The 68183-nt window shown below is 40.0% G+C and overlaps 5 protein-coding genes, 1 long non-coding RNA gene and 1 other non-coding gene across 14 annotated transcripts in view; 3 read left to right on the forward strand and 4 right to left on the reverse strand.

Moving 5' to 3' along the window:
• Positions 1 to 4752, reverse strand: part of coro1b (coronin, actin binding protein, 1B) — a 15460-nt gene extending 10708 nt beyond the window's left edge. Inside the window, exons 1-5 of the mRNA XM_004079785.5 lie at positions 4560 to 4752; positions 4285 to 4433; positions 902 to 1107; positions 645 to 767; positions 185 to 314 (exon numbers count right to left, since the gene is read on the reverse strand). Of these exons, the coding sequence (XP_004079833.1) occupies positions 185 to 314; positions 645 to 767; positions 902 to 1105 (457 nt within the window). The 5' untranslated portion in view covers positions 1106 to 1107; positions 4285 to 4433; positions 4560 to 4752. The remainder of the gene's footprint in view (positions 1 to 184; positions 315 to 644; positions 768 to 901; positions 1108 to 4284; positions 4434 to 4559) is intronic.
• A 939-nt stretch (positions 4753 to 5691) lies between these two features.
• On the forward strand, positions 5692 to 5780 carry trnar-ucu (transfer RNA arginine (anticodon UCU)). The gene is given in 2 exon segments: positions 5692 to 5728; positions 5745 to 5780. It is a non-coding gene; the product is annotated as a tRNA-Arg (tRNA).
• A 1422-nt stretch (positions 5781 to 7202) lies between these two features.
• LOC101155887 (oxysterol-binding protein 1) lies at positions 7203 to 25303 on the forward strand. Of its 7 annotated transcripts, none has more exons than XM_023966217.2 (17): positions 7203 to 7565; positions 8494 to 8667; positions 12030 to 12238; positions 12372 to 12531; positions 13171 to 13282; positions 14102 to 14285; positions 14367 to 14481; positions 14609 to 14666; positions 14959 to 15123; positions 17015 to 17260; positions 19105 to 19225; positions 19468 to 19571; positions 20545 to 20640; positions 20759 to 20946; positions 23400 to 23635; positions 23771 to 23809; positions 23919 to 25303. In XM_023966217.2, exons 2-17 carry the CDS (start codon positions 8531 to 8533, stop codon positions 24059 to 24061), a joined length of 2313 nt encoding a protein of 770 aa, XP_023821985.1. In that variant the 5' UTR covers positions 7203 to 7565; positions 8494 to 8530; the 3' UTR covers positions 24062 to 25303. The 7 variants fall into 7 exon arrangements, with proteins under 7 accessions (XP_023821985.1, XP_023821988.1, XP_023821989.1 ...); XM_023966220.2 differs by having other exon boundaries at positions 14612 to 14666; XM_023966218.2 differs by having other exon boundaries at positions 7205 to 7440.
• A 1022-nt stretch (positions 25304 to 26325) lies between these two features.
• On the forward strand, positions 26326 to 31365 carry acy3.2 (aspartoacylase (aminocyclase) 3, tandem duplicate 2). The gene is made up of 7 exons (XM_011487466.4): positions 26326 to 26640; positions 26737 to 26996; positions 27066 to 27261; positions 27751 to 27844; positions 28457 to 28564; positions 28635 to 28747; positions 30175 to 31365. The coding sequence occupies exons 2-7, from the start codon at positions 26737 to 26739 to the stop codon at positions 30418 to 30420; spliced, it is 1017 nt and encodes a 338-aa protein (XP_011485768.1). The 5' UTR covers positions 26326 to 26640; the 3' UTR covers positions 30421 to 31365.
• On the reverse strand, positions 30435 to 37751 carry LOC101155641 (claudin domain-containing protein 1). The gene is made up of 4 exons (XM_004079783.5): positions 36982 to 37751; positions 36574 to 36681; positions 36362 to 36499; positions 30435 to 32446 (listed from the first exon to the last, which is right to left on the reverse strand). Exons 1-4 carry the CDS (start codon positions 37271 to 37273, stop codon positions 32226 to 32228), a joined length of 759 nt encoding a protein of 252 aa, XP_004079831.1. The 5' UTR covers positions 37274 to 37751; the 3' UTR covers positions 30435 to 32225.
• A 2741-nt stretch (positions 37752 to 40492) lies between these two features.
• LOC111946348 (uncharacterized) lies at positions 40493 to 46552 on the reverse strand. Of its 2 annotated transcripts, none has more exons than XR_013650818.1 (10): positions 45187 to 46552; positions 44804 to 44865; positions 44571 to 44719; positions 43810 to 44486; positions 43657 to 43721; positions 43262 to 43443; positions 42767 to 43011; positions 41670 to 41731; positions 41434 to 41582; positions 40493 to 41333 (listed from the first exon to the last, which is right to left on the reverse strand). It is a non-coding gene; the product is annotated as an uncharacterized LOC111946348 (long non-coding RNA). The 2 variants fall into 2 exon arrangements; XR_013650819.1 differs by having other exon boundaries at positions 42767 to 43014; positions 45187 to 46414.
• A 288-nt stretch (positions 46553 to 46840) lies between these two features.
• On the reverse strand, positions 46841 to 56749 carry LOC144987084 (uncharacterized). Its single transcript, XM_078936007.1, has 2 exons — positions 49247 to 56749; positions 46841 to 47003 (listed from the first exon to the last, which is right to left on the reverse strand). Exons 1-2 carry the CDS (start codon positions 56626 to 56628, stop codon positions 46841 to 46843), a joined length of 7545 nt encoding a protein of 2514 aa, XP_078792133.1. The 5' UTR covers positions 56629 to 56749.
• Positions 56750 to 68183: the final 11434 nt, after the last annotated feature.

Raw genomic sequence — 68183 nt, forward strand, 5'->3', positions numbered from 1 at the left:
TTCTACTGAACTACTGCTGCTCTGCAGAAACTATATCCTAGAAACGACACAGATTTCTTTGATTTTGTCTAAATACAGCATCATTATTATTAAAAGACCACTGGGAGCGCTTTGAAAAATAGATCAAAAGATAATTGAAGTGGGACTTTAACACTGTCAATCATTGTCTGCTTTCCGCTCTTACCTGCAGTTAAGAGAATGTTGTAGGCACTTGGGTGCCAAGCCAAGATTCCCACTCTCTTACTGTGTCCCTCCAGGGTCAAAATGGCATCAGTCATGGGTACTGTCAGCCCGCCATCTGGGATCTGCCACACCTTCACATGAACAGATTCAGATAGAAATTTCAGATCCACTTACTGTGCTCCAAAAGCAACTTCAAAGACAAATTTCTGCACAAAAGTGGTCTGATTTAAGTACTTAATATGTGGAAACCAAGGCTTCCATGTTGTAACACGTATCTTCACAATATATGTGGTCTAGCTCAACAGGGTGTCTTTTGTGTACTGGTATATATACCATGCATTATTTACTTGTAGCTGTGGTCAGAATAACTGTTATCGGCAAGCGATACAGAAAACTGATTAGTTGCCACAAACCACCAACACCCAAGCAAGGCAAGCCTCAGCTTGTGACTGATAACCTACCTTGACTGTGCAGTCCTCTGAGGCACTTGCAATGATGTTGTCATCGTGAGGACACCACTGGATATCCAATACTGGTGCTGCATGTCCACAGACCGTAGGGCAGGACTGGTCAACTCTGCCGCTCTGTTGGATGAGAAAATATTTTCATAATATCTGATCGGCAAAGAACTAGATAAGACAGAAAAAGTTCATGAAGCTACTTGATGAATTGCTCCTCAAAGCTTTTCCTATTTTGAGCTGGGTGGAGATGGTCAAACCTTGTTAATTGGCACTACAAGGAAGGTCCCTCCTCCTCCTGCTTCAATTATAACCGCAATGAATTTGGGGTTGACGGCGCAAAGGGGGCCGTCCCACGTCACCCGGGACACCCTCACGTCATCAATGCAGTGCTCGGACTTCCAGGCCTGCGCAAAGACATGGCGGAACTTGCTCTGCCTGACCACACCTCTTCGGAAAGACATCCCTGTAAGGAAAGGAAGAAAGGTGGCAAACTCAACCTAAAAGGTGAAAACAAGAAGGTATGTATACACACAAATGGAAACAAAGCAGCTGAACCGAATGACTACTCTTTGACTTCCCGATTGAGGCAGGTTTAAAAACTAAAATAGCAGGTGCTGGGGCCAGTTAACCAATTAACCGCTAGCTAAAGCCGTCCCTGTAACTCCAGTGTAAAAATGGACCAACTTTACAACTGAAAATACTGTAGTTCTTCAACATTTTTTTGGAATTCCAAAGTTTATCAAAAATATTTGCAGAAAGATTTAAGACCGTCAACAAAAGCTCAAAAGAGGATAGGTTGTGCAGCAGGACAATGCTTGGGGTCATTGTGCAGAACAGTTTCAACAGAAGAAAATATGTCTTCTGGTAGTTCTTTTCCCGCCCCAAACTGTAGATTTGTACAAGTTTTGTTCAAAGAACACATGAGAACTTAATGCTTGTATGATAGAAACATGAAAACATATGTTTTCATATGTACTCATATGCACATTCCCAGACATCTACTTTTAAAAAAAGATATTTAGCCCTGATTGTTATTAGCAAAAACCGTTGTATTAAAGTAAAGATGGTCAGGTTTAATAGAAGCCCAGATTTTATCAAGTCTGTGAATAGTGACCTTTTTTTAAGTCATTGGATGTAGGAATGAGGTGTTTCCCTGACATGCTTCTGTAAAATGAATACCATCATAAAAGCCAGGTTTGCTCCAACTTTTCCTTTAAACCACTGTATATTCTTTTTTTTTCTTAACAGTTAACATTTGACTAGATTTATATAATGTTTTCATGTGGAACTTAAAATACAAGGAATTCATTTTGCTTGCCATTATATACACATAATTAAATTTTATATTGAATATAAAATGTTGATTCTGCAGTAGGAGATTACACCACAAACTGAGGGTTACCTAACTATTAATTGTTAAAATACACATATATTAAAGGCAAATGGGCCATATTGGAATGAACTGTTATTAGTACTTTTTGTTGTAAGCTGGTGTTGTATCAATAAACTAAACCCAACTGCTTTAAAATCATGGTATACAGATAGTCAGATGACCACCAAAATCTTTAACTCCAAAACAACGTTGAGCAACATGTTGATCCCTGACATTTTTGTAAAAGTCAAGTTGCTTATGTCAGCGAAGCTATTCAACTGGCTTCAAATCACCCACAAAAACACCAAACGGTCACTTGACTGCATCCTACAGTTACTGATTTACACTACACTGAAAATCCATTCATCCATTTACTGAACCAACTTGTTCCTGTTCAGGCCATTGACTGTATTTAAGAACTGGACTGTGTGACTCCTCCCCATATAACGTAACAATCCTATAGCTAATACTCAGTCATTCTAGTTGCCAGAACAATTATTCTTGCTCTGCTACCTTTTTTTAAAAACATTTTCTTGTTTATTCTAGTTTTTTTCAAGATGTGTTTTGTGTATTGCAAGTTAGAAACTGGCCAATAAGATTATTTAATAAAGTATGTGGCTTTGTGTTGAAAGTTTGAGTGGTAGGGGTGTGAACTTCCAACAAGATCACTCCTGATTGGTGAGAGTGGTTGCCATAGAAATGATGGCTCAGACTACCTCAGAGCAATCACTGCTTACTGATGATTTCTGGTTCCAACATGGTGACGTCTGTATCGCAAAAAAAGGCGCCTGAATTGTTTTAATTTGGTTGGAGCCGAAATTACCGGTAAGTCATTTTCCAACTTACCCAAACCAGTTCCAATATACACAGTCAATGGTTCAGGGTCAAGGGGTTGCTGGAGCCTGTTCTAGGTACTGTCAGGTGACGGCAAAGTACACCCTGAACAGTTCACTAGTGTATTGAAGACTACTATACACACACACAGGCACACACACGCGGACGCACACACACACACACACACACACACATGCACACACGTCTAGAGGACAATTCAGCATCACCAATGACTAGGAAGCCAGAGAGTGCCCAAATTTTGTGTGCTCTACAGACGTCAACATGTTGGATCCAGACGAAAGATTGGTCCAAATTAATCTAAGACTACGTTTTTATGGCAACCACTACCGCCAATCAGGAGTGACCTAATAGGAAATCTGCACCCCTTCCACTTGAAAGTGTGCATGGGAGAATCTGTCAATCCAATATTTTGAAAGCTTGACATTATTGAAAAATCTGACTGGTTGGTTTATATCTTGAATAACTTGCATTACTGTAAATAATGTCATGGAAAAAAAAAGGATTAGCAAGAACACACACATCACATCTGTTCGTTTCTCTATAGAAGTCTTGGAGCCAGTGCGCACTACCTGTTTGGAACGTCAGGGGGGAAGGGTTACTTAGTCCAGTTCTCATGTACAGTCAATAGAGAACATGCAAACTCCACACAGAAAGGTCCCAGCTGCAATTTGAACCTTTTCTTTGTGCAAAGTTCTTCAGAGACGAACACACTAACAACGAACAACAGTACAAACCAATGCACAAGTGATCATTTTAAATACTGTAATTTAAAGGAAAAAAATAAACACAATTCTGCAAATAATCCTAATGTTTATTGATATCCCCCCCCCCCCCCCCCCCCCCGAAAATAAAATTAGGTTTAGGAAGAAAAAAACGGCACAAACAACAAAGTTTATGAAAATAAAGGGAATGTTTTTTCTCCTGAGTGTGGCTTTATGAAAATTCAAGAGGTGAGTTAAACCAGAGAGGCTGGTGGAACCAGCAGGCAAATTCTCTCATAGGGAGAGTCTGTCCCTGAAAAGTCCAGTCAGGCCTGGATGGACAAAAGGGCACGATCTGCCTGAAACCAAAACATGCTGTGGCAGTCAAAACACACACAGAGGAGAGGGGGTTGGGTACTGTAACCTAACTCTATATATTATGCTCCAGTTATCAGGAGCATTCACGTGCGTAAAGATTGCGCAAATAATTATAATTTTGAGCGCAGAGGCTCAAAGCCCACCAGTACAGTATGTTATACAAAGACGCCCTCGCGCCTTTAGGATTATCAACATTCTTTCCGCATTTCTGCTCTGGTTCCTTTTGTTATCTACCTAAAACACACATAGGGCTGCAAACAACTGCAGCGACAAAGAATGGGCACAACAGCGAACCATTTTTGTGGGATTTTGTTTTTTTTTACATTTTGCATACCTGCTTTTTTTCTTTTTCTTGATTGTAAATAAAAAGATCACCAAAAGCCGCTACTGTGACAGGAGGCCAATCAAATAATCCCCCTTGCGGGCAACGGTAACCTAATCCTCTCCTGCGTCCAGGCAGGCGTTCGCGGCGACTGCGCAGACCTATAGACAAAATAGAGTCATCAACCAGGGATTGAAAAACTTATTTTGTTTTTTTTTATAACCAAACACACCCTTCCCTTTCAATTTCATTGCAAAGACGCATGTCTGCGATGGTAAAGGCCTTACTTGATGGAGCATGTCCCGCGCAGGGTATAGAGCACGGCGACGGGGAACCAGAACAGCGCGGATGGCGGCGGAGACCGAGGAGATGCGGATTCCTTTTGCCCAGTCTCCACGCACAAATGCCCGTTTGGGAACGATAAATTGAGCGGAATCCCCGACACTTCCGGTTGATGGCAGGATGCATCAAGAGACACTGGATACAAGATGGATATCGACCCCGCGCGCGCACGTTTAGTCTCCGGGATACTAAATGTAACAAGTGCTCGTTTTAGAGCATGAAATAAAACAGATTTTAAAAACATTAAAGTAATATTTTTACGACATTATTTTGTAATAATGTTCCATTGAAGAAATTGTGGATTTTTAAAGAACTTTGTAATATTTGTAAACCTTATCTTATGTATGATTTTTTTTTAAGATAACATTCATCTTCTTATATAATATTGCTCATCTTTTTCCAAAATAAAATATTGGGAAAATATCAACCAAATTGTTTTTACTATCCTTTGGCGCCACCTTGTGTTCAATACCTACAGGTGTAGGTACCAAAACTATTTGGCCTGCAATAACCGTTCGGGGTGCTGGGGCTAAGGCTGACATCACATTATGTGATAGGCTGTCCTTTGGTCCGATGACGTTTGAGATAGTGATTGGTCTGGACAAATTACGGTACTACCATAGAAGATATGCGGTTTTTAACAAACAGAGCTACGACATAGATTATCTTGTAAACGGACTTTTATTATTGTTATGATTATTATTCAATGCATGTTCGCTTATTATTTTTTAAAGCCGTGCTAACAAATTTTTTTGCCACGGATGCACTTAAACTGGAATAAACAACTGGATTATGGCAAAATCTCTTTGTAAACATTACAAAGAATACTGTCAGTCACAATTTATGAGGGAAAATAACTTTAGATTTAAAAAAAGGAAACGTGAAATGAAAATATGTAGAGCCCGAGCAGATGTGGACGCTACGTAGTTTGTCCAAATGGGGTCACCGTAGTGTGACGTTATTCTCAGTCTAAAGGTCCCCGAACAGTTATTGCAGGCCAAATATACCTGGTACCTACACCGGTGGAATTGCTTCTCGGTGGTTTAAAGATGCAGTGGTGGCATCGATGCAACAGGTGGCTCCGTGGCGCAATGGATAGCGCATTGGACTTCTAGGTTAAAAGCATAGCAATTCAAAGGTTGTGGGTTCGAGTCCCACCGGAGTCGCATTTTTTTTTTGTCCTTCGTGCATTTTAACCGATATTCGTATTAGAACTATGGGTCGTACTGTCTCATGATAGCATTCAGTCATTCTTCTTCTAAACCGTTCGTTCCCTTTCGTGGTCACGGTGCTGCCGAAGCCTATCCCAGAGGCTAAGGACACCTGGATAGGTCGCCAGTCTGTTGCAGGGCCTCATGTCTCATGATGTTCTATAACTACCCAATCGAACATATAATGAATCATACAAATAAGCGTTTACGAAAATCGTTTGTTGGTTGTTTTTATTCGTTTTCAAACAATACAAAACATGAACATGGCAGACAGATTATGAAAGCCACGAGGCCAAATAAACTCTTATATTGTACACGTTCAAGACGGGACTCGAACTTGCGACCCATTAGTCTGTCCAATTCGTGGTAACTTTACCTCGTCCCATGGGCGCATTGGACTTCTGGACCAAAATATAGCAAGTCAAAGATTGTGGGTTCGAGGCCCACCGGAGTCGCTTTTCTGTCCTTCTAAGTGTGATCTGCTTTTTTAAAATTAAAAACATAGGTCGTATTGTCTCGTGATGTTATATCTAATGATTTTCTAAAACTACCCAATCAAACATAAAAAATGATAAAAGGGTTTGCGGAAATCATTTGTCTGTTGTTCTTCAAACAATAAACAAACAATAAACAACAACAACAATGTTGATGTAGAAAAGCATTCGTTATCAGACAAAAAGCAGTAAACCTGCCATTCATGTCCCTCATAAAAAAGTATATATATATATATATATATATATATATATATATATATATATATATATATATATATATATATATATATATATATATATATATATATATATATATATATTAATCTGAATTTCTCCTTTGGGAGATTAATAAAGTTTATATCTATCTATCTATCTATCTATCTATCTATCTATCTATCTATCTATCTGTCTATCTATCTATCTATCTATCTATCTATCTATCTATCTATCTATCTATCTATCTATCTATCTATCTATCTATCTATCTATCTATCTATCTATCTATCTATCTATCTATCTATCTATCTATCTATCTATACACACACATACACACACATACATTTAAGACAAAATTTTCGGTGTTACAATATCTTACTCAGATAAATTATGAAATTATTTAATTGTATTTAATCATTTATCATAATCATAACCTTTTTTTCGAATAAATAATAAATCTAAACACATTTTACTTCTACTATTTTTTCCTCATGGCATGTTTTGATATGCATTTTATTAATATACTAATATAAATAAGTAACATTTTACATGTAAAATGAAGACCTCTGTATTTTTACACTGTGGTAAAAAAATGGTAAAAAAAAAGGGCAAAATTCCACAATAATTAATCCAACAGGAAAATAAAAACACAAGTTACTGTTTCCACACGAGATTAAATTGGGTTGCACCGGGTGTGATCATATGAGCTAATGTTAGGCTAGTTAGATGTAGCCTGTTAGCTTTAGAATGTTGTCATCGTACGCAGCGGTAAAGTGAGCATTACGTGCATGATTTTTGGGTCAAAACCATAAAATTGTTGGAAATTTGCATTTTTTTCAGTAGCGGAAGTGTACTGCCCCGGTGCTTTTGGTTGAACCATTTTCAGTCCTTGCTGTCCCGTCTCGGTTAGTTATCTCTCTGCTGTCTTTCGTAGCTAGCCACAGTAGCATATGGGTGTCAGAGTTAGCAGTGACTCAACCGGCTGTGTCTTTTTCCCCTCCACGTCTCATATTATTTTGGACACGTCAAGGTAAACCTTTAACGCAGAACCAGTTTGAATGGCGGCTTTCCAGCTTTTCTCACACTGTTCATGACAAACGACGAACTTTTAAGTAAACACACAAGAGCTTATTTTTCCTAAACTTTTTATGCTCGTTTATAGAGTTGCTGTACTAGCTGTATTTTTTGTTTACGTGTAACCAGTTTAGACTGACCTTTATCGCGAACTGTTAAGCTAAGATCCTCCACCTATGCTAACGATAGAGCTTAATTTCTTGTCATTTGAACGCTTTTTAAATTTAAAAGAAAAATAATTATGGAATCAGTTTTAAGCTTTTATTAAAGGGGTCAATTGTAGATGACTTAAATGTGTTTAGCTATGGTTTTATCTTGTTTTTGGTGGCATACGTTACTTTAAATAATTCACGTTAATAATAGAGGTCATAAGTGAAGTGTATTGATTCTTCAGGTAACCTTTGACCCCTTATACCACGTGCACAGATCAGTTTCAGGAAGCAGGAATTCTTCAAAGAATGAAATCAGACCCCATTAAGAGCAAGCTAGTTTGGCATATACAAAAAAACAACCACATATTTTTTGTTTTGTTTTGATAAAATATAAAAACAAAACACTGAATTGCACATATCATCTTATGGATGTTTTGCTAAATGGAAAAATTAAACATTTTACAGTTAAAAGCTCAAAATTGTTCATTTGCTACGCTTTTTTGCTGTGATTTTGATTTGTTTCTTTCGTATTAACAAACTAAAACTTCTATTCAATCCCAGGCAGTGGATATAAACTGTCAGAAATCTGTGTTTCTAACTGTCTAACTAATTGTATGAGAAAAAGTAAAAAAAATACAAATTTAAAAGCTAGAATATTGTAGTCTTTTTTTTATATTTCCTGTAAATGTGGAGGTACTGCTTAAAAACTAAAGGATTCTTTTTCCTTATCAGGTTCTTTAGTTCTGTGTATTGATTTTTGGGGGGTGTGATGTCAGAACCGAAGGCCCCCACTCCCACCCCTGCAGGCGATACTTATAAAGGCTGGGTCTTCAAGTGGACTAATTACATCAAAGGCTATCAACGACGGTGGTTCGTCCTCAGCAATGGCCTCCTGTCATACTACAGGTACAGTTCTTTGTCAAACACGCATCAATCACTATGAAACCTTCTGCAGGGAAAAGGAGGCTCCGCTTCCAAAACATTGCCTCGTGTATGAACTTGATTTCATTCTGTGGGGGGGGATCCACTTTTATAAAGTTTGTAGATGTGTAAGATGGCCATTCCTCTGAATGCACAACACTCCTTTTCAGCAATTTGGGGGAGGATTGCTCATCTCCCTTGATGTTTCTGAGTTACAAATGAGTTGAAGCCCACAATAAAAACCCAATTCCAGACGTTTTTGACAGTTAGGAGGACTTTAAATAACATTCAAAGATTTCCTTGTTATATTTCTTGGACACGTGCAGGCTAATGATTCAGTCTCCCAGACGATAAATCCATGTTTTTACATTAAGGCTTTCTATAAGCTGCTGTGTCAGAGAAAGAATTTTCAATATTAATTGTTGATTGAAAGCACATGGTGCTCAGAGCAGAGCCAAACGTTAACGATTATTCTGAATCTGACGGTTTTCATGGATGTACAGTTATGTAACCTAGCTTAGATTAACTTTCAACAGTAGAAACTCTCTTTTTTTAAATTTCCATTTAAGCATGCAGAAGGGCTGATATGAGGAAAACTTGCGATATGCGATGTTAGAGATTAATATTGCGATAACGATGTGATTTGCGGTATATAAACAAATGGCAAAATAACCAAAAACATAATTCATTCATTGGAACAGTTAAGTTATACTCCAAATGACCCTCGTTGACATAGGTGACAAACATCCAACATAAAAGGCCTCCCCTCCGATTAGTCAACAACTTGAAGGCGTCCATCTGATTGGTCAAATGCATAAAGGGATTTATTTGATTCGTTAAATGCTTCAAGCTGCCATAAGATTGTTTTAACACATTTAAGGTTTACGGTTTATTGCGATTTTCGCCGTCTTTTGCGATATGCATATTGCAGAGCTGGATATTGCGATAACGATACATTTGCGGTATATTGTGCAGGCCTAGCATGCAGGGATTAAAGATACATAAACCTTAAATGGTATTGATTTTGTTTGGCAATATTTATTGATTGAAATAGATTGATTTAAAGGAGTGTTGGCCTCTTGAGATGAAACGTCTTGTTTTCAAGGGGGGGGGGTCTCTTATTCCAGAACCATATAAATAAACGCAGATGGCAAAGCAAAAGAAAGTTTAAAAGAAGAAGACTTTGTTGGGCTTTCACTGTGTTGCACATTTGTGACTTGAGAGTTTCAGGAAGAGTTTTTTTGAAAGCATGTGTTGCGCAATAAGTCTGTATTCTGATGATTCTGGGTTTGTCTGAGTTCCCTCTGTATTCCCTAAGCCCTAAAAGACTTTATAGTGTGGGACTATCTAGTGCAATTCAGAGACATACTTACTACTTTGTGTTTTATTTTTTTTAATAAAACCCTAAATATGTCACAGATTTGAATCTTGAAGATCTCAAAGTAAAAACCAAATAAATAAGAACATTTTATTTAAAAAAGACTGTGAATCCACTGTATTCTGATGATGAAAACTTTTTTATTAAAAAAATATATAAATGTAAACATTTTTTTTCTTTCTAAATGACATATTGTTCAAATGGAATACACCGTGATCTATATTCAACAATCTAGTGAGCATTGATGCACACTAGTTTTTTGCAGAGACTTCTGGGACATTTCCAGGTCACTGGATTTTGGAATAATGGGTTCAGACATCCCAAAGAAAAATGAAATCTAGTGATATAGTGCAATGATTAGTGAGTACTCTGGGCATTTGGACACAACCTGTGTGTGCATATTCAGCCATTTGTAACTAGTTTCATGTTTTTGACAAAATCTTTTTTATTTAACTCCATGTTTTCTTAGTTTTATCTTTCAGTTCTTTCCGTACATGCAGTGACTCTGGCAGGAATTCTTCCGAAACTCTATTTTTGAGCAGATTTATCAAAGATTTCTTCTTACAATTCCGCATTGGCACAAATCGAAGTCATCACTTCCAGCCGTATGTGGCAACCGAAAACGCAGCAGGGGCAACGTGACTCTGTCGCAATCTTCTATTAAATGCTGCAGAGGCGCTTTCTCCAGTTGTGACATGTTGAATCACTTTTACTAGATGTCTTAGTTTCAGCTTTAAACTCTGCTCTTCTTATTGTATTTGATCTTGATTGAATTCAAAATTTCCGCTCTCCCCGACATCCTGCAGTTGTGCTAATCCATAAGAAATGAATCAGCAACCCTTAGGAAGGAAAGCAGTAAATATGTAAACAAGTAAATAAATGGACCAGCTGTTGTGAGTAAACACTGATGGTATATGAGACCTGCACAGAGCCATTGTGATGTCATCCATAGAACACGGCAGTTGCCATTTTTTCCGCGATACGGATGTCGCCATGTTGGAGTCAGACATCATCAGTGGGGGGGTCCACATTCGAGGGCTGCGTCCTTCAATGCATTCCTGCAATGCATCTTGGGATATGGACAGCATGGAAGGAAACACCAGACCAATCCTTGAAATTAGGAAATAGAAGGCCGTATTCGTTGAAGGAGTCGTTGAATTTGGACAACACAGTGACGTAAGCGGCCTACAAATGCAGCCCAGGAAGAACGCAGCCCTCCAGTTTGGACACAGCCATTAAGGAGTTTCTATGGCAACCACTCTCCCCAGCCAAGAGTGAGCTTGTTGAAAGGCCACCCCCCTAAACCTAAAAGCAGTCTACACCGAATCTGTCACTTAAGGTGTTCAGAACATTTAAAATGACACCACATCCTTTTCTTGAGATATCTGATTGGACAGTTTATAATTTGAATAGTTTTCGCAACAAAAAGATAATCAGAACAAAATGAGGATTATCAGGAACGTGTTTAAAAAAAGGATCAGGGGAAGGAGAGTGATTCTGAGTAACAGCTGTTTGTTTCTCTTTAGAAGTCTATGGGATTTTGGCGTCTTGGAAGCACTTCCTGTTTGGAGCGCTGTTGAGTCACGCGAGGGTCATTCAGTCCAGTCCTCAGATTCAGTCGACGTGTGTTAATCAGCTGATTCAAAGAAAGTTTTCAAAATTCAGCTCCTTTAGTTACATTTAGGAAATGCAGTTGATCAGCAGTTGACCTTTCTCTGTGGTTCTGCTATATTTGTCATTGCAAGTACGTTATGGTTCCACCGGTTGTTTCTGATCAGCCAATCACAGTCTTTGAAATGATAACAACTTCTCAAATCTAGTTAAGTTTGCGACTTTCTAAGTTTGGAGCTCTCTAAAAGAAGTCTAAGTTGATTTTATCTGTTTTAACCTCATAAGGAAACATTCCAAACTTCAATGACTACTAGCGGTTGGAGCTTCTTTGACAAATAACCCTCTCTCCGTTTGTTAGGACCCAGGCGGAGATGGGTCACACATGTCGGGGTACGATTAACCTGGCCACGGCGACCATCACCGTGGACGACGCCTGCAACTTCATGATAACCAACGGCGGCGCTCAGACGTACCACCTGAAGGCCAGCTGTGAGGTGGAGCGGCAGAAATGGATCACCGCCCTGGAGCTGGCGAAGGCTAAAGCTGCCCGCATGCAGGCAGAGTCAGGTAAACCTAGAGAAGGGAAGGATGGGAAGTCATGCGAACAAAAGAGGAACAGTTGCTGAGAAATCTGAGGAATCTCTGTATTTTGTGGTTTAAGTCAACAAAAAGTGACGTCCTTTTGTTTCGTTATAAACAGATGACTCGGGCGACGACTTCTCTCCGTCGGCCGCTCCGGGACAGGGTGCGGGGTCACAAAATGCCGAATTCCAGTCTGCGATGAGAATGCTGGGCAGCAAGGTGGAGGATCTGAGCACATGCAATGACCTGATCTCAAAGCACGGCTCCGCCCTCCAAAGGTTGGACGCTCTGCGTGTTTTCGCATTCCAGGAAACAGCAGGAATCTGTTTACCGTTCAAACACAAAGACTAAGGATAACCAACATGTCCAGCTGGATCGGTTGGTTATCCTGGCCTTTGTTTAAAGTCCCACTCCAAACATTTTTTTGAACTGTTGTGTGCCGGTGGTCTTTTAGTTATGATTAAGACGTTTTTAGCCAAAAATCCAAAAACCTGAGTCGTTTTTTAGGACATAGTTTCTGCAGAGCAGCAGGACTTCATTAGAAGTGTGCCTCTGAATAATGGGTGGGACTGTCGTCATGAAGAAACCCCGCCCCCATCCCCATCGCTGGGACCTCCGAGCAGGGAGCTTGTGGCCCGCCCAGCGTATTTTCCGTCAAAAATATGCTCTTTTTCAAACGGCATTTTTTTCATCTGCTCCTGATTCACAGTAATTCGAATAAAGAAATACAATTTTAATCCTAATTTTCTTTATACATGTCCTATATCCTGACAAAAATGTAAAAAAAGAACATGTCAAAAATTTTCCTCTGAGTGGGTCTTTAAGTCGTTGTGATTGACAGGTTTATGACACTTTATGCCAAGAAATGGATCAAATGTTGCCCGAACAGCCTGAGAACACCTGAACATTCATTTCAGGTCTTTGTCGGAGCTGGACAATTTAACTCTGACTGGGGAAGCGGGGGAGAAGATCCGCCAGGTGACGGAAAGAGCCACGCTGTTCCGCATCACCTCGAACGCCATGATCAATGTAAGTGTCGCCAGTTCTAGTTGGTGATGTCCCAATCCGATGGCGTAGTTTTAGACCATCCGAATCAGATATTGCATTCAGATCAGGGTTTGGATATTTAGTTTATTTTCGTTATTATGATGAGCGTTATATATGTCAAGTTTATTACAGATGATACTAGAAGTCTGCATGGCATTAATGGATTTTACAGTAGAGCACTGCTCTAGTTTCAGCACAAAGCGCACAATAATGGTTCTGAAGAAGTTGGCAAGATGTTCACAGATTCAGACTTCTGGGCTCAATAACTCTTTTAATATACATTTAAAAGTGAGAGAAAGGGCTTCTAGCGGTTTGTCTTAGCGCTACAAAGGCATTTCTAAAGAAAAAAAGATAGTTTCTATTATTTTTAAGAAGAATTGAACTGAAAGACGACATTGAGACAGCTGTTCAGGGACTGTCTACGAAGTGCAAGCTCCAGGAAAAAGGGATTTAAAAGATATAGATATATATATAGGATATAGTATCTGCTAAAAATCCCAATTTCTTTCTAGTTATTAAGTATTTTCACTAGTTTATAGTTGTACTAATTTGACTTGATTGTTAAAGCTGCTTCACAGAATCAAAGTGTTAAATGATAAACGAAGGTTATTAAATTAGATCTCGTTTTTAAATGAGGTAATTTTCTCTAAAATCAAATGATTGGATTGGAGCCAAAAACAACCTGATCAGGACGTCTCCACTTCTAGTGTATTTCTAGTATTTTCGTACCACTGTTGGAATGTGAAGAGACGTCTTCCTGGTTTTGTGGTTGAGATTTTTTTCTTCCTCTTGTGCCTTCAGGCCTGCAGAGACTTCCTCTCCATGGCTCAGACTCACAGCAAGCGATGGCAGAAGGCCCTGCAGGCCGAACGGGAGCAGAGGGTGAGGCTGGAGGAGACTTTAGAGCAGCTGGCTAAGCAGCACAACCACTTGGAGCGGGCCTTCAGGGGGGCAGCGCAAGCTAACGCCAGCGCGGACAGTAAAAGTGCGTTCAAACCCCCTCTGGAAATCTTTTTTTCTTTTCAAAAAGTGCATCCGGTTTATGTAACAAAAATGTCTGTTCTAGGCATTTCTGGGCCTGGAAAAGGAGAAGTGAGCGATGATGATGATAATGAGTTTTTTGATGCCATGGAGGAGGCGCCTGAATTCATCACCGTGCCTGCAGACCCTCAGTTCCATAAGTCAGTGTCTACATCCTGTTTTATGCACTCGTATATTCAGAGCCCAGCAGCCAATTCCACGCGTTTCCTTCCATGTTCAAATGTCCATCTGAGCAAAAATGCTTCATTTATGAATCTTCTGTTTCAGAAGGTCGAGCAGTAATGTCAGCAGCTTCAACAGCGAGATTTGCCAAGACGATCAGTCGGTAAGGATCCCCCCAGGCTTCATCAGAAGTGTCCCTTACTTTTTAAAATGATTAATTATAGTGAAGCAAAATAACCACAATGAGGTAAAGAATAGCTTTGGAGCACCAAAGGACAGCTAGGACAGCTAATGTGGCAAAGACAATGTCTTTCTTGGATTTTTAACATTACTAACAAAATGATGGTGGTTACTGGTAGAAATTGCTTTGATGTAGATCAAATAAAAAGCGGTAAAGTTTTTGCTTTACAGCCTATGATTTCCAGTCTCTTTATCAGCGTCCTTCTGCTTTTCAGCTGAACGAGGAGCCTCTGGCGATGAACCAGGAGTCGCCGTCTCAGGAGCTGGTTCCATTGAAAAAGAGGCGGACGCGCATCCCAGACAAGCCCAACTACTCCCTCAACCTTTGGAGCATCATGAAGAACTGCATCGGCAAAGAGCTGTCCAAGATCCCCATGCCTGTGAGCGCCACTCCCAACGCTTTATCCACAAGTTCTGAGTTACTCTGGGGTTCCTGTCCACACTTGTTCTTTAGAGCTTTTAGATTATGTGATGATATCATTTCAAAACAGGTTTGAACAAGACGCCATCACCTTTATTTAAAATAACAAACAATGACAGAGGAACTTCATATTACAACATAGTCATCTAAATCTATCAAATTTATTCAAAATAGTTGTCTGATTCACTTCCGTCTATTTAAGGACACAAATATAAAAATGTCAAACTACGTATTACGGTGTTCCCCCGTGCGTTTCACTTATTTCAGTCACGTGACTTCTTCACTAAAACACAGCTCAAGACGCTTGTATGAGACTTTTGCGTCTGTGGGAGGGGAGCGGCGATGAAGAGCACACCGGCCCGTCGACGTCTTTGCCGGCTGCTGAGCAATATATCACAGCTATTTCCACCGGTTCCTGAATCACTCTAACCAAAGTTTGTGCCCCTGCACGGAGATGTGCCATCAGCTGACTCAGAAGCAGCCGGAAAATATCCTGAGATAGATAATTGCTGAGAAAGATGATCGCTGAGAAAGATAATCATCCGGATGAATGAATGAGCGATGAAACCGTAGATGCCTTCTCGCACTTAACTGATGTAGGAGGAAGCATGGGCTCCTGGTTTAAAGGCACAGAGAGAAACTCCCAACGTGCGACATAAAGTACGGTACAGTCTATTGCTCTGAATAAAAAACTATATATCGAGCAATTCCGATGTTCTTTAATAAACGTTTACTTAACATCAGAAATGTTTCAGAAGGGATTTTGATGAGTAAGGATCGGTGACGGACATTTGCTCGGCCCCTGCGGTGGGGGGTGGTTCTCCATACCCCCGGATCGGCGGGTGTCTCTGGTCCCTCACCCCCCATAAAGAAGGGGGGAATACTGTACATGAAATATTTTCTTTTCTTGCCACCTAGTTGCAGTGAATAAAAACACCACAAGGTGGCAGTAATGCCTCAAATGTCAACGTTCAGCAGTTGACCAATATTTTCAAGAACTTTGTTTAACCAGTTGAGCAGTGATATTAGTTGAAATGACTATTCATTTAAAATTATTATTTGCAAAGAAAAAGCATAATTCTGCTCACTTGTTGCTTTCCTTTTGGAGCTATCTGAAAATCTGTTTTAGTTTCAAACTGGATTTCCAATTAAATTTGGACATATTGCAGGCAAATATTTTCTTACATAAACTTCTCCTGATCCTTGTCGTCGGGTTAAACATTAAATCTGTCCACAATTTCCCATTTAGAAATGTACATTTGTCTTTACTTTTCCACCACAGAGGCCATTAATGACACCAGAAACAAGGACTCGGACTGTAAGAACAGTCTTTATTTTTTTTCTTCAGTTTGTCAAGAATGACAAACATCTGAAATATCAGGTTCTTAACGTCCCGTCAATCTTCCAGCCTGGCGTCTTGGAAGCACTTGACAGGTCTGGTCTGACTTCTTTGTAATGAACTAACAATGTTATCCAAGCTTCTGAATCAGCGCATCAAAGGCTCTTTTGGCAGCTGGTCGTTGCTGAAATGAAAGGACTAAGAGGTTAGAAGTGACTGAGACTGTAGCAGCGACATTCTAGAAGAGGCTGATGCTGACAGATCTGTGGAGGAACCGGTTTTGATATACGTATTTAAAAAGGCAAACATGTCGCCCTGGCAGCTTGTTACATTGATGTCATGCGATAATCTCACCTAGCAGCTTTCAGCCATCTCTGTCATGTGATGCTAGACGTTCTATTTTTCAACTTTTTGATATTAAAAAGGTTTTAGTTTAAGTTAAAAAACGAATCACTTCCTGATTGTAAATATTGAAATATTTGTATTTAAATAAGTTTCATGTTTCTTCTAGGTGAACTTCAATGAGCCCATTTCCATGCTGCAGCGTCTGTCGGAGGATCTGGAGTATCACGAGCTGCTGGACAAAGCTGCGAAGAGTCACAACTCTCTGGAGCAGATGTGCTACGTGGCGGCCTTCTGCGTGTCCGCCTACTCCACCACCGTGTACCGCACGGGAAAGCCCTTCAACCCGCTGCTGGGGGAGACGTACGAGCTGGACCGCCAGAGGGAGAGCGGCTACCGCTCCCTCTGCGAGCAGGTACGAGGTCCGAGCCGCAAAGGCTCTCAGCCCCGGAAGCCAAAGTGAGCAAAGGGCAGGAGAAGGTGACTGAACTGAGTCAGCATTTTGCTTCCTCTTTAGGTTTCTGCACATTTAGCAGAAAAAATAGTCGCTGAACGGGAGATTTTTATCCTTTCACTGTTCCACAAAGAGAACTTTGGATCACAGAGATCTGATCGGATCAGAAGGAAATCATTTGACCCGTTTTCCTTCCAGAAACAATTTTTTGGGTTTTTGCTCCATGCACATAACATATCACTCTTTACTCTGTTTAAAAATCATACCATTGCAAGAAATATCATATCGGGTCAAAAGTTAATAGCACTTAAAATAAAACATTAAAATAATAATGCATCTTATTTTTTAAGATGCCTTTATTTTTTTTTCCGTTGTACCGTAAAAATATTATGGTTCTGTTCAAATTCCCTCTCTACTCCCTAACTACTAAAAAAACTGTGAGACGATTGAATTTTAAAAGCACCATTCTCAGCCCTTTCTTTTTTTTAACGTATAATATGACGTCACCAATTTCACGAATTAAAACCTAATCAATATGAAGACAAGACTATTCTTGTGTTCTGAAGATGAAAACATCTAATAGTTTATATAAAAAAATACATTTACATACAATAGTTTTGCAAAAATGGTTCAAATGCAATGCATTATGGTCTATATTTACCAATCAAAAGTATGTTTGTTTTTTTTGTTTTTTTTGCAGATTTCTATGCTAGAAAATGGCGAACATACTTTGTAGTGCACTATGTAGTGAGTAGTGAAGGAATTCAGATCCCACCAATCAAACTAGTACGTTAACAGAAAAAAAGCGAACCTCTCAAAGAAGGGGAGAGTCTGAACAGATGAGTTTTGGTTTGATAGAGTGAAAATGTGCTGGAGAACAGGTTTGCTGCGGCTGATGCCCAAAAGGATGGGACAGACGGATATGATGTCACAGAGCAGGAAGTTACCAGACCCTCTGATGCTGTTCCTGTGTGGTTCACACGATTTCATGTCCAAGTCTGCAAGGCTCCCTCTCAGAAGTAGATAAATCATCATCCAACTTAGACAAACTGCAACGTCTTCGGCCTCTTGTTTAAGACTTTTTCTAATATAGCTCAACGTTACAGTAACATCACAGAGCTCAAAGTTTAGGAAGCTTTAACCTAGTAAGAATTTATATGCTCGAATAAAGTATTACTTTAACTTCACTTGAAATTGTTTTCAAAATTAAAGATCATTCAGTTTCCAGAATCATAATGATTTAAAAAAAGTTAAAAAATAATTATTTTGTGGATGGGCTTGCAGGGGTCACCAACCCTGCTCCTGCTTGTTTTGCAGCAAACCTTGCTTCAGTAGATGCTGATTAGCTGGATTGAACCAGCCCAGGTTCTAATTGGCTGAACACACCTGATCCAGGTGAGCTGCAATTACTGAAGCAGGGTTAACTTCAGAACAAGCAGGGGGGGGGTCGCCCACGGGGAACAGGGTTGGTGACCCCCGCAGTCTAGTGTTTGCTCAACAGCAGCAATTTAGGAACTAAATGAAATAATTGAACACACAAACGTTTGTCACCTTTATAAAGGCGTGGCTTATTTAATCCCATCATCTTCTCCTAATTCATTATCAACATTAAAATGCTGCTTACTATGAATAATATGTAAATGCCCACATTTACAACAGCAAAACAAACAATAATGAAAAAGAAAACACATGCTTTTTATATAATAAATTAAAATGCATTAAAACAGTTCTGATTTGGTCTAAAAACCTTTTTGTTGGAGCACAGAGTTAAAGGTAAACAATCAGCCCCTGTTTGTCTTTTTCAGGTGAGTCACCACCCCCCGGCAGCAGCACATCATGCCATCTCCGATCGAGGATGGACCCTGAGGCAGGAAATCACAGTTGCCAGCAAGTTCAGGGGCAAATACCTCTCCATTATGCCCTTAGGTATCCACCAAGTCTTTTCCTCCTGTGTTGAGAGAAGGGGTGAAGCGTTGTGGAAAAAACTAGTCAGACTATAACATTTCCAAGGTAGAAACAAAAGAATAAAATCGATGTTTTGTGTAGTTTTTTTTGTCAGTTACACAAATTCTTCCCCCTGACCTTCACGTCTTGTCTGTTCGCTGCCACACACAGAGTTTTGAGTCTTAAAGGTTAGTTCTCAAGCGGCTTTTTCTGTTTCCTTCCAGGCACGATTCATGCCATCTTTGAGAAGAGCAACAATCACTACACATGGAAGAAAGTTACAACTACAGTGCACAACATCATCGTGGGAAAGCTGTGGATCGACCAGGTGAGACTAGAACTACTGCTGTGGAACATGAGACCGAAGAATTCCAGGTCTTCTGAGGTGAAGTCGGCAGCAATCCAAACCAATTTAAAGCCAATGGATGGCGACTGGGCGCCTACTGGAGCTTTCTATTAACGTCTAAAAGAGTCGCTTTTAGAAGAACTCTTACACTGCCACAAGACGTAGCCGAAAAATAAGAAGCATTAATCCAAAGGAAAAAAAAAGTGATCTGTCCATGCAGCAAGTCATTTTTACAGAGCAAGATAACTTATAAGATATTAAAATCTACGAACAAGCATTCAAAAAGGGAAAACAAATTGTGATAGAATTACTTCAGAGTTAATGTTCCACAGCCCAATAATGAGATTTTTTTTTGCTTGTTTAGGCAAATGGTTTGACTTGTAATTCATTTTGATTACAGGGACAAAAAACTGGTGCAATGAATGGAAATGGCTTATTGTAGAACAAAATGTTAACAAAATGAGATTGCAAAGTTTGCCCATCTTCAAAAAAAAAAATCCTCATAAATTTAAACTAGAATTTTTTAAACTTATTTTGAGAGCAGAAATCTAAATTTTTGTTTCACAATAAATGCCAACCTTTGTGGAACTTTAACATAACATCTCTAAAATGAAACCAAATCAAATCCAGTAAAATTTGAGTTTTTTGAGTTTTTCTATTTTTAAGAGCTTGGACCAAAATGATTTGGACTCATTTTAATATTCATTTCCTTATTTCGAGATCCCAGCACCTAATGATACAAAACATTCTGAACTGTACTGATTTTGACAATCTTGAAAAGGTGAAGACTAAGAAAAGTTCAAACGACTTTCAAACCTGATAAAATATCTCGAATCTCTGCAAGGATCCAAAGGTTTGCAGTTTAGCCTTTTGAGGTTTAACTTTAGTTGGGTTTATGTTTTTTGTCTGGTGAAAAATGTCCTTTTTGTGTTTTTTCTTTCTTTTTTCCTGTCAGTCTGGGGAGATCGACGTTGTGAATCACACCACCGGAGACCGCTGTCACTTGAAGTTTGCCCCCTACAGCTACTTCTCCCGAGATGTCGCCCGAAAGGTGAGTTGTTTGAGTCACTTTGAGTCTTTGCGTTCCATCCATCCATCCATCCATCCATCCATCCATCCATCCATCCATCCATCCATCCTCTTTTGTGTGCGTTCGTCCTGCTGCACAGGTGACTGGTGTGGTGATGGACAAGACCGGGAAGGCCCACTATGTGCTGTCGGGCACGTGGGATGAAAAGATGGAGTTTTCCAGGGTGATGCAGAGCAGCCGAGGAGGGGAGAACGGCACGGAGGGCAGGCAGAAGACGGTCTATCAAACGCTCAAAGCCAAAGAGCTGTGGAGGAGGAACCCTTTACCGTAAGTGCCTTCCCAGCCAAGAAGGCACAAATCTTCTCAAATGTTTTCATGCATTTGAAATTTTAGCAAAAAAAACCAGTCAAATACAGTTAGTTGTTTGCATAAAATAATTTGACGTCCTTGTTGGTGTAAGTGATTTGCGTGTCAGGAGCGCCCAGTTTCGATGTAGTCAATGTACAGGCGCGATCATAGGTCCTATGGCGCAGCGGTCTGACAGCGGTGCGCTTTGGGCGCCACAGTGGGATGTTTCCATGGTTCAAATATCTGAACTTCGGTGAAGGATTCGCGATGTATCATCCGATGAGTGACTCATCTTTGGACATTGACGTGTTGATGATGTCATCAGCAGGTGCAGTTCAAAACCAACATGAAGGAGAATCTGATTGTTCTCCTGAGCTGTAGAATATTTTTCTTATTTCCAAGAAGACAATAGTACAAAATCTATTTGTTTTCCTCCTTGGACTAATGTGGTCATCAGACTGGGTCACACAGACAAGGAAGTACAACTGAAAATTCAAATTAAGCCGCATTTTCTACAGCAGATGGTGACCCTCACCGTACTGATAGAACCTCTGAATGATCTCATGAACCCAGACATGGAGACGTGATTACCATTGGTTTTGTAGAGCTCTTCTAAATAAACACACCTGATCTTTCAGCATAATCCATGTCCTCCATGCATTGTAAATGAGACATCCACATATACAGTCAATACTTCCATGTAGCAATGAGGCTAACCACTTGTGATCTTGCCAACTTATCTTTTCTGTGTAGTTTTCTGCACAGAACGCATTCAGTTCAGTTACATAAATCTTTGTTTTCATTCTGTAAAACTGAACTTACTTTTCTATGAAGGGTTGAACTTTTAAGAGAGAAAAGTGTGAAAATGTTCTTGTCTGTCTGAGAAAAGTGCAGAGAGTGTGTAGTGAGGAGTTTTGCAGCCTTAAAACTTTGTTTTCGGGCTTTGCAGATTTCACCTATCGCTGTTTATTTATGGTACATAACCTACGCGATATACGAGGGAAAACTGTACTGTAGAGCAAAAGTTTTCAACATTCTTTAGTCAATGATTAAATCAAATCCGTTATATTTCGAGAAATATTAGATATAAATAATACAATATACCTATTAAGCTTATCTGAGATTAGCTGAGATTGGTTCATCCCTTTTACACGGGAGATGTCACAGGTGATGCCTAAATAACACACGCTCTTTGACACACAGGAATTGCTGGACTGTTCGTTCGACGAACGTGAATCAGCTGAATTGACCGACAAAGTGTTTCATATCAGCGCAAAGCTGGTTTTCTCTGCTTCAGAATCCACTGGAATCACAGCAATTGCATAAATAATTGAAGAGTTATAGTAGCAGAAAGTATGTAAACAAAGGGTTGGCATTAGCCTTGTTTCCACTGAGCGGTGCAGTAAGGAGTGGTACAGTCTAGTTAATTCTGGCGAGCGTTTCCACTCAGTTAAGTCTCGCTTCCACTGAGCGGTTTGTTTTCACGGCGCATGCGTGGTGTAGATCGCTGGCGTGCCATTGTGTCATTTTAGTGCAACGACTAGAGGAGCAACAACAATGGAGGTCATCCATCAGCTTATCTTTTTATTACGTTACTTCTGGTGGGCGTTGCTGGCATTTTCAATATATTCTTGTAGACTTATAGACCAACGTAACCAAACCTAACCAGACCCAACCCTAACCACAAGGAAACTGCAAAAACCCGAATGCCTAGAAAAACATTGGACGGTATTTCCAACGGTTCCTTTTCACTTTTCAATGGAGCTACAACCCTAGATGCACGGTTTGGTACTGTTTAATGGGTCCGTTTTACAATACCGGACCGTACCGGATCGAACCTCGCAAATTCATTCCCTACCCTTACATTTAGCCCTCCAAGCACAAAGTTGAGGCAAAAATCGTCTTCAAATCCGGACGTTTCTACCACTTGATGACATCACCAGCAGTCGCCGATCATCTATGTTTGCACGTAGCACTTATAAATACAGAACACTTTATAACTTTCATTCATTCATCTTCTAAACCCGTTTTGTCCCTTTCGGGGGTCTGCCGGGGCCTATCCTGGCCACTCGTGGGCGAGGCAGAGGAAAAGGACATCCTGGACTAGTGCCCAACCCGGAACTTGAACCGGGGGCTTTCTTGCTGTGAAGCAAGAATGCCAAACACTGCACTGTGCAGCGGGTTTTGTAACTCTAAAATGCAAAAACAAAAATTCATTACTTTAAACTCCAAGTGCCCCTACAATTGGAGCAATAGAGGGGAGCCACATTAAGTTTTCATTTGATATCAACTTAATTTTCTTAAACATAGTTTAGCTTTTCTTTGGGTCAACTGATCTCATTCTTAGTTTATTTTTAATTCAGGACCTGGAGTTGTTTACTGTAATCATAGTTGATGCGATGCTTCACGGTTCTCCTCTTCTGTGGTGTCAGGGATGGAGCAGAAACCATGTATTACTTCACTGCCCTGGCTCTGACGCTGAACGAGCCAGAGGATGGCGTAGCGCCCACCGACAGCCGCCTCCGGCCCGACCAGCGTTTGATGGAAGATGGCCGCTGGGACGAGGCCAACGCCGAGAAGCAGCGGCTGGAGGAGAAGCAGCGCACCGCTCGCCGCGAAAGGGAACGGGAGGCCTTGAACCAGCGCTCGTCCAGCACGTCTGAAGAAGGTGAGGAGGAGTTTGGGGAAGGGGGAAAGCGATGCTCGTTATTTTTTTGGGGGGCTTCATCTCTAATTTGCATGGGTGAATGATCCAGGAAAATGAAATGGTAGTGAAAAAATCAAATTCTTTGTCTTCTAAAAGCTGTCGATGAGGACTCTGTTACTGATCCTTCCCTAAAAAGCAAGTATTCCTCTTTAATCACCTCAACTGTCGCCTCTGCGGCCTTAAATTTCTGCCCGTCTTTGAGTCGTCTACCCCATTTTCCTCACACGTTTGCTTTTTCTCTTAGGCGTCCCTCACGAGAACTACAAAGCCCGCTGGTTTGAGCACACAGAGGACAAAATCACAGGTGAGGCGGTCCACGTCTATAAGGGAGGCTACTGGGAAGCCAAGGATCAAGGCAAGTGGGACGACTGCCCCGATATATTTTGAACCTCTTCGTGGACTTTAACGTGCCATCAAGGGACTTCCCGGATGACCGCCTCCCTCTCCCCCAGTGGCTCTCTGTTGTAGGAGATCTCCTGAACTGTCACTGCTGTTATTTTCTTTGTTTAATTGTACTCTCCCACAGTCGCAGCAGAGGTTTCCATGGTTTCAGAAGTAGTTATGTTAGCTCTGGATCAGAGGAGGGAACGAAATAAGCAGCTCTTCCGGATCTGCTTCAAATCCAGTTTCCTAATCTTGTCAGTCGAGTATCAGGTAAGGTTTCAGCCGAAACCGCCTGCACTTTCCTGCCATCGTCCACACTGTTTGGTTCACGGCTCTTTTAAAAAAGAAAAAAAAAAAACGGGAGGGGGGTTTAAAAAAAGTCAATATGTACACACCTATATGCTTAAATCATTGAATATCAGCTGGTGGCCTTCAAAGAGATTGATTTTTGTTTTATTGCTGATTTAGTGTCTTATGGTAATGAAGGTTCAGGTGTGTTTGTGTAAATCGACTATCTGCTCTTCCATCGTTGGAAAAAAAAAAGATTAGCTGTACTGTTAAGAATTCTTCATCAGCTAGAATACTTGTTGACCATTCCCACTGTAACGTTTTGGAGACTTTTTTTATGGAAAAAATGTTTGGCTTTAACGCCTAAATGTGCACAATTTTCATTTTGCCTTAAAAGAAACGACCTTCTCTGGGGGAAAAAACTCTTACTACAGGTGGTTTCACGTTGAAACACTCGCGTTAACAAGTGTTTGTTGCACGTAGTTTGGAGTTTTATTCAACTTTCATCGATGAAATGATCCTGGAAAAACGATGACTTGGCTAAAATCCAAGCGAGTATTTGTCTTTTTTTTTTTTTTTTTTTTTTTAATGAAGATGTGGAAAAGGCAACAAGCATCCCACCTGTGTAGAGGTATGAACGTTCTCTCTGACACCAAAAACATGACACGTCTGTCTGTGTGTGAGAATCTCAATTCTGTTTGTAAGTGTACTTAAAAATGAAGAATTAAAAAAAAGAAATTTACATGCATTGAAAATAACTGATTTTATAAATGTATAGAATATATATTATCAGTAACTATATTGTAGTTTTTTTCTGGTAATTTTTTTTTGGTTGTAATATTGGACAAGGACTTTTTTGTTTTTTTTCGGAGAAAAGGGAGTTTACATACTTGATTAAGACATTTGTCAGTATTTTGTATTAACACAAGAATCTGTAATAAATGCTGCAATGTCAAAGACCCTCTCAAACTTTATTTTAATGTTTTTTTACTTCATTCTTTTTTTTTTTAAGTCTTTGTTAGTATTTTCTCAATTACACAACTCTTGAGCAAGGCACCCAACTCTGTAGCTGCTCTTTGGGTGCTTCTTCCCACAAATTTGGCTGTTTGCAGGGAGTAAGCCTCCCCAGACTTCCCATGATTCCTTTGTTTTCACTCTCTCCTACTATTTTAAAGCCCTTTTCACACCCCCCACTTAACATTAGCGGTGCAACAAAAATGGCGAGCAATATTGGAGCTATCCGGTTTTTATCCTGATACCATCTCAGACGAGGAAAATGAAGACGTACATGGATCTGTTTGTCTGCAAGTGGATGCATCAGATTGAAGTGGAGCAGGGAGACGGTTCCTTGTTTCTATGTCACAAATACAAATACTTTTTCAAACAGCACTTTATTTTTAATATCCTTCTGATGCACATCAATTTAAATAAAGAACTACTCAGAAATGTAATTTTTAGATCAATTTTCTTTATGTATGTCCTCTGTTGAGAAAAAGTCCACCAGAATGTGTTAAAAATACCAAAAGCATCATTTTCATCGGAATGGACCTTTAAAGAAATGCATTGAAAGGGAACAAAGTGGATTCAGAAAATCTGTGGATGTTTCTGATGTATTCTTACATATAATTTATTTTTCTTTTATGGAGGCCCTAATACTCCCTCATACTTCCCTTTCCTCTGCTAATTGTTAGTATCCTTCCTTATCTGAGTTACTAGAGTGATTTCCATCAAAGTTCCAAAAAAGGAAATGGATCGAACGATTTATATTAGATAACATTTTTACATTTAAACAGGTGCTCTGCTTCACTCCCAGCTGATTCAGAGGAGCGGCTTCCTGCCCTGTAAACATTGCTGAGTCATGCCGGCAGATGTACCTTCCACAGTTTTCTGAAAGGCAAACTAGAACATACCGTCCCATACATGGTCCAGAGGCAAACGTTGGGGAATCGTGTGTGGATGGGGGGGTGACTACAGGAGAAAGGACAGATGCACCGCATCACTTGGGGACACACCCTGCCGGGGAAGTGCTGTAGTGCAGAGGTGGATGAGACGGTGGGAGGGCAACAACAAGCGGCGAGAACAGAGGGAGGGATGCTGAATCAGGGAAACAGCGTGAAAGCCAGGGAGAGGGTGGAAGAGGGGTGCGACAGCTAACAGCTAGGTGGGACGTTGGGTAAAAAAAAAAAAGCAGGAATCCGAAAACATTTCATCCTGATTGTCCAAACTGGATTTAAGAGACTGACTTTGGTGTCAAAACTGTTCCTTTACACATTTCTGGAAGAAAGACGAGCCAGGTAATTTAAATTTACTTTCTTTTTTGTTTTTTGTTTTTACTCAACCCAAGACTTTGAACACGCTTCTTAACTCTGCTCTTGTTTCTTCTGAGTCAGATGGATGTAGATGAGCCAGTGTGTTTGCCCAGGTTGTCCCGGATCGCTGTGTGTGGTGGTACCCATGGCAACGAATTGCCAGGAGTCTACTTGGTGAGAGACGTGCTAAAGTTGCAGAGAAGAGCCTCGGAGGGAGAGGAGGATGACGGCGAAGAGCACACATCCATGCTAACCGTGCTGTCCAACCCGAGGGCCGTCCAGCAGTGCCGCCGATACACAGACACCGACCTGAACCGCTGCTTCACCCTAGCCACCCTCAAGTGAGATGATGAGAAAAAAATGCTGTCCACCCTCAAGGATCTGTTTGTGATCAAGTTTTTGTCTCTCAGCGGTCCCACATCGGACTCGCCCCCCTACGAGGTCCTCCGGGCCCAGGAACTAAACACCATGCTCGGTCCTAAAGGTGGTCCAGGAGCTGTGGATCTGGTTTGTGACCTTCATAGCACCACAGCCAACATGGGCCTGTGCTTCATCGCTTACTCAGACTGCGACTGGATCTGCCTGCACATTTTCAAGCACCTGCAGGTCTGTGAAACTTCTCCCTTTTCACTGTCATCTTTTTTTCATTTATGATAAATCCATGTTTTTTCGGTTAATGTAACCAATGAATTCCCATTATTTCAGAATTTATTGGAATTTAGTTCTGAGGTGCATGTCATTTTTAAAGACCCACTCCAATGAAAATGGTCTTTTTGGAGAAGGAGGACATATATTAAGGAAATTAAAGCCTAAAATGACATTTCTGAGTATATTTATTCAAATTTTTGTGAATCAGATGAGGAACGGATCATATTGGTGACATGGAAAATACACATTATTTGAATGCAAACATGAAATAGTTTCTATTGTATTTAAAATATGTGTAAGAGTATTTTATTTTGCTCTATTGCATTTGCATGAGTCGTGTCAAGCGTTTTAAGGATTATTTATAAGAGAATACATTTATTTTAAAAGTATGTATTTTCAATATTTGTCCCTCTTGGAGATCAAATTGAATTTGCACTTTTTTTTCAGAGACGAATGCCAGATACACCAATGAGATTCATCCATCTTGGCATTTCAGGGAAGGAATCATACTCTCTTGATTCTGTTGGAAAACATGGATTTGGTAAGTTTAAAGAGAGAAAAAAAACTACAAGAGCTGACTATTTTTTTAAAATGGTTTATAAAACAACTAAGCCAAAGTGTAGAAAAAAAAAAAAAAAAGCTTAAAAAATAAACAGTTTGTAATAACATCAACACATGACAGAGGTGGTTTTACTGAAAAGGTGTGGAAATCCTGGCTGTTGTTAGCATATGAGTGAATGAAGAAGCCAGCTTTTATAAGCAATGAACGCGGAGAAAGGAGGTAAACCAAAAAGAGCAGAAGCTCCAACATGGAGCCTTGTGGCATCCCAAATGATGTTGAAGAGTTGAGGATTACTATCTGAAGCTGGTCCTAAAGCTGTACCACTGTGTCCTTTCTAGCAGTCTTAATCATTTGGTTTGGATGTTTTCAGTCTATCAGAAGCTGGAACCACCTGACTCAGCAGTACAGTAGTCACAGCAGGATTGTAGATCTTCAGGAACAGGGTTGGGAAGCCCCGAACACTAACAAAAATGACCACCAGCTAGATCAAGTTTATAGGATGTTCACACAGAAATGACCTCGACTCAAAGGAGCCTAAAAAAAGAAATCCATAATCAAGAAACCAAACCTGAATGTCTCGACTTCCTGCAGCCATGGAGATCGGCCCTCAGCCGCACGGGGGGGTCAGATCGGACATCTATGCGGTGATGAGCGCAGGCGTGCGGCACATGCTGGACTGGGTTGGCCTCTTTAACTCAGGTACCCGCTTCTTGTGAGCATTGTTTGAAGCTGTGGCTTGTGCTTCAGCGCTGCCCTCTTCTCATGACAGGCGCTGTATTTGAAGGAGGATGGGTGGATGTGTTCACCCTGGTCAAAAACATCGACTACCCCAGGGACAGCAAGACTCACAACATCACAGCAGCCATTCACTCTCATCTCCAGGTATGTCCTTGTAGGAATGTGAGAATTCAAATATCCTCACTTGAAGTAGATAAGCTAACATCATCTCCTCAAACACAAGCTACAATCTTTTTTAAACTGCATTTTTTTTAATCTGCTCATGATTCACAAGAATTTGGATAAAGAAATACTCAGAAATGCAATTTTATGCGGGAATTTCTCTCTATATGTCGTCCGTCATCAGAAAAATGGCAGAAGAACATGTTAAAAACATGAGTCTGTAAAAGCTTTTTTTCTTTTGTCCTCAGTGATTTTATTCAAGTCCTGGAGTAACTTATCAATTAGCAGCTAGTGAATCATTAGTCCTCCTGTCAAATGATTTACGGCATAATCAGCAGGACATGAATTTAACAGCATCCATTAATTGGTTTTAAAGTCACATGTTTAAAAAGTGAGCTGAAGGAGTCCAGTAAACACATCCCTTTAGAAAAATAGTACACAAAGTTTATTTGGGTATACTTAAGCATAAGTATTGCAAGTCTAATATAGACTTTTTATGTGTTGTGTTTGAGGTAGGCTAACTCAATAATAATTTAGACAAAATTGAAACATTTTAAGTTTCAAAATATATGTTATGTAAAAAGTGAACTTCAAGTAGACAGCCTCACGTTTAGTATAGACTAAGTATAAATGTAGTACACTTAAATAGACTACATTTTGCTAAAGATTAGGGGAAATTTCAAGACAAATATATTTACATTTTTACTGTATAAATTAATTTTACATTAGTTTTCAAAATTTTGTATGTCTTGGTGGATGATATTTAAAAAATAAGATAATTTAAAATTTTTGGTACTTTAAACAATAAAATCCTGACCCAATTATAGTGTCGAAAATGTGTAGAAAATGATTAAAAAGGTATATTTACTGTAGTAAGTTATAAATATTATTCAAAAAAATGTTTAAACTGCTAGTGTAAAATTAACTGTCTGAACTCTAGTTTTATGTTTTGAGAACATGTTTTCTTGTAAAAAAAAAAAGTTTTAATTTTTTTTATGTGTGAAATAGATTTTAATTAATGTTTAAAATTAGATATAAACTTGAACACAATACAGGAAAAAGGTATCATAAACAAACATTTGTGACTTTTTGAATAAATCTAAGGAGTGTTGGGAGCTGTTTAAAGCTTTCAGCAGCTTTTCACTTAAGCTGAGTCGGCATATAGATGTTAAATTTCATCCATCAGCAATCTTTATATTGTGTTTGATGACTGGTCATGAAACACTCAAACTGGATACGGTGTCAACAGATTTCCCTTGTAGAGATTAGCGAGGTGCAGACTTCGTATGTGTCCGCTTGAATGCTTTTCAAGAAACCCAGAACCTGTGAGCCCTCTTAAGCTTTTATTTTGAAACGGGCCAGACAGCAGTTTTATTTTGTGAGTCACGTTTCTCCATTTCTCCTCACAGGATCGAGACTTCTGCCTGCTCCGGCCCCATGACCCCTTGTTCCAGACGTTCACAGGGGAGACCCTGAGGTATGAAGGCGGCGAGCCCCTTTATGCCCTCTTCATAAACGAGTGCTCCTACTACGAGAAGGGCATCGCACTCTCGCTGGCCAGGAAGAGGCGGCTGGCGATCCCCGCCATCCGGGCGCAGACGGAGGAAGAGGAGCAGGCCGACGAGCGGGCATTAACGTCAGAGGAAGAGGAATGAGAGGTGCTTCAAAAAAAAGGAAACATTTTTTTATTCTAACGCACCCTTTAAAAGTTTACGACACAAAGTTTACACGGAGGAGTCACAAACATCACAGGATACAGAGGAGTGAGACGCTTCTTGTGCTTTTAAATGCATTCACAAATATTTCAAAACATGTTTTAGAAAGGACCGTGGAACCTTAATTACATCAAAAAAATACTTTTACTACCAGTTACCATAGCAACATTTGGGGCATGTGCAAAAGGGGAGGGGGTAGCTTATCATAATATGGCCTTTAAATTACATTCATAATGCCAAGGAAGCAAATTGATTGTTTTTTTTCGCTACGGTGGCAACAAAAAATGTAATCCGAATGACAAAAACACTGTTAAAAACAAGTTCACAAGAACAAGTATGAGGTAAACAAAATGTGAACACAACTATGTGGACTAAATCATCCTTTATCTTTAGTTGTACTAAAAAAACGTAACAGAACTTACATGAAAAATACACCAATAACTCAAAATCACTGAAAAGATAAACGACATGTCAATTCAGTACAAAAAAAGGGAAACAGAAATGTGACCTTTACGGAACAAAAAGTAACAACAGTCGCCTTAAAGCTGCTCTGAAAGCGGCTGAAATGACAGATGACGCGTTTTTGGGCTCCCACAATCCTCGGCTGTGTCCCGCACCTTTGTGCATTACAGACAGCTGCTGTTTTTTTTTTTTTTTTAGGTCCCACAATAGGAGAAATCCATCAAACTCACATGGATCTTTGGGTGACATCCGAAATAAAAACCAAAACAAACCTGCAGCCTGCAGTCATTCGTCACACACCAGTCGCACATTTCCTTTGCTGCATGACTGCTGTAAACTATTGGAACACTGTTTGTTGTGTTTTGTCATGTACATCGATCATATTGCAGCCAAGCTGGACAAACGAAATAAAAAGACTAGACAGGAATATTCAGTGTGCGTCTTGAGTGATTGAAGCATTCCACCATTTCAGGAAATGAGTGTGATAACATTTCAGGAAAAACAACAAAAAAGGCTTTTTTAAACAGATCGCACAAACGAAATGCAGCGCAGACGACGAAAACAGAGAAGTTTAAAGAAGAGCATCGGATTGAGGGTGTTTAAAGACTCAGGACTGACCTGGAACAAAGACGACGGGAGTTGGTACCGTTTTGTGATTTTACTTTGTGAAAGGTTTCGGTTTGAAAGCGGTTTGGACCCCCTCAGCTTCCAGGCTCAAGGGGGGCGGCGGGTTCCAACTCTGTGCTTCTGGTTAACATGACACATCAGATACCTGGTTTTTTTCCCCAAACTCTTACATGTCTTGGTTTGTTATTTATGGACGCTTTTTGCTAACAAACAAAAAATAAAAAACACCAACAATCGTAAAAAACTGTTTATCTTCGGCAGTTGTAGCTTCTTTTGTCCTTCTGGACGTAGCAGAGTCCGTGTTTCACGTGTCATTGATTGTTTTTTTTCAGCCACAACATCTCCCTCAATTACCGGTAGGCTTTTTAGATCTTTTAAAGCCATGCCCATTGATGAGCAACATTCAAGCCTTTTTGGATGTTTTATGGTTTTGGATTTTTACTGACATGCTAGATATCAATAAATGTTCCTCCAATACCAAGCTTTTTTTTTTTTGTTTTTGGTAAAAAAAAAAAAAAGACGACGACCTAAAGATAAAAAAAAAAAAAGACTGTAGTGGACTTTCTGATTATGTGCACTTGGAAAACATGCAGATGTACTTGGAAAAAAAAATCATCTTGGCGTCAAAGTTCAGTTATAATGGGTTTGTGAGTCGTCTACGCCACACGGTAGGCGGTCATGCGGTAGTAGTTCTGGCTGTGGCTGCGCGCCGCCCACAGAAGCAGCGCCGCCGCCATCATGTGCAGAGGCGAGGAAACCAGAGCCAGATAGAGAGACCACCCCAGAGAGCCGTCCACCTTATCGGGGAGCACGGAGACCCTGTGGAGCAGGTCCATCCCAGCCAGGTAACAGCACACCGTGGCTAAAGTGCAGAGACCTGCGGAAGAAAAGAAGTTCAGTCAAAACACTAGAGTTTCATCCGCATTTTTGACAGTTTCTACCGGAAGGATCAAATCTGACATCACAAATAAAACAAGAGGAATGAAAATCAGAATTTTTTAAAGTTTTTTAATGCTTCAGTGGAAAAAAGGAAAAAGCCAGATACATCCGGAAATGCTGCAGACTTTAGTTTAAAAATTTGTCATTTGTTGCAGGGATTTTTTGTTCCTGGAAGAACCGTCGTAGGTTCTTCTAATCGCACCTCGTTTCCTCTTAATCTCAAGTATTTTCTGATTCCTTCCCCAGGTAGTGAGGTTCTTTTGAACCGCAACGTCCCGCTTGCTTTCAGCGCTCAAACCCACCCAATGAAGAATGCAGGATGATCTCTACAGAAAACCTTTCAGTGACGCCTGGTGTGTTTACGTAGGAACAATGCAGAACAGTGCGCCTGCTTAAAGAAGCAATGTGAACTATGCCAATACTCAGAAATGCAATTTTGAGCTACATTTTCTTTTCGTCAGAAAAATGCCACCGTTTTCAGAGTTTTAAAATCTAAATCTTTGACGTCACATACAGTAGCAAAAAGCTGCAGACTTATGGGGGGGTGGATACGTCCAAATTAATTCACTGACCCCTGAAAGATTATATAGTGCAGGCCTATCAAGTAATGCAATTCAGAGACATGCTCACTACTACGGCAAATATGCGTCACATTTGCCAAATTGATAAACACAAGGCACTATGGTCTATATACACCTATCTAGTGAGCATAAATGTTTTTTTTTGCAGAGACTTCTGGGAAATTTCCAACTTTGAAATTGTAGATTCAGGCAGCCCTATATAGCACACAAACCGGGGAACGACATGATGTTACAGCTGCTGGTGCGTTGACTAATAAAGTTCTTACAAAATTTGTGATTGCTGCGTGAAAGTCGTGTAAATGATCGATACAACCAGTTTTGGATTTTTGGGAGGTTATAGTTGCAATATAGTTTTTGATTTAGAGAGACTTTGGATGAGTCGGGGGGGGGGGGGGGGGGGTGTACAATTTGTTAAAAATTGAATTTACTTAATCTAGGAAAACTATTTTAATATAAAAGAAAAGGGTTATATACTATATCCTCAGACTATCAAGAGAGTGATGCTCTAACAGCCGAAAAAAATTGATTTGTGGGAGTGCACCCCCAAGGACGCTGTATCGCTCTGAACAAGCATCTGGGGGTGTCGCGCAGGCGGTCTGGTTTGGCTCCAGAGTTTGGAAGCGAGACAAACAAATGAAAAGTACGACATGTTCACTGCACCAAAGTGAGCGCTGTGGAATGTGTTGGTCAGAACTAGGGCTGCACGATATGAGGAAAACTTGCGATATGCGATATTAGTGATCAATATTGCGATAACGATGAATTTGCGGTAAATAAACAAATAGAAAAATAAACAAAAACATCATTCCCATTTCATTGCAACAGTTTAAAAATTATACTCCAAATGACCCTCATCGACATGGGGGACAAACGTCAGGGTGGCTAACCCTGGTCCTCAAGAGCTTCAACCCTGTCTGTTTTCCAATTCTCCCTAGACTGCTCGATAATGATAACCAAAATCAGGTGTGTTCAGTCAATCAGGATGTGAAATCACTTGAGTCAGCCAATCAACAGCAAGCTGGTTAAGGAGAGCTGGAAAACAGGCAGGGTTGAGGCTCTTCAGGACCAGGGTTAACATAATAGGCCTTCTACAATGGGAAGGCGTCCATCTGATTGGTCAAAGCATGAAGGGATTTATTTGATTCGTTAAATGCTTCAAGCTGCTAGAAGATTGTTTTAACACATTTTGGGTTTGCGATTTATTGCGATATTCGCCGTCTTTTGCGATATGCATATTGCAGAGCTGGATATTGCGATAACGATAAATTTGCGGTATATTGTGCAGGCCTAGTCAGAACGTACCTTTTCCCCCTAAGGGTGTTTGCACCCAAGAAAAGTCTGACTCACCTGGAATAATTCATATTTCAGTGTCAACACTTCACGTCTTCTCACACAAACTTGATATTTTTCTTTAGATCTGGTTCTGGTAATTGCAAATAGTTTCAAACAACTCAAATTCCAGATAAAAAACCAGCATTTTAAACATAGCATAAATCGTTCAGATGACTCATTTAGGCATGATTTATCACTAAATGCAGTAATTAGCAGGGCTTGTTCCTCGGGGCGCACTGCTCTGCATTGTTCCTGCGTAAACACACCCGGCATCACTGATAGGTTTCTGCAGAGATTTATGAGGAGCTGCACCCTTCAACAAAAGCATGCGGGACGGTGCGTCCTGAGGATGGGGGTTCAAAAGCATTTCACTATCTGAGGAAGGAATCAAAAAAAACTTGAGATTAAGAGGAAACAAACATACGACGGTGCTTCAAGAAGTCCCAGCAACACATTTTATTTTTGAACAAAGCTCGGTTTTTTGCCCCACGGAGTGCAGGGCGGCGTATCAAAGCAAAGATTTTACATATGTTTAGTGCGTTTAAAAAATTAGTGCAATTACAGCTAAACCGTGAACTCAGAGCTTTAAAAATGTAGAAATATGCTTAAAATATAAAAATACACTTGGATATGTTAAATGTGGCCATCTTCAATTATTCTGCAAAAGATATTTTTAGGTTATAAAGCAAATCTCCAGATGACCATCCATTTGTTTCTTTAAAAATGAAAATTCCTAATTATTAAGCACAACAAAAATTGAAAGTACCATGAATAAAAATGGCCATTTGTTGAATTGCTAGGATTTTGGAGGTCAAATTCACTGAAATCAAAAGCATCTAAATAGGTCAAGTTACATTTTAACATGGGACCTCCTTTTTTTGTAGCAGCTTCACAACTCTTGCATCCACTGAACTTTTTGGAGGGTTTCTGCTTGAATTACGTTGCAGGATGTCAGAATAGCCGCTGTTAAGGCCCGTACACACCGGGACTAATTTCGCCAACGTTTAACGCCTCGTGACTAAACAAAGGGCACGCGTCAAAGCGTCACTTTTTAAAAAACGCCTCGGGTTCTTTTTTTTGGTTCGACGCGCCACGTCGAAAACTATACGACCAATGAGAATGGCGCTTTTGCACACGTGTCTGGAGCTTCTGAAATTACAGTAAAACACAACTTGGGGGCGCTCAAACACAAAACTGCCTTTCTGAGCACATATACCAGTGAAGAAGATAGACGTCAAGTAGCGTCTACACTGCCGCGAAAAAATAATGACGGACATTATAAAATATCCCCGAACCAACTGGTGCTTAAAATATTCATGTTTTCTTTGTTTGATTCTGACAAGCGCGTAAATACTTGCTCTCTTCTTCTGAGTGAAAAGCGACTTTAAGAAGCGTAAAGTTGCGCAGCGCCACCTTGTGTACAGGAGTATTTCTGTTTACATTAAGCGCCATCTAATGTCAGGGAATGAAATTGCATGTTCACTCGGCTCATCGTCAGCGAAAATCGCCTGGGTGTGAACACAAAAAACGTGTTGAAAAACGCTGGCGAATATTCGTCCCGGTGTGTACGGGCCATTAGGGAGTGAACTGGCTCCCTCCCTCAGAGATCTTTTGTTTGAGGATGCTCCAAAAGGTTCTCAATAGGGCTGTGAGGTCAGGAGAGGATGGTAGCCACACCACCAGTTCTTCTTTATCCTAAGACCAGAGCCTGACTTTATTTCCCATCATGCCTTTGTTTACACTTTCTTTTGCTCACTTACAGCCCCTCACAACCCCAAGCCTAGCATTAGCGGTGCAACAAAAATGGCAAGGAATATTGGAGCTATCAAATATCAAAACAGTTTGGACTGTGATGTAGAAAATGAAATTTAACCAGATACCCTATTTATTGGCCACGGGGGCTCAGTTAGTGCTGCTTGTTGCACCGAAATGAGTCTTACCGGCAAGCAAATGGAGAATTCCTATACCCAGAGTAGGGGCCAGGCTTCGGCAGAGACATGCAAGGACACCAGTGAGGCCGGCCAGAACCACCAGACCCAGGGACCCCAGAGGCAGCAGAAACTGACACCTCCACAGGTCTTCACACACAGAGAGACTTGTTAGGTAGACAATATTATTTCTGAGGGGAACTTTGGAGTTTTGTGGAACCTACATGTGCGAATCATGTCCTCCCCACTGTTGTGGTTCCCCGGTTCTTTGTATTTGGGGGTGAACTGCTCCGGTACGGTAAAGCTTCGACAATGCAGCTCCATCTTGAGATCTGAAAGATCAAAATCAGCCGTGGTTGGAAAATCTGTTTTGAATGATACAATCACTGGATCTATCTGAAGATCTCAGGTTTGGTTCCCAACATGTTCCCATGTTGGTTCCAGGTATCAACAGACCTTTGATTTAAAGAGTCGATATGCCAAACAAGTTGTTCAGTGTTTGGAGCTCATTTTGGAGATAGAGATATTCTTTATTGATCCCACGTTGGGGGAATTCAGTTGCTACAGCAGTTCAGTGCAAAAAAAAAAAAAAACAACGAAGAGAGCTTGGTGCAGTTTTCAAATGGACCAACCTGGTTCCTTGTACCACAGAGGGGTGGTGGGAACGAACACACACCGCCACCAAAGGCCCGTCGTCCCGTTCAGACGGAACAGAGTGTCGCTGTAGGTTTTCTCGTCGAACTCCCCCTCCATGAACTCCTCGTAGAGGGACCGCAGCTCGGACAGGTTGGCCTCTCCGCGCACGGTGGGACTGCTGTACTGGTACCAGTGCTGCGTCCCAATGGCCACGGAGAGGTACACGGTGGCCAGCAAGCTCAGCACGCAGGCGATGACCAGCGCGGTGGCGTAACGGTTGTCCACCATTGTTCACCAACACAGACGCGCGTCAGCGGGGATTAACTAAACCGACAATTTAATCGGCGGATAAATATTTCTCCGTTCTCTCTCAGCCTTGAGACCCAGACATTATTTACGGTGGTAAAGGTCAAGTGTTTATGTCACTGATTAGAAGTTCATAGTTTAAATGGACGGACGTGGGCAGCTCTGCAGCCCGCGTCCGTAAAGCACCATCTGTTCGCTTGTCCCACTTCCACAGACTGGATGATGATGGGCCGACTCCGCGACAACAATCCCGCAGCTCAAGTCCAGAATCACGACTCTCCCAACCACAGCAGGAAAGTTAAAACATACATTCAGAGAACGGCGTTCAAGCCAGCGGGGAAATGGAAAGGAAAATCTCAGGGGTCTCCTGTGGACGGCGGGGTGACGCCGGGTGCGCGGAGGCTACTCCTGAGATGTAAACACACTAATCTCCTGGAGACATCCACTTCCGGTTCCGCTGACCGGCCGGCGTCATGCGTTTAGCTAGCCTCACATTGTCTTCAGTTGATAGGAAAAGAATTTGTGCTTCGAAAAATACAAAGGCTAAAAAACAAACAAACATTAACATATGTAAACTTTTTGGATTAGTAAATTAACTCCCGCATTTCTGTTTTTTTTCTTTTCCATTTTTTATTTTTAGTTTCACATTCATTTCCTTCTATGATTGCTTTATTAGGTTATTAAACACTAATTTAAAAAAATATATTACTTACATGTTTGGTCTTAATAGTTAAGATTATCAAGATAAAAACTATTTCATTCTGTATTGTTATGTCGTAATTGTCTATTGTATCTTGCAAATGACAAATAAAATATTGATGCGAAAAGAAGCAGTTTTACTTATTAAAATTGTGAATTTCAAACACGTCACATTCAAGACATGACTTAATATTGAGCTTATTATTGCAGAGGATCAGCTGGTATGTCGCTTGGAGCGGGAAAACGGGAGCCGAGCTGTCAGCCAACTGAACCATCAATCAACTGACTGCACTACAGAACAGTCCGTTTCCCAAACACCACACGACTCCGTACAGCCTCAGAGAAAAGGAGGCAGAATGAGAAGCTGACTGCATATTCTACTGCCCCATCATTAAGCCCATTTCTTTTGAACACACAGTATTGAACATCACACAAGTGTTAACATCCTCTCCCCTTCTCACACTCATGGTGCAACAAAAAGAGACAAACATAACAGGAAGTATTAACTAAGGGTGGAACAACAAAACACCCATTTGAAAAGAAACATGAGCAAAATAAACATCCACTCTCAGCCCTATTTTGACTTGGGGATCGCATCCCACAATGCCCCGGTGCCAGCAGACCCAACGTGCACATGACCGCCACTACAATATGGATATTTGTTGATTACATGAAGGAGCTTTAGATGCCTTCTTTTTATAAAAATGCATTTACATTTATATATTTGGATTCTTTTGAAGATTGGTTCAGTTATCGGACTTTTACAGATGAATAAAAAACAAATGATCATTTTGAAGGTCCTCCATACTTGAAACATTACTGAACTGAGCAGTTTCAGTAAAGATTTAAAGGGCTTATATCTGTCATGGTTTTAGGTTTTTCTGCTTTTGTGTTAAAGTTGGTTTTTGTTCTGTGATGTTTTAAGTTAACTTCCTGTTTTATTTTGTAGTATTTCCTGTTTTGTTGATGTTTTGAGTTTTACCTTGCCCCATCAGTCCTGAGTGTTTCCACCTGTGTCTTGTTGCCTTGTATGTATTTAAGTCCTGTCTTTCCCTTCCTCCTGTGCTGGTCCATATTCTGTTTTTCCCTGGTTTAGTGTGTTTCGAGTCTCTAGCTTCTAGCCTCTAGCCTGCCGTATGCAGTGGTTTTTGGTTTCTAGTTTATGTTATTAAAATCCTTCTCCCTGCAAATCTCCTGCCTCCTCATCCTCACTGCGCCTGGGTACTCCCTCATCCTCTTTTCGTTACAATATCATGCTAAATCTTCTTTTTTGAGTTTTTCAGTGTATTATAATGTTAATTCTTCACACAAAAACAACCCCCAATGATGTATTTTGACCCATTCACGCATTTCTGAGTTTTTCTCTATAAACCTGCACCAGCTCCTACCAATCCACGAAAACGAGCGGGCTCTCACATTGTGACATCACAAAGTGGAGAACAGCCCTTTCCAGTGACGGTCTGTGCTGGTTGACTGCACATCATGAAATGGGTGTCCACAAGAAGCAAAAGAATGTGCCTCACAGATTGATTGCGTCTTACTTGCAGGTAGGAAAATGAACTGCGAAAATAACCAACATGTCATTTAAAAAATCGCTCTTTAGTCTGCCAAAGGTACCTGTAATATATTATCGTTTGTATGGATATAGTTAATTCTGAAAGGTTTAAGGATAGTATGGGGTAAGGAATCTGTCAAAAAGAAACACATTCCTAAAGACAAATCTGTGCACAAAGCATTTGTGCACAACTTTGCAGAAAAATATGAATACATTTGTGTTTTACGCTTAACATGTCTGTTGTGAATACGATTTGTCTTTGTCTTGAATACGAAATTTGCCGTGTCATGGGGTCACTGGCATATACATTAAGTCAGGAAAGACAGATTGTTCAAATTTGTGTATTCATATTAAAGTTTATTTATTAACCTGAAATGAATTAAAACTTTTTAAACCCACAGTGGAATAATTATTTTGTTACACTCTTGTGTTAAGACACTTTATTATCAACACCCCATCTCCCCCATCTGAACCCCTTATCCTCCATCTTTAGCATTCCACTCTTTCCCTCTCTTTTCTTTTTTCGGTCCAGTCCAACAAGGAATGCAAATAAACATAATTATTATAAAAAATCTTTCCCTCAAAAACTAAAGGGGTTTATACAAAGATACACTCTGTTTGTCTAAAGATTCCTAACCCCCTATTGCACCCGTAAAATCTGTCCAAACTAAGAGGCCTTTAGGTCTGATCCACTTGCTCAGCTGCTAGACAGGACAAGTTAAAAAATACATAACTAAATAAAACCACTGCTTAAACATCATACTTTTTATTAATTTATTATTTTTTGTTTCTTTTCAATTACTTTAGCCTTCAAATATTGGTATGCTGTAAATAATAATAATAAAACGTTAAGTGAAAAGGATATCCATCTCTTAATGCTGATTAAATGTTAGATCTGGATAAATGACAAAAGTACCAAAAAATAAACAGACACGCAGACAAAAGTGTTTGATTGTCTAAAATATTATTTATTATAGCCTTTCCAGTACAATATCATGTGTTATTTTTTTTACATAATACAGTTTAAAGAATATAACTTTTTAAAAAGATATATATTAGCTCTGTATTCACAAGGGAAAAAATAGGTTTAAATTTAGCGGGAAAAAATGTATCTTTTCATTATAATACTTAAAAATGTGAAAACAAAGCAGATAAATGAAAAAATTAAATTAAAAACCAGTTAGACTGTGGATATAAAATATATTATTGGCTATCATTATATTTATAATAATTTAACAGCATATACAATGTCTTTATTAGTTAGATAATATATTCTCGTGACACAGTAGTGACAAACATTTCATTCAAGACAGAAGTTCAGTAAAATTGAAGATGGAATGTTTTCTATGTTTGACAGGCATATTCCGAGATTTCAAATTAAAGGTTTTTAAACAAGAGAAGTCACTTTTTATTAGTACTTAAATATTTACCTTCATTCGTAGATTTTAAGATATGATTAAGGAAAAAGTAGAACGGTCCTTTAAAAGTTTATATTCTTTGCAATTATACATTCATTCCTATTTTCAATGATTAATACTGTAAAGTTGCCTTTATAAATCATCTCCAAGCCAAGTTTAAATACTAATTATCTAAATACAAATTATTTCAAAAAGTTTATATATTTTTTTCTGTGTGTTACAAATATGTTCCTGTTTATTTCATAAACAGCTCAAACTTTTCACTAAAGTCAGCAGAGATGCCATTGCTGACTTGATAGTAGCCACGATGTCATCACCATGCAGAATGCAGTGACGAGACTGATCTTCTGGCGTACTCCATGAGAGAACTCTGTAAATGTTGGGGGGAGGAGATTAGTTGTAATCCCTTATTCGTTTAGTTATTGTTTTTTAACAAATTTCAAAGTAAGACTTCCTTTCACTGAACATACCTGTGCCATCCACAATAATGGAGTTTAAGTCAATGTTGAAGGCAGTGATGTTGGGAGCTGCTTTCATCAGAACGGAAGCGACTTCAAAGTCGGTTGGAACAGATATAGGTTCAAAACGAAGGTCCATAGTGTTATAAATTGACCCATTCCTGTAAAAGTATCATGACATTAACTCATCTGCACACATTCGTTAGGAACACTGGTATGATTTCATTAGGATGATAGAAACAGAATACCTGAAGGATGTCACCGTAATGGAAATGAATGATGTAAATGCTCGTTGAAAGTATGGTTCAAGCTGTGAAAATACAAGACATTGATCAGTGTACATGCATAATTAATATTCTATACCCTTAGATGCAGTCATGGACATGCCTGCACAGCATGAATGTGATTCTGTTTATCTAAAAATCTCAATTTTGTGCAGCTACTGTGACAGCAGAAGTGTTATTTTTGTGCAGTATCCCTATGGTGTTTCTGTATCAAGGGCTAAGTGTGGTTCAATCATATAACACTATGTTGTTGTAGCTCAATAATACTCTTTACTGCTTGAGAATAATAGGTTGAGCTATGAAAAGGTTGTAAAACTGAGTTGACTGGGAGTGTAAATTGCCATATAAATAAAGGTTTGATTGAATCATTAGTCTTTTATTTATTCATATTTCTTTTTGTTTGCAAAATGACTTAATTTTCTGCAAGAGAATAATCACATTAATTGATATATAAGAGACTCTTAGATATATATAAGATACCAGTAGGATTCAATCTTCAAAGAGTTTGAAGCCTACTCATTTTTGTAAATCTTTTTGTAAATCTAGCAAAGCCACAAGTTTTTTTGGCTATTTAATACTATTATTTGTTTAAGATTAACTATTTTATATTTTTAAAGCACATTTTAAAATGTTAAAAATATAAGTAAGATGAATAAAGTTTAGATTAAACTACAAAAGGGGTTAATTCAAATATACACCTAGTGTGTCAAAAGAGTCATAACCCAAAAGTAAAATATGTCCAATGCAAGAGGCTTTCAGCTCTCATCTTTCTGCCAAATTTTCCTAGCCAAATTTAAATATAATTAAACTCCGGACGTGCTGCGTCTGATGCCCAAATCCCACCGCGATGCTCAAAACGCGCTGCCAACAGACTGACACGACATGCCCGATCCTCAAATCGCGCCGCAGGACATCAAATCACCTCTCTACATTGACTTAACAGTTAGACTCGAATCCCCTCATGTGCCAATCATGTTCAGTGTGAGTGCAGCTTTAGGGATATGGTAATCGTTGACTAATTTTGGCCCATTTAAAAAAAAGGGAAAAAAAAGATAACTTACTGTAGTTTTTATCAGTAAAGCTCGTCGTGTAAAAGCTGCAGATGAGGTATTCAGCATATCAGTGGTAAATGTCTCTCCAACAGATCTGAAGATCAACTGTTTTATTTTCACTGCCTTTGTGGTAGCAGCAGTAGTAGTAGTTGTTGTTGTGGGTTTTGAGGTAAGAACTGTTGTGGTTGTTGTTGTAGGGGTAGTTGTAATTCCTGTGTTTGTGGAATTTGAAGTTGTATTTGTTGTGGGTTTATCTGCTAAAATTAAAAACAAAAAAGTTAGTATTTAATTACAAAACATCAAAATTTGTTTATGGGATTGTTTGTGACATAGAGTCTTAGTATCTATACTACAAACAAAACTATTTTTATGTATCATAAATGACTGTTCAAGTAACAAATGAATTATTAAACACTTCTTAAACACATTCTTTGTGATAATAGAATAAAACACTTTTCTTTTTAATTCAACTATGATGTTTTAAGGACATTGTTTTTTTCTTACCTTCTACTGTAAATGAGTCAATTTGTAGACTGACATTGTAAAGAACACTGGAATTTACCGCCCGGATTAAAACTGCCTTAATCTCTTCAGCCTTTGGTACTTCAGCAGATGTCAGAGTATTTCTGAACTCTACTCCAACTTCAACTTGAGCGTAATTCACTCTTACACTGACTGCAGATGACCTGTATGAAAAAAAATGACAAAATCAATTGACTACAACATAACAATTAAATGATAAAATATCTAAAAAATATTGTGAAAAGTTTGTGAACATATTGTGGGTGTTAAAGTTTTTTTGTTTTGCTTTTAGTTTTTTGCCACACACAAAAATAGTTGTCATATAAATGAGCGTAAGAATTAAAAAAAAAAAAACAGTTCAACCATGTAGCTCTTACCGAAATTGAATGACAAAAGATCGCAAGAATTTAGATCCAAATTCAGTTCTGAAGATAATATCAAACTGTGGGAAGAAACATAGTTTAAGAAACAATGTAAATTAACTTTTAATTTTTAGGGGAAAGATTGTATTGAAGTATTGTCATACTCACAGTGGCTACCACTCTTGCTGCAAGTTCTATAAACACAGAGCTGGTTTTATCCAGGAGTCTGGCATCAAAAGGTTCCTCTATAACTGCAGTAACATAAAACACTGGTGGAGGAATTTCCTTTGTGGGAGTTGTAGTAGCTTTAGTAGTTGTATTTGGGGTGGTTTCAATGGTGGTAGGGGAAGTTTTTGTCGGGGACAATGGGGTTGTTTTGGTTGTATTTGCTGCAATCGGTGGATTTTTCGTCAGTGTTGTGGCTGTTATTGGAACAAATGTGGTTACGGTTGTGTTCGGGGAGGCTGTTGTTGTGCGTGTAGTGATGGGCACTGTGGTTTTAGATATGGTTGTTGGAGCGATCTTTGTGGGTACAGCAATTAATAAAGTTGAAGCCCTTGTGGGGATTGAAGGTGTTGTTGGTAATTTTGTAGGTAGAGTTGAGTTTGTTGGGAGGGCACTTTCTGATGCTGGCGAAAATGTGTTTTGACCCTCAGAGGTATTGGTAGGAGTTTGACTAGATGTTTTAGGTACAGCTGTGGTTGCTTTTGGGGCAGCTATGGTGGCATTAGAGGCAGCTGTAGGAGCTGTCAATGTTGCTCTCTTGCTTGTCAGTTTTGATGTGAGGATATTTAGCTCAGTTGTAGTTGTGGCAGTTGTTGCTGTTGTTGGTGCTACTAGGAAAGCTAACAAGAAAAAGACAAAACATTTTCAAAAACTGATCTTTGATAGTGCTTCTTTCTAAAAGTGGCATATTAAATCTTTCTTACATTGACCATCCACAGTGAGAAAATATTTGTCAATGTCGAAGGCTGTGATGTTCAAGGCTGCATTCATCAAAACAGTGGCAATTTGAAGGTTGGTTGGAACAGATGTTGAGTTGAAACTAAGATCCATGGTGTTGATAATAGATCCATTGCTGCAAAGGTAATTCAAGCTTAGCTTATTGGTCAAGAAATACACAAATAAAAATGAAAATATCATAATGCCTTAAATAAATTACCTGAATGAAATCACTGTCAAAAAGAGGAATGAAGGAAATGCCGGATGAAAGTATTCCTTGAGCTGTAAAAAATATATACAGTCTTTTAGTCAATAAATTTTTTCCAAATAGCATAACTACTTTAACTCTGACATTTTTCTTTGTTTCTCATTCAGCATTTTAGTGGGTTTGTCAACACCTCAGAATGCACTCCATTAAAGTACAAATTCTTTCTTAAAAAGGAGTAGCAGAAAATTTGCCAGATTGCCTTAGAGACAAGCAAACCTATGAAAAAAAGTAGCTTTTTTTTACTGTATGGAAAGTACTTTTAAACAATGGAACATTATTTTACTGCAACCAATTTTATTTGAAAATATATATAATTTTGAGTTTGTTCAACTTACTGTTGTGTTGATCAGTTTAGCTCGGTTTATGAATCCCTCAGACGTAGAATTCCCCAAATCAGCTGTGAACTTCTGTTGAACACTTCTGAAAATAAGCCGCTTTCTTGTTACCCCCTCAGCAGTTGGAGAAGTTGTAATTTTTCCTGTCGTCTGTTGGATTGTTGGGGATAAAGCTGGTGCAGTCAGTCTAGCTGTGGTTGCAATGGTAGGTACTGAGGTTGTTTTCCCTGGTGGGTTTGTTCCTGAAGCAGCCTTGCTTGTTAATATATAAAGTGTGGAAAGTTTTGGTGCCATTGTTGTTGAGCCACTCTGAATTCTGGTTGGAGATGCATTTATGGTTGTTACTGGGCCAAATATGGTAGTTTTTGAGGGTTCAGGTATGTCTGCTGTACTAAGCGGAGGAGTAGTTGGAGCAAAACGTTGTGTTGCTCTGGGGCTTGATATTGTTGAAGCAGATGTGAATCTTGGAATTATAAGTGTAGTAATCTTGGATCCTCCTGTTGTTTCATTTATCTCAGTTTTAATTGTTGTAACACTTACAGATGATACTGTGGTTGCTCCCTGCAAAGGTTTAGGTGTGTTTTGTGTGAGAGAAAGTATAGTAGTTGAAATAATATTTTCCATTGTTCCTGGTGCAGACGTTGTTGAGGCAGTCCCAACTGCTGTTACAGAAGGACTAATGGTTGTTTTTTGTCCAGTTGTAGTGGCTACTTCTTCTGTTGGTGTGAGTAATTCTGTAGATATGGGAGTGATCGTTGTGGTTGTATTTTCTGTTGGTATTAGTCCAGAGGTTATTGCTGAAACAGTTATACCTGTTGGTGAAGACAGTGTGGTAACTTGTAATTCTTTTGTAGCTGTACTCTCAGCTCCTGTTGGCAGAATACCTTTGGTTGTTGTTTGTTCAAAAAGAGGTGTTGCTGTAAAATCTGTTTTTTGTGTTGTTTTAGCAATAAAAGGTGAAGTTGTGGCAACATTTTCTCTTGTACGAGATATAATTGTTGATTCCAAAGCAGCTGTGCTTGTTATATAACGTGTGGTTTCTGATGCTGGTGCTGTAGTTGGTGTAGTGCCAACTTGTGTTGCAGAAACAATGATGGATGTGATTTGATCAGATGAAGTTTTTGTGGTCAAAGGTGTTATTACTGTAATTACTGGGGTTGTTGATACAGTTGTTGGTTCATAAGGTGTGGTTGTCTCTGCTTCTGATGTTGTTGAGGTAGCTTCAGCTATTGGAGAAGTGACTGGGACTGTTGTTTGGTCAAATGTGGCGGCTGATATTTCTGCATTTACCAATGTGGTTGATGCAGCACTAGTAACTGAAACACTTTCTGTTGTTGGTGTAGAGAATCCTGATACATCGGCGATTGTTGGTATAACTGTTCTTGACTTCAAAGTTGATTTGACAGTTACTGGAGCAGTGACTACAAGCGTTGTTTGTGTTGTGATCTTGGTTTTTGCTGTGTGTGAAGAAATTTCAGCTTTTGTTGCAGAAGTGACTCCAACTGTTTTTTGGTTCAATGTTGCGGCCGTTCTTTCTAGAGGTTTAATTGTTGTGAGCTCAGCAGTGGTTGATGTGGTAGATGAAGTTAATGAAGCTGTGGTTGTTGGTGTATTAGGTGTTGTAATCTCGGTTGTTGGTGTGTATGAGGACGTTTCAGCTGTTGTTGCAGAAGTGAAAGCTACTGTTGTTTGGTTCAATATTGCGGTTGTTCTTCCTATAGGTTCTAGACTCGTCAATGCAGCAGTGGTTGATGTGGCAGATGAAGCTGCTGAAGCTGTGCTTGTTGGTGTATTTATTGTTGTGATCTCTGCGGTTGCTTTGACGATAGAAGGTTCAGCTGTTGTTGCTGAAGTGAAAGCAACTGCTGTTCTTTTCAATGTTGCAGTAGTTGTTTCTATAGGTTTTAACGTCGTAAATGCAGCAGTGGTGGACGTGCCAGATGAAGTTAATGATGCTAAGCTTGTTTGTGTATTAGTTGTGATCTCTGCTGATGCTGTGACTAAAGTAGATTCAGCTGTTGTTGCAGAAATGACTTCGTTTGTTGTTTGGTTCAATGTTGCAGTTGTTCTTTCTATAGGTTTTAATGTCGTGGGAACAGCAGTAATTAATTTGGAAGTTAAAGTTAATGAAGCTGTGATTGTTGGTGTATTTGGTGTTGTGATCTCTGCTGTTGCTGTGACTAAAGTAGTTTCAGCTGTTGTTGCAGAAATGACTTTGTTTGTTGTTTGGTTAAATGTTCCAATAGTTGTTTCTATAGGTTTTAATGTGAGAGCAGCAGTGGTTGAAGAAGCAGATGAAGCTAATGAAGCTGTGCTTGTTGGTGTATTAGGTGTTGTGATCTCTGTTGCTGATGAGTTTGAGGACGTTTCAGCTGTGTTTGCAGAAGTGAAACCAACTGTTGTTTGGTTCAATGTTGCAGTTGTTCTTTCTATAGGTTTCAACGTCGTCATAGCAGCAGTGGTTGATGTGGCAGATGAAGCTACTGAAGCTGTGCTTGTTGGTGTATTAGTTGTTGTGATCTCTGCTGTTGCTGTGACTAAAGTAGTTTCAGCTGTTGTTGCAGAAATGACTTTGTTTGTTGATTGGTTCAATGTTGCAATAGTTCTTTCTGTAGGTTTTAATGTGAGAGCAGCAGTGGTTGATGTGGCAGATGAAGCTACTGAAGCTGTGCTTGTTGGTGTATTAGGTGTTGTGATCTCTGCTGTTGATGTGACTAAAGTAGTTTCAGCTGTTGTTGCAGAAATGACTTCGTTTGTTGTTTGGTTCAATGTTGCAGTTGTTCTTTCTATAGGTTTTAACGTCGTCATAGCAGCAGTGGTTGATGTGCCAGATGAAGATAATGAAGCTGTGCTTGTTGGTGTATTAGGTGTTGTGATCTCTGCTGTTGCTGTGACGATAGAAGTTTCCATTGTTGTTGCTGAAGTGAAAGCAACTGCTGTTCTTTTCAATGTTGCAGTAGTTGTTTTTATAGGTTTTAACGTCGTCAATGCAGCAGTGGTTGAAGTAGCAGATGAAGCTACTGAAGCTGTGCTTGTTGGTGTATTAGGTGTTAAGATCTCTGTTGTTGGTGAGTTTGAGGACGTTTCAGCTGTGTTTGCAGAAGTGAAAGCAACTGTTGTTTGGTTCAATATTGCAGTTGTTCTTTCTATAGGTTTTAACGTCGTCATAGCAACAGTGGTTGATGTGGCAGATGAAGCTAATGAAGCTGTGCTTGTTGGTGTATTAGGTGTTGTGATCTCTGCTGTTGGTGTGACTAAAGTAGTTTCTGCTGTTGTTGCAGAAATGACTTCGTTTCTTGTTTGGTTCAATGTTGCAGTTGATATTTCTATAGGTTTTAACGTCGTCATAGCAGCAGTGGTTGAAGAAGCAGATGAAGCTACTGAAGCTGTGCTTGTTGGTGTATTAGGTGTTGTGATCTCTGCTGTTGCTGTGACTAAAGTAGTTTCAGCTGTTGTTGCAGAAATGACTTTGTTTGTTGTTTGGTTCAATGTTGCAGTTGTTCTTTCTATAGGTTTTAACGTCGTCATAGCAACAGTGGTTGATGTGACAGATGAAGCTAATGAAGCTGTGCTTGTTGGTGTATTAGGTGTTGTGATCTCTGCGGTTGCTGTGACTAAAGTAGTTTCAGCTGTTGTTGCAGAAATGACTTTGTTTGTTGTTTGGTTCAATGTTGCAGTTGTTCTTTCTATAGGTTTTGACGTCGTCATAGCAGCAGTGGTTGATGTGGCAAATGAAGCTACTGAAGCTGTGCTTGTTGGTGTATTAGGTGTTGTGATCTCTGTTGTTGGTGAGTTTGAGGACGTTTCAGCTGTGTTTGCAGAAGTGAAAGCAACTGTTGTTTGGTTCAATGTTGCAGTTGTTCTTTCTATAGGTTTTAACGTCGTCATAGCAACAGTGGTTGATGTGGCAGATGAAGCTAATGAAGCTGTGCTTGTTGGTGTATTAGGTGTTGTGATCTCTGCTGTTGCTGTGACTAAAGTAGTTTCAGCTGTTGTTGCAGAAATGACTTTGTTTGTTGTTTGGTTCAATGTTGCAGTTGTTCTTTCTATAGGTTTTAACGTCGTCATTGCAGCAGTGGTTGATGTGGCAGATGAAGCTACTGAAGCTGTGCTTGTTGGTGTATTAGGTGTAGTGATCTCTGCTGTTGCTGTGACTAAAGTAGTTTCAGCTGTTGTTGCAGAAATGACTTCGTTTGTTGTTTGGTTCAATGTTGCAGTTGTTCTTTCTATAGGTTTTAACGTCGTCATAGCAGCAGTGGCTGATGTGCCAGATGAAGATAATGAAGCTGTGCTTGTTGGTGTATTAGGTGTTGTGATCTCTGCGGATGCTGTGACGATAGAAGTTTCCATTGTTGTTGCTGAAGTGAAAGCAACGGCTGTTCTTTTCAATGTTGCAGTAGTTGTTTTTATAGGTTTTAACGTCGTCAATGCAGCAGTGGTTGAAGTAGCAGATGAAGCTACTGAAGCTGTGCTTGTTGGTGTATTAGATGTTAAGATCTCTGTTGTTGGTGAGTTTGAAGACGTTTCAGCTGTGTTTGCAGAAGTGAAAGCAACTGTTGTTTGGTTCAATATTGCAGTTGTTCTTTCTATAGGTTTTAACGTCGTCATTGCAGCAGTGGTTGATGTGGCAGATGAAGTTAATGAAGCTGTGCTTGTTGGTGTATTAGGTGTTGTGATCTCTGCTGTTGGTGTGACTAAAGTAGTTTCTGCTGTTGTTGCAGAAATGACTTCGTTTCTTGTTTGGTTCAATGTTGCAGTTGATCTTTCTATAGGTTTTAACGTCGTCATAGCAGCAGTGGTTGAAGAAGCAGATGAAGCTACTGAAGCTGTGCTTGTTGGTGTATTAGGTGTTGTGATCTCTGCTGTTGCTGTGACTAAAGTAGTTTCAGCTGTTGTTGCAGAAATGACTTTGTTTGTTGTTTGGTTCAATGTTGCAATAGTTCTTTCTGTAGGTTTTAATGTGAGAGCAGCAGTGGTTGATGTGGCAGATGAAGCTACTGAAGCTGTGCTTGTTGGTCTATTAGGTGTTGTGATCTCTGTTGTTGGTGAGTTTGAGGACGTTTCAGCTGTGTTTGCAGAAGTGAAAGCAACTGTTGTTTGGTTCAATGTTGCAGTTGTTCTTTCTATAGGTTTTAACGTCGTCATAGCAGCAGTGGTTGAAGTAACAGATGAAGCTACTGAAGCTGTGCTTGTTGGTGTATTAGGTGTTGTGATCTCTGCTGTTGCTGTGACTAAAGTAGTTTCAGCTGTTGTTGCAGAAATGACTTTGTTTGTTGTTTGGTTCAATGTTGCAGTTGTTCTTTCTATAGGTTTTAACGTCGTCATAGCAACAGTGGTTGATGTGGCAGATGAAGTTAATGATGCTGAGCTTGTTGGTGCATTAGTTGTTGTGATCTCTGCTGTTGCTGTGACTAAAGTAGTTTCAGCTGTTGTTGCAGAAATGACTTCGTTTGTTGTTTGGTTCAATGTTGCAGTTGTTCTTTCTATAGGTTTTAACGTCGTCATAGCAGCAGTGGTTGATGTGCCAGATGCAGATAATGAAGCTGTGCTTGTTGGTGTATTAGGTGTTGTGATCTCTGCGGTTGCTGTGACGATAGAAGTTTCCATTGTTGTTGCTGAAGTGAAAGCACCTGCTGTTCTTTTCAATGTTGCAGTAGTTGTTTTCATAGGTTTTAACGTCTTCAATGCAGCAGTGGTTGAAGAAGCAGATGAAGCTACTGAAGCTGTGCTTGTTGGTGTATTAGGTGTTGTGATCTCTGTTGTTGGTGAGTTTGAGGACGTTTCAGCTGTGTTTGCAGAAGTGAAAGCAACTGTTGTTTGGTTCAATGTTACAGTTGTTCTTTTTATAGGTTTTAACGTCGTCATAGCAGCAGTGGTTGATGTGGCAGATGAAGCTAGCGAAGCTGTGCTTGTTGGTGTATTAGGTGTTGTGATCTCTGCTGTTGCTGTGACTAAAGTTGTTTCAGCTGTTGTTGCAGAAATGACTTTGTTTGTTGTTTGGTTCAATGTTGCAATAGTTCTTTCTGTAGGTTTTAATGTGAGAGCAGCAGTGGTTGATGTGGCAGATGAAGCTACTGAAGCTGTGCTTGTTGGTGTATTAGGTGTTGTGATCTCTGCTGTTGATGTGACTAAAGTAGTTTCAGCTGTTGTTGCAGAAATGACTTCGTTTGTTGTTTGGTTCAATGTTGCAGTTGTTCCTTCTATAGGTTTTAACGTCGTCATAGCAGCAGTGGTTGATGTGCCAGATGAAGATAATGAAGCTGTGCTTGTTGGTGTATTAGGTGTTGTGATCTCTGCGGTTGCTGTGACGATAGAAGTTTCCATTGTTGTTGCTGAAGTGAAAGCACCTGCTGTTCTTTTCAATGTTGCAGTAGTCGTTTTTATAGGTTTTAACGTCGTCAATGCAGCAGTGGTTGATGTGGCAGATGAAGCTACTGAAGCTGTGCTTGTTGGTGTATTAGGTGTTGTGATCTCTGTTGTTGGTGAGTTTGAGGACGTTTCAGCTGTGTTTGCAGAAGTGAAAGCAACTGTTGTTTGGTTCAATGTTGCAGTTGTTCTTTCTATAGGTTTTAATGTCGTCATTGCAGCAATGGTTGAATTAGCAGATGAAGCTAGTGAAGCTGTGCTTTTTGGTGTATTAGGTGCTGTGATCTCTGCTGTTGCTGTGACTAAAGTAGTTTCAGCTGTTGTTGCAGAAATTACTTCGTTTGTTGTTTGGTTCAATGTTGCAGTTGTTCTTTCTATAGGTTTTAACGTCGTAATAGCAGCAGTGGTTGATGTGCCAGATGAAGATAATGAAGCTGTGCTTGTTGGTGTATTAGTTGTTGTGATCTCTGCTGTTGGTGAGTTTGAGGACGTTTCAGCTGTGTTTGCAGAAGTGAAAGCAACTGTTGTTTGGTTCAATGTTGCAGTTGTTCTTTCTATAGGTTTTAACGTCGTCATAGCAGCAGTGGTTGAAGAAGCAGATGAAGCTACTGAAGCTGTGCTTGTTGGTGTATTAGTTGTTGTGATCTCTGCTGTTGGTGAGTTTGAGGACGTTCCAGCTGTGTTTGCAGAAGTGAAAGCAACTGTTGTTTGGTTAAATGTTGCAGTGTTTTTTTCTATAGGTTTTAACGTTGTCATAGCAGCAGTGGTTGATGTGCCAGATGAAGCTAATGAAGCTGTGCTTGTTGGTGTATTAGGTGTAGTGATCTCTGCTGTTGCTGTGACTAAAGTAGTTTCAGCTGTTGTTGCAGAAATTACTTTGTTTGTTGTTTGGTTCAATGTTGCAGTTGTTCTTTCTATAGGTTTCAACGTTGTAATAGCAGCAGTGGTTGATGTGCCAGATGAAGATAATGAAGCTGTGTTTGTTGGTGTATTAGTTGTTGGGATCTCTGCTGTTGGTGAGTTTGAGGACGTTTCAGCTGTGTTTGCAGAAGTGAAAGCAACTGTTGTTTGGTTCAATGTTGCAGTTGTTCTTTCTATAGGTTTTAACGTCGTCATAGCAGCAGTGGTTGAAGAAGCAGATGAAGCTACTGAAGCTGTGCTTGTTGGTGTATTAGTTGTTGTGATCTCTGCTGTTGGTGAGTTTGAGGACGTTCCAGCTGTGTTTGCAGAAGTGAAAGCAACTGTTGTTTGGTTCAATGTTGCAGTTGTTCTTTCTATAGGTTTTAATGTCGTCATTGCAGCAGTGGTTGAATTAGCAGATGAAGCTACTGAAGCTGTGCTTTTTGGTGTATTAGGTGCTGTGATCTCTGCTGTTGCTGTGACTAAAGTAGTTTCAGCTGTTGTTGCAGAAATTACTTCGTTTGTTGTTTGGTTCAATGTTGCAGTTGTTCTTTCTATAGGTTTTAACGTTGTAATAGCAGCAGTGGTTGATGTGCCAGATGAAGATAATGAAGCTGTGCTTGTTGGTGTATTAGTTGTTGGGATCTCTGCTGTTGGTGAGTTTGAGGACGTTTCAGCTGTGTTTGCAGAAGTGAAAGCAACTGTTGTTTGGTTCAATGTTGCAGTTGTTCTTTCTATAGGTTTTAATGTCGTCATTGCAGCAGTGGTTGAATTAGCAGATGAAGCTACTGAAGCTGTGCTTGTTGGTGTATTAGGTGCTGTGATCTCTGCTGTTGCTGTCACTAAAGTAGTTTCAGCTGTTGTTGCAGAAATTACTTCGTTTGTTGTTTGGTTCAATGTTGCAGTTGTTCTTTCTATAGGTTTTAACGTCGTCATAGCAGCAGTGGTTGAAGAAGCAGATGAAGCTAATGAAGCTGTGCTTGTTGGTGTATTAGGTGTTGTGATCTCTGTTTTTGGTGAGTTTGAGGACGTTTCAGCTGTACGTGCAGAAGTGAAAGAAACTGTTGTTTGGTTCAATGTTGCAGTTGTTCTTTCTATAGGTTTTAACGTTGTCATTGCAGCAGTGGTTGAAGTAGCAGATGAAGCTACTGAAACTGTGCTTGTTGGTGTATTAGGTGCTGTGATCTCTGCTGTTGCTGTGACTAAAGTAGTTTCAGCTGTTGTTGCAGAAATTACTTTGTTTGTTGTTTGGTTCAATGTTGCAGTTGTTCTTTCTATAGGTTTTAACGTCGTCATGGCAGCAGTGGTTGATGTGGCAGATGAAGCTACTGAAGCTGTGCTTGTTGGTGTATTAGGCGTTGTGATCTCTGCTGTTTTTGTGACTATAGTAGTTTCAGCTGTTGTTGCAGAAATTACTTTGTTTGTTGTTTGGTTCAATGTTGCAGTTGTTCTTTCTATAGGTTTCAACGTCGTCATGGCAGCAGTGGTTGAAGAAGCAGATGAAGCTACTGAAGCTGTGCTTGTTGGTGTATTAGGTGTTGTGATCTCTGCTGTTTCTGTGACTAAAGTTGTTTCAGCTGTTGTTGCAGAAATGACTTTGTTTGTTGTTTGGTTCAATGTTGCAATAGTTCTTTCTATAGGTTTCAACGTCGTCATGGCAGCAGTGGTTGATGTGGCAGATGAAGCTACTGAAGCTGTGCTTGTTGGTGTATTAGGTGTTGTGATCTCTGCTGTTGCTGTGACTAAAGTAGTTTCAGCTGCTGTTGCAGAAATGACTTTGTTTGTTGTTTGGTTCAATGTTGCAGTTGTTCTTTCTATAGGTTTTAACGTCGTCATTGCAGCAGTGGTTGATGTGGCAGATGAAGTTAATGAAGCTGTGCTTGTTGGTGTATTAGGTGTTGTGATCTCTGCTGTTGCTGTGACTAAAGTAGTTTCAGCTGTTGTTGCAGAAATGACTTCGTTTCTTGTTTGGTTCAATGTTGCAGTTGATCTTTCTATAGGTTTTAACGTCGTCATAGCAGCAGTGGTTGATGTGGCAGATGAAGCTACTGAAGCTGTGCTTGTTGGTGTATTAGGTGTTGTGATCTCTGCTGTTTCTGTGACTAAAGTTGTTTCAGCTGTTGTTGCAGAAATGACTTTGTTTGTTGTTTGGTTCAATGTTGCAATAGTTCTTTCTATAGGTTTCAACGTCGTCATGGCAGCAGTGGTTGATGTGGCAGATGAAGCTACTGAAGCTGTGCTTGTTGGTGTATTAGGTGTTGTGATCTCTGCTGTTGCTGTGACTAAAGTAGTTTCAGCTGCTGTTGCAGAAATGACTTTGTTTGTTGTTTGGTTCAATGTTGCAGTTGTTCTTTCTATAGGTTTTAACGTCGTCATTGCAGCAGTGGTTGATGTGGCAGATGAAGTTAATGAAGCTGTGCTTGTTGGTGTATTAGGTGTTGTGATCTCTGCTGTTGCTGTGACTAAAGTAGTTTCAGCTGTTGTTGCAGAAATGACTTCGTTTCTTGTTTGGTTCAATGTTGCAGTTGATCTTTCTATAGGTTTTAACGTCGTCATATCAGCAGTGGTTGAAGAAGCAGATGAAGCTACTGAAGCTGTGCTTGTTGGTGTATTAGGTTTTGTGATCTCTGTTTTTGGTGAGTTTGAGGACGTTTCAGCTGTACGTGCAGAAGTGAAAGAAGCTGTTGTTTGGTTCAATGTTGCAGTTGTTCTTTCTATAGGTTTTAACGTTGTCATTGCAGCAGTGGTTGAAGTAGCAGATGAAGCTACTGAAACTGTGCTTGTTGGTGTATTAGGTGCTGTGATCTCTGCTGTTGCTGTGACTAAAGTAGTTTCAGCTGTTGTTGCAGAAATGACTTTGTTTGTTGTTTGGTTCAATGTTGCAGTTGTTCTTTCTATAGGTTTTAACGTCGTCATGGCAGCAGTGGTTGATGTGGCAGATGAAGCTACTGAAGCTGTGCTTGTTAGTGTATTAGGCGTTGTGATCTCTGCTGTTTTTGTGACTATAGTAGTTTCAGCTGTTGTTGCAGAAATTACTTTGTTTGTTGTTTGGTTCAATGTTGCAGTTGTTCTTTCTATAGGTTTCAACGTCGTCATGGCAGCAGTGGTTGAAGAAGCAGATGAAGCTACTGAAGCTGTGCTTGTTGGTGTATTAGGTGTTGTGATCTCTGCTGTTTTTGTGACTATAGTAGTTTCAGCTGTTGTTGCAGAAATTACTTCGTTTGTTGTTTGGTTCAATGTTGCAGTTGATCTTTCTATAGGTTTCAACGTCGTCATAGCAGCAGTGGTTGATGTGGCAGATGAAGCTACTGAAGCTGTGCTTGTTGGTGTATTAGGTGTTGTGATCTCTGCTGTTTCTGTGACTAAAGTTGTTTCAGCTGTTGTTGCAGAAATGACTTTGTTTGTTGTTTGGTTCAATGTTGCAATAGTTCTTTCTATAGGTTTCAACGTCGTCATGGCAGCAGTGGTTGATGTGGCAGATGAAGCTACTGAAGCTGTGCTTGTTGGTGTATTAGGTGTTGTGATCTCTGCTGTTGCTGTGACTAAAGTAGTTTCAGCTGCTGTTGCAGAAATGACTTTGTTTGTTGTTTGGTTCAATGTTGCAGTTGTTCTTTCTATAGGTTTTAACGTCGTCATTGCAGCAGTGGTTGATGTGGCAGATGAAGTTAATGAAGCTGTGCTTGTTGGTGTATTAGGTGTTGTGATCTCTGCTGTTGCTGTGACTAAAGTAGTTTCAGCTGTTGTTGCAGAAATGACTTCGTTTCTTGTTTGGTTCAATGTTGCAGTTGATCTTTCTATAGGCTTCAACGTCGTCATAGCAGCAGTGGTTGAAGAAGCAGATGAAGCTTCTGAAGCTGTGCTTGTTGGTGTATTAGGTGTTGTGATCTCTGCTGTTTTTGTGACTATAGTAGTTTCAGCTGTTGTTGCAGAAATTACTTCGTTTGTTGTTTGGTTCAATGTTGCAGTTGATCTTTCTATAGGTTTCAACGTCGTCATAGCAGCAGTGGTTGATGTGGCAGATGAAGCTACTGAAGCTGTGCTTGTTGGTGTATTAGGTGTTGTGATCTCTGCTGTTTCTGTGACTAAAGTTGTTTCAGCTGTTGTTGCAGAAATGACTTTGTTTGTTGTTTGGTTCAATGTTGCAATAGTTCTTTCTATAGGTTTCAACGTCGTCATGGCAGCAGTGGTTGATGTGGCAGATGAAGCTACTGAAGCTGTGCTTGTTGGTGTATTAGGTGTTGTGATCTCTGCTGTTGCTGTGACTAAAGTAGTTTCAGCTGTTGTTGCAGAAATTACTTTGTTTGTTGTTTGGTTCAATGTTGCAGTTGTTCTTTCTATAGGGTTTAACGTCGTCATAGCAGCAGTGGTTGAAGTAACAGATGAAGCTACTGAAGCTGTGCTTGTTGGTGTATTAGTTGTTGTGATCTCTGCTGTTGCTGTGACTAAAGTAGTTTCAGCTGTTGTTGCAGAAATGACTTCGTTTGTTGTTTGGTTCAATGTTGCAGTTGTTCTTTCTATAGGTTTTAACCTCGTCATTGCAGCAGTGGTTGAAGTAGCAGATGAAGCTACTGAAGCTGTGCTTGTTGGTGTATTAGGTGTAGTGATCTCTGCTTTTGCTGTGACTAAAGTAGTTTCAGCTGTTGTTGCAGAAATGACTTTGTTTGTTGTTTGGTTCAATGTTGCAATAGTTCTTTCTATAGGTTTCAACGTCGTCATGGCAGCAGTGGTTGATGTGGCAGATGAAGCTACTGAAAATGTGCTTGTTGGTGTATTAGGTGTTGTGATCTCTGCTGTTGCTGTGACTAAAGTAGTTTCAGCTGCTGTTGTAGAAATGACTTTGTTTGTTGTTTGGTTCAATGTTGCAGTTGTTCTTTCTATAGGTTTTAATGTCGTCATTGCAGCAGTGGTTGATGTGGCAGATGAAGTTAATGAAGCTGTGCTTGTTGGTGTATTAGGTGTTGTGATCTCTGCTGTTGCTGTGACTAAAGTAGTTTCAGCTGTTGTTGCAGAAATGACTTCGTTTGTTGTTTTGTTCAATGTTGCAGTTGATCTTTCTATAGGTTTCAACGTCGTCATAGCAGCAGTGGTTAATGTGGCAGATGAAGCTACTGAAGCTGTGCTTGTTGGTGTATTAGGTGTTGTGATCTCTGCTGTTGCTGTGACTAAAGTAGTTTCAGCTGTTGTTGCAGAAATTACTTTGTTTGTTGTTTGGTTAAATGTTGCAATAGTTGTTTCTATAGGTTTTAATGTGAGAGCAGCAGTGGTTGAAGAAGCAGATGAAGCTAATGAAGCTGTGCTTGTTGGTGTATTAGGTGCTTTGATCTCTGCTGTTGGTGAGTTTGAGGACGTTTCAGCTGTGTTTGCAGAAGTGAAAGCAACTGTTGTTTGGTTCAATGTTGCAGTTGTTCTTTCTATAGGTTTTAATGTCGTCATTGCAGCAGTGGTTGAATTAGCAGATGAAGCTACTGAAGCTGTGCTTGTTGGTGTATTAGGTGCTGTGATCTCTGCTGTTGCTGTGACTAAAGTAGTTTCAGCTGTTGTTGCAGAAATTACTTCGTTTGTTGTTTGGTTCAATGTTGCAGTTGTTCTTTCTATAGGTTTTAACGTCGTCATAGCAGCAGTGGTTGAAGAAGCAGATGAAGCTAATGAAGCTGTGCTTGTTGGTGTATTAGGTGTTGTGATCTCTGCTGTTGCTGTGACTAAAGTAGTTTCAGCTGTTGTTGCAGAAATTACTTTGTTTGTTGTTTGGTTTAATGTTGCAATAGTTGTTTCTATAGGTTTTAATGTGAGAGCAGCAGTGGTTGAAGAAGCAGATGAAGCTAATGAAGCTGTGCTTGTTGGTGTATTAGGTGCTGTGATCTCTGCTGTTGCTGTGACTAAAGTTGTTTCAGCTGTTGTTGCAGAAATGACTTTGTTTGTTGTTTGGTTCAATGTTGCAATAGTTCTTTCTATAGGTTTCAACGTCGTCATGGCAGCAGTGGTTGATGTGGCAGATGAAGCTACTGAAGCTGTGCTTGTTGGTGTATTAGGTGTTGTGATCTCTGCGGTTGCTGTGACTAAAGTAGTTTCAGCTGTTGTTGCAGAAACGACTTTGTTTGTTGTTTGGTTCAATTTTGCAATAGTTCTTTCTGTAGGTTTTAATGTGAGAGCAGCAGTGTTTGATGTGGCAGATGAAGCTACTGAAGCTGTGCTTGTTGGTGTATTAGGTGCTGTGATCTCTGCTGTTGCTGTGACTAAAGTTGTTTCAGCTGTTGTTGCAGAAATGACTTCGTTTGTTGTTTTGTTCAATGTTGCAGTTGATCTTTCTATAGGTTTCAACGTCGTCATAGCAGCAGTGGTTAATGTGGCAGATGAAGCTACTGAAGCTGTGCTTGTTGGTGTATTAGGTGTTGTGATCTCTGCTGTTTCTGTGACTAAAGTAGTTTCAGCTGTTGTTGCAGAAATGACTTCGTTTGTTGTTTGGTTTAATGTTGCAGTTGTTCTTTCTATAGGTTTTAACGTTTTCATTGCAGCAGTGGTTGAATTAGCAGATGAAGCTACTAAAGCTGTGCTTGTTGGTGTATTAGGTGCTGTGATCTCTGCTGTTGCTGTGACTAACGTAGTTTCAGCTGTTGTTGCAGAAATTACTTCGTTTGTTGTTTGGTTCAATGTTGCAGTTGTTCTTTCTATAGGTTTTACCGTCGTCATAGCAGCAGTGGTTGAAGAAGCAGATGAAGCTACTGAAGCTGTGCCTCTCGGTGTAGGTGTTGTGATCTCTGTTGTTGGTGAGTTTGAGGACGTTTCAGCTGTGTTTGCATTAGTGAAGGCAACTGTTGTTTGGTTCAATGTTGCAGTTGTTCTTTCTATAGGTTTTAACGTCGTCATTGCAGCAGTGGTTGATGTGGCAGATGAAGTTAATGAAGCTGTGCTTGTTGGTGTATTAGGTGTTGTGATCTCTGTTGTTGGTGAGTTTGAGGACGTTTCAGCTGTGTTTGCATTAGTGAAGGCAACTGTTGTTTGGTTCAATGTTGCAGTTGATCTTTCTATAGGTTTCAACGTCGTCATGGCAGCAGTGGTTAATGTGGCAGATGAAGCTACTGAAGCTGTGCTTGTTGGTGTATTAGGTGTTGTGATCTCTGTTTTTGGTGAGTTTGAGGACGTTTCAGCTGTGTTTGCAGATGTGAAAGCAACTGTTGTTTGGTTCAATGTTGCAGTTGTTCTTTCTATAGGTTTTAACGTCGTCATTGCAGCAGTGGTTGAAGTAGCAGATGAAACTACTGAAGCTGTGCTTGTTGGTGTATTAGGTGTTGTGATCTCTGCGGTTGCTGTGACTAAAGTAGTTTCAGCTGTTGTTGCAGAAATGACTTCGTTTGTTGTTTGGTTCAATGTTGCAGTTGTTCTTTCTATAGGTTTTAACGTCGTCATGGCAGCAGTGGTTGATGTTCCAGATGAAGCTACTGAAGCTGTGCTTGTTGGTGTATTAGGTGTTGTGATCTCCGCCGTTTTTGTGACTATAGTAGTTTCAGCTGTTGTTGCAGAAATGACTTCGTTTGTTGTTTGGTTCAATGTTGCAGTTGTTCTTTCTATAGGTTTCAACGTCGTCATAGCAGCAGTGGTTGAAGTAGCAGATGAAGCTACTGAAGCTGTGCTTGTTGGTGTATTAGGTGTTGTGATCTCTGCTGTTTCTGTGACTAAAGTTGTTTCAGCTGTTGTTGCAGAAATGACTTCGTTTGTTGTTTGGTTCAATGTTGCAGTTGTTCTTTCTATAGGTTTCAACGTCGTCATAGCAGCAGTGGTTGATGTGGCAGATGAAGATAATGAAGCTGTGCTTGTTGGTGTATTTGGTGTTGTGATCTCTGCGGTTGCTGTGACGATAGAAATTTCCATTGTTGTTGCTGAAGTGAAAGCAACTGCTTTTCTTTTCAATGTTCCAGTAGTTGTTTCTATAGGTTTTAACGTCGTCAATGCAGCAGTGGTTGATGTGGCAGATGAAGTTAATGATGCTGAGCTTGTTGGTGTATTAGGTGTTGTGATCTCTGCTGTTGCTGTGACTAAAGTAGTTTCAGCTGTTGCTGCAGAAATGACTTTGTTTGTTGTTTGGTTCAATGTTGCAATAGTTCTTTCTATAGGTTTCAACGTCGTCATGGCAGCAGTGGTTGATGTGGCAGATGAAGATAATGAAGCTGTGCTTGTTGGTGTATTAGGTGTTGTGATCTCTGTTGTTGGTGAGTTTGAGGACGTTTCAGCTGTGTTTGCAGAAGTGAAAGAAACCGTTGTTTGGTTCAATGTTGCAGTTGATCTTTCTATAGGTTTTAACGTCATCACTGCAGAAGTGGTTGAAGTAGCAGATGAAGCTACTGAAGCTGTGCTTGTTGGTGTATTAGGTGCTGTGATCTCTGCTGTTGCTGTGACTAAAGTGGTTTCAGCTGTTGTTGCAGAAATGACTTTGTTTGTTGTTTGGTTCAATGTTGCAATAGTTCTTTCTATAGGTTTCAACGTCGTCATGGTACCAGTGGTTGATGTGGCAGATGAAGCTACTGAAGCTGTGCTTGTTGGTGTATTAGGTTTTGTGATCTCTGCGGTTGCTGTGACTAAAGTAGTTTCAGCTGTTGTTGCAGAAATGACTTCGTTTGTTGTTTGGTTCAATGTTGCAGTTGATCTTTCTATAGGTTTCAACGTCGTCATAGCAGCAGTGGTTGAAGTAGCAGATGAAGCTACTGAAGCTGTGCTTGTTGGTGTATTAGGTGTTGTGATCTCTGCTGTTTCTGTGACTAAACTAGTTTCAGCTGTTGTTGCAGAAATGACTTCGTTTGTTGTTTGGTTCAATGTTGCAGTTGTTCTTTCTATAGGTTTCAACGTCGTCATAGAAGCAGTGGTTGATGTGGCAGATGAAGATAATGAAGCTGTGCTTGTTGGTGTATTTGGTGTTGTGCTCTCTGCGGTTGCTGTGACGATAGAAATTTCCATTGTTGTTGCTGAAGTGAAAGCAACTGCTGTTCTTTTCAATGTTGCAGTTGTTCTTTCTATATGTTTTAACGTCGTCAATGCAGCAGTGGTTGATGTGGCAGATGAAGTTAATGACGCTGAGCTTGTTGGTGTATTAGGTGTTGTGATCTTTGCTGTTGCTGTGACTAAAGTAGTTTCAGCTGTTGTTGCAGAAATGACTTCGTTTCTTGTTTGGTTCAATGTTGCAGTTGTTCTTTCTATAGGTTTTAACGTCGTCATTGCAGCAGTGGTTGAGGTAGCAGATGAAGCTACTGAAGCTGTGCTTGTTGGTGTATTAGGTGTTGTGATCTCTGCTTTTGCTGTGACTAAAGTAGTTTCAGCTGTTGTTGCAGAAATGTCTTTGTTTGTTGTTTGGTTCAATGTTGCAATAGTTCTTTCTATAGGTTTCAACGTCGTCATGGCAGCAGTGGTTGATGTGGCAGATGAAGCTACTGAAGCTGTGCTTGTTGGTGTATTAGGTGTTGTGATCTCTGCTGTTGCTGTGACTAAAGTAGTTTCAGCTGTTGTTGCCGAAATGACTTCGTTTGTTGTTTGGTTCAATGTAGCAGTTGATCTTTCTATAGGTTTCAACGTCGCCATAGCAGCAGTGGTTGATGTTCCAGATGAAGCTAATGAAGCTGTGCTTGTTGGTGTACTAGGTGTTTTGATTTCTGCTGTTTCTGTGACTAAAGTTGTTTCAGCTGTTGTTGCAGAAATGACTTCGTTTGTTGTTTGGTTCAATGTTGCAGTTGTTCCTTCTATAGGTTTTAACGTCGTCATAGCAGCAGTGGTTGAAGAAGCAGATGAAGCTACTGAAGCTGTGCTTGTTGGTGTATTAGGTGTTGTGATCTCTGTTGTTGGTGAGTTTGAGGACGTTTCAGCTGTACGTGCAGAAGTGAAAGAAACTGTTGTTTGGTTCAATGTTGCAATAGTTCTTTCTGTAGGTTTTAATGTGAGAGCAGAAGTGGTTGATGTGGCAGATGAAGTTACTGAAGCTGTGCTTGTTGGGGTATTAGGTGTTGTGATCTCTGCTTTTGCTGTGACTAAAGTACTTTCAGCTGTTGTTGCAGAAAGGACTTCGTTTGTTGTTTGGTTCAATGTTGCAATAGTTCTTTCTATAGGTTTTAACGTTGTCATTGCAGCAGTGGTTGAAGTAGCAGATGAAGCTACTGAAGCTGTGCTTGTTGGGGTATTATGTGTTGTGATCTCTGCTTTTGCTGTGACTAAAGTGGTTTCAGCTGTTGTTGCAGAAATGACTTCGTTTGTTGTTTGGTTCAATGTTGCAGTTGATCTTTCTATAGGTTTCAACGTCGTCATAGCAGCAGTGGTTGATGTGGCAGATGAAGCTACTGAAGCTGTGCTTGTTGGTGTATTTGGTGTTGTGATCTCTGCGGTTGCTGTGACGATAGAAGTTTCCACTGTTGTTGCTGAAGTGAAAGCAACTGCTGTTCTTTTCAATGTTGCAGTAGTTGTTTCTATAGGTTTTAACGTCGTCAATGCAGCAGTGGTTGATGTGGCAGATGAAGTTAATGATGCTGAGCTTGTTGGTGCATTAGTTGTTGTGATCTCTGCTGTTGCTGTGACTAAAGTAGTTTCAGCAGTTGTTTCAGAAATGACTTTGTTTGTTGTTTGGTTAAATTTTGCAATGGTTGTTTCTATAGGTTTTAATGTGAGAGCAGCAGTGGTTGAAGAAGCAGATGAAGCCAATGAAGCTGTGCTTGTTGGTGTATTAGTTGTTGTGATCTCTGCTGTTTCTGTGACTAAAGTAGTTTCAGCTGTTGTTGCAGAAATGACTTCGTTTGTTGTTTGGTTCAATGTTGCAGTTGATCTTTCTATAGGTTTCGACGTCGTCATAGCAGCAGTGGTTGAAGAAGCAGATGAAGCTACTGAAGCTGTGCTTGTTGGTGTATTAGTTGTTGTGATCTCTGTTGTTGGTGAGTTTGAGGACGTTTCAGCTGTGTTTGCAGAAGTGAAAGCAACTGTTGTTTGGTTCAATGTTGCAGTTGTTCTTTCTATAGGTTTTAACGTTGTCATAGCAGCAGTGGTTGATGTGCCAGATGAAGCTAATGAAGATGTGCTTGTTGGTGTATTAGGTGTTGTGATCTCTGCTGTTGCTGTGACTAAAGTAGTTTCAGCTGTTGTTGCAGAAATGACTTCGTTTGTTGTTTGGTTCAATGTTGCAGTTGATCTTTCTATAGGTTTTAACATCGTTATTGCAGCAGTGGTTGAAGTAGCAGATGAAGCTACTGAAGCTGTGCTTGTTGGTGTATTAGGTGTTGTGATCTCTGCTTTTTCTGTGACTAAAGTAGTTTCAGCTGTTGTTGCAGAAATGTCTTTGTTTGTTGTTTGGTTCAATGTTGCAATAGTTCTTTCTATAGGTTTCAACGTCGTCATGGCAGCAGTGGTTGATGTGGCAGATGAAGCTACTGAAGCTGTGCTTGTTGGTGTATTAGGTGTTGTGATCTCTGTTGTTGGTGAGTTTGAGGACGTTTCAGCTGTACGTGCAGAAGTGAAAGAAACTGTTGTTTGGTTCAATGTTGCAATAGTTCTTTCTGTAGGTTTTAATGTGAGAGCAGCAGTGGTTGATGTGGCAGATGAAGTTACTGAAGCTTTGCTTGTTGTTGTATTAGGTGTTGTGATCTCTGCTGTTGCTGTGACTAAAGTAGTTTCAGCTGTTGTTGCAGAAATGACTTCGTTTGTTGTTTGGTTCAATGTTGCAGTTTTTCTTTCTATAGGTTTTAACGTCGTCATAGCAGCAGTGGTTGATGTGCCAGATGAAGATAATGAAGCTGTGCTTGTTGGTGTATTAGGTGTTGTGATCTCTGCTGTTGCTGTGACGATAGAAGTTTCCATTGTTGTTGCTGAAGTTAAAACAACTGCTGTTCTTTTCAATGTTGCAGTAGTTGTTTTTATAGGTTTTAACGTCGTCAATGCAGCAGTGGTTGATGTGGCAGATGAAGCTACTGAAGCTGTGCTTGTTGGTGTATTAGGTGTTGTGATCTCTGTTGTTGGTGAGTTTGAGGACGTTTCAGCTGTGTTTGCAGAAGTGAAAGCAACTGTTGTTTGGTTCAATGTTGCAGTTGTTCTTTCTATAGGTTTTAATGTCGTCATAGCAGCAGTGGTTGAAGAAGCAGATGAAGCTACTGAAACTGTGCTTGTTGGTGTATTAGGTGTTGTGACCTCTGTTGTTGGTGAGTTTGAGGACGTTTCAGCTGTGTTTGCAGAAGTGAAAGAAACTGTTGTTTGGTTCAATGTTTCAGTAGTGTTTTCTATAGGTTTTAACGTCGTCATAGCAGCAGTGGTGGATGTGCCAGATGAAGCTACTGAAGCTGTGCTTGTTGTTGTATTAGTTGTTGTGATCTCTGCTGTTGCTGTGACTAAAGTAGTTTCAGCTGTTGTTGCAGAAAGGACTTCGTTTGTTGTTTGGTTCAATGTTGCAATAGTTCTTTCTATAGGTTTTAACTTTGTCATTGCAGCAGTGGTTGAAGTAGCAGATGAAGCTACTGAAGCTGTGCTTGTTGGGGTATTAGGTGTTGTGATCTCTGCTTTTGCTGTGACTAAAGTGGTTTCAGCTGTTGTTGCAGAAATGACTTTGTTTGTTGTTTGGTTCAATGTTGCAATAGTTTTTTCTATAGGTTTCAACGTCGTCATGGCAGCAGTGGTTGATGTGGCAGATGAAGCTACTGAAGCTGTGCTTGTTGGTGTATTAGGTGTTGTGATCTCTGCTGTTGCTGTGACTAAAGTAGTTTCAGCTGTTGTTGCAGAAATGACTTCGTTTGTTGTTTGGTTCAATGTTGCAGTTGATCTTTCTAATGGTTTCAACGTCGTCATAGCAGCAGTGGTTGATGTGGCAGATGAAGCTACTGAAGCTGTGCTTGTTGGTGTATTAGGTGTTGTGATCTCTGCTGTTGATGTGACTAAAGTAGTTTCAGCTGTTGTTGCAGAAATGACTTCGTTTGTTGTTTGGTTCAATGTTGCAGTTGTTCTTTCTATAGGTTTTAACGTCGTAATAGCAGCAGTGGTTGATGTGGCAGATGAAGCTACAGAAGCTGTGCTTGTTGGTGTATTAGGTGTTGTGATCTCTGTTGTTGGTGAGTTTGAGGACGTTTCAGCTGTGTTTGCAGAAGTGAAAGCAACTGTTGTTTGGTTCAATGTTGCAGTTGTTCTTTCTATAGGTTTTAACGTCGTCATAGCAGCAGTGGTTGAAGAAGCAGATGAAGCTACTGAAACTGTGCTTGTTGGTGTATTAGGTGTTGTGACCTCTGTTGTTGGTGAGTTTGAGGACGTTTCAGCTGTGTTTGCAGAAGTGAAAGAAACTGTTGTTTGGTTCAATGTTGCAGTAGTGTTTTCTATAGGTTTTAACGTCGTCATAGCAGCAGTGGTGGATGTGCCAGATGAAGCTACTGAAGCTGTGCTTGTTGGTGTATTAGTTGTTGTGATCTCTGCTGTTGCTGTGACTAAAGTAGTTTCAGCTGTTGTTGCAGAAAGGACTTCGTTTGTTGTTTGGTTCAATGTTGCAATAGTTCTTTCTATAGGTTTTAACGTTGTCATTGCAGCAGTGGTTGAAGTAGCAGATGAAGCTACTGAAGCTGTGCTTGTTGGGGTATTAGGTGTTGTGATCTCTGCTTTTGCTGTGACTAAAGTGGTTTCAGCTGTTGTTGCAGAAATGACTTCGTTTGTTGTTTGGTTCAATGTTGCAGTTGTTCTTTCTATAGGTTTTAACGTCGTCATAGCAGCAGTGGTTGATGTGCCAGATGAAGATAATGAAGCTGTGCTTGTTGGTGTATTAGGTGTTGTGATCTCTGCGTTTGCTGTGACGATAGAAGTTTCCATTGTTGTTGCTGAAGTGAAAGCACCTGCTGTTCTTTTCAATGTTGCAGTAGTTGTTTTTATAGGTTTTAACGTCGTCAATGCAGCAGTGGTTGATGAGGCAGATGAAGCTACTGAAGCTGTGCTTGTTGGTGTATTAGGTGTTGTGATCTCTGTTGTTGGTGAGTTTGAGGACGTTTCAGCTGTGTTTGCAGAAGTGAAAGCAACTGTTGTTTGGTTCAATGTTGCAGGTGTTCTTTCTATAGGTTTTAACGTCGTCATAGCAGCAGTGGTTGAAGAAGCAGATGAAGCTACTGAAACTGTGCTTGCTGGTGTATTAGGTGTTGTGACCTCTGTTGTTGGTGACTTTGAGGACGTTTCAGCTGTGTTTGCAGAAGTGAAAGAAACTGTTTTTTGGTTCAATGTTGCAGTAGTGTTTTCTATAGGTTTTAACGTCGTCATAGCAGCAGTGGTGGATGTGCCAGATGAAGCTACTGAAGCTGTGCTTGTTGGTGTATTAGTTGTTGTGATCTCTGCTGTTGCTGTGACTAAAGTAGTTTCAGCTGTTGTTGCAGAAAGGACTTCGTTTGTTGTTTGGTTCAATGTTGCAATAGTTCTTTCTATAGGTTTTAACTTTGTCATTGCAGCAGTGGTTGAAGTAGCAGATGAAGCTACTGAAGCTGTGCTTGTTGGGGTATTAGGTGTTGTGATCTCTGCTTTTGCTGTGACTAAAGTGGTTTCAGCTGTTGTTGCAGAAATGACTTTGTTTGTTGTTTGGTTCAATGTTGCAATAGTTTTTTCTATAGGTTTCAACGTCGTCATGGCAGCAGTGGTTGATGTGGCAGATGAAGCTACTGAAGCTGTGCTTGTTGGTGTATTAGGTGTTGTGATCTCTGCTGTTGCTGTGACTAAAGTAGTTTCAGCTGTTGTTGCAGAAATGACTTCGTTTGTTGTTTGGTTCAATGTTGCAGTTGATCTTTCTAATGGTTTCAACGTCGTCATAGCAGCAGTGGTTGATGTGGCAGATGAAGCTACTGAAGCTGTGCTTGTTGGTGTATTAGGTGTTGTGATCTCTGCTGTTGATGTGACTAAAGTAGTTTCAGCTGTTGTTGCAGAAATGACTTCGTTTGTTGTTTGGTTCAATGTTGCAGTTGTTCTTTCTATAGGTTTTAACGTCGTAATAGCAGCAGTGGTTGATGTGGCAGATGAAGCTACAGAAGCTGTGCTTGTTGGTGTATTAGGTGTTGTGATCTCTGTTGTTGGTGAGTTTGAGGACGTTTCAGCTGTGTTTGCAGAAGTGAAAGCAACTGTTGTTTGGTTCAATGTTGCAGTTGTTCTTTCTATAGGTTTTAACGTCGTCATAGCAGCAGTGGTTGAAGAAGCAGATGAAGCTACTGAAACTGTGCTTGTTGGTGTATTAGGTGTTGTGACCTCTGTTGTTGGTGAGTTTGAGGACGTTTCAGCTGTGTTTGCAGAAGTGAAAGAAACTGTTGTTTGGTTCAATGTTGCAGTAGTGTTTTCTATAGGTTTTAACGTCGTCATAGCAGCAGTGGTGGATGTGCCAGATGAAGCTACTGAAGCTGTGCTTGTTGGTGTATTAGTTGTTGTGATCTCTGCTGTTGCTGTGACTAAAGTAGTTTCAGCTGTTGTTGCAGAAAGGACTTCGTTTGTTGTTTGGTTCAATGTTGCAATAGTTCTTTCTATAGGTTTTAACGTTGTCATTGCAGCAGTGGTTGAAGTAGCAGATGAAGCTACTGAAGCTGTGCTTGTTGGGGTATTAGGTGTTGTGATCTCTGCTTTTGCTGTGACTAAAGTGGTTTCAGCTGTTGTTGCAGAAATGACTTCGTTTGTTGTTTGGTTCAATGTTGCAGTTGTTCTTTCTATAGGTTTTAACGTCGTCATAGCAGCAGTGGTTGATGTGCCAGATGAAGATAATGAAGCTGTGCTTGTTGGTGTAT

This window comes from Oryzias latipes, chromosome 18 (assembly GCF_053564925.1).
Source record: "Oryzias latipes strain Hd-rR chromosome 18, Olatipes_Hd-rR_3.1".
Classification (NCBI taxonomy): Eukaryota; Metazoa; Chordata; class Actinopteri; order Beloniformes; family Adrianichthyidae; genus Oryzias; species Oryzias latipes.

What these genes read in the sequence shown, in the direction of transcription:
- acy3.2 (XM_011487466.4), top strand. Translation starts at nt 26,737, where the DNA reads ATGGATGTAGATGAGCCAGTGTGTTTGCCCAGGTTGTCCCGGATCGCT. An exon ending in TTCACCCTAGCCACCCTCAA is followed by an intron (nt 26,997 to 27,065) that starts GTGAGATGATGA and finishes TTTGTCTCTCAG; the next exon opens with CGGTCCCACATCGGACTCGC. An exon ending in ACATTTTCAAGCACCTGCAG is followed by an intron (nt 27,262 to 27,750) that starts GTCTGTGAAACT and finishes CTTTTTTTTCAG; the next exon opens with AGACGAATGCCAGATACACC.
- LOC101155887 (XM_023966217.2), top strand. Translation starts at nt 8,531, where the DNA reads ATGTCAGAACCGAAGGCCCCCACTCCCACCCCTGCAGGCGATACTTAT. An exon ending in CCTCTCCATTATGCCCTTAG is followed by an intron (nt 19,226 to 19,467) that starts GTATCCACCAAG and finishes GTTTCCTTCCAG; the next exon opens with GCACGATTCATGCCATCTTT. An exon ending in GTCCAGCACGTCTGAAGAAG is followed by an intron (nt 23,636 to 23,770) that starts GTGAGGAGGAGT and finishes GTCTTCTAAAAG; the next exon opens with CTGTCGATGAGGACTCTGTT.
- LOC101155641 (XM_004079783.5), bottom strand. Translation starts at nt 37,273, where the DNA reads ATGGTGGACAACCGTTACGCCACCGCGCTGGTCATCGCCTGCGTGCTG. An exon ending in TCTGTGGTACAAGGAACCAG is followed by an intron (nt 36,682 to 36,981) that starts GTTGGTCCATTT and finishes TTGATCTTTCAG; the next exon opens with ATCTCAAGATGGAGCTGCAT. An exon ending in GGAGGACATGATTCGCACAT is followed by an intron (nt 36,500 to 36,573) that starts GTAGGTTCCACA and finishes CTGTGTGTGAAG; the next exon opens with ACCTGTGGAGGTGTCAGTTT.
- LOC144987084 (XM_078936007.1), bottom strand. Translation starts at nt 56,628, where the DNA reads ATGACGACGTTGAAACCTATAGAAAGAACTATTGCAACATTGAACCAA. An exon ending in ACCACTGCTGCAATGACGAC is followed by an intron (nt 47,004 to 49,246) that starts GTTAAAACCTAT and finishes CTATCGTCAAAG; the next exon opens with CAACCGCAGAGATCACAACA.